The following is a 72,089-nucleotide window of genomic DNA, read 5'->3' as shown; positions in this document are numbered from 1 at the left end:
AGCCAAGGAACACGCTAGAATATAACAATATGGTAAATACTGCCTCCAAACGAAATGCTAAGGTTGTTGGCATTTTCTCAAGACATGCACTCACAAATCCCTGGATTTATTTACTAGGTCAACAGAAATTCTTCTCTCACAAGTTCCAAATAAATGTTGAAAGTCCTGAGAAGACCCAGGGGCTAATTCTCCTTTCTGATTCTCCTCAAAACCCTCTAAGAGAGACTACCTTCCCATCAAAATATAAAACCAGCTAAGCTCAGCAACTATTTAATCGACTCTCTATCTTCCTTCTCTCCCTCCCTCCCTCTTTCTCTCATACGCGCGCACACACACACACACACACACACACACACTCACACATACTCAAATACCTTGCAAAATTACTTGCATAAAGAAAAATACCAAAAATATCAAATGGATGATTTAGGCCTGAGTAAACAGGCAATATATAATATTTAACATAATATTTTTATTTTCTGTGATTTTATGTGTTTTTGTCTGCGTGTATGTGGCTGTGTACCATGTGTGTGCCTGGTGCCAGCAGAGGCCGGAAGAGGGCATTGGATACCCTGAAACTGAAGCTAACAGACGGTTATGAACTGCCTTACATTTGCTGGGAAGTAAACCGGGGTCTACAAGAAGAGTAAATACTCTCACTGAACCATCTCTCCAGACCCTAGAATAGTATTTTTAATTGACACTGTCTAGCATGTTTTTAGATACAGCCAAGTTTTTCTACCTTAAGTACTAGTTTTTCATTGTTTTAATTTCAATAGTAATTGATCTAGCTAGCTTTAACTGTCAGCTCAACACAGCCTAGCATCACCTGAGAAGGGCGTCCCAGCTGAGGGACTGCCCAGATCAGAGCAGCCTGTGGCATGTCTGGGGGAACTTTCTCGAATATAGAAGCACCCAGTCCGCTGCAGGCATCACCATTCCCTAGGCAAGCAGGTTTGTGCTAAGGAAGTCAGCTGTGTATGAGTCTGTCTGCACAAGACTGCTAGCAAGCACCATCCTCCATGGTTTCTGCTGTTCTTCCCTGGCTGTGAGTGAATTCCCTGGTTAGAGGTGTTGCTTCTTGGAACAGCAAGAAGGTCTGCCTTCAATTCCTGCTTGAGTTTCTTCCCTGACATGCCTAAATGGTGGACTGTCACATGGGAATGTGGCATGGGCTGTGACATGGACTGTGGCGTGGACTGCAGCATGGGAGTATAAGCCAAATAAACCCTTTCCTCCCCTGAGTTGCTTCTGATCCAAGAGTTTTATTGTAACAGAAAGGAAACTAGAACAGAAACCTACAGTTTTAAATGCACGTATATTCAAGCAGTCTGAACGCGTGTTTAGTATTTAAAGATGGTAAGATGATGTCATTGTGGTTGTGCTTGTTGGTCCTATGACCATCCAACAATACATCATTGCTTGGTTGGCTCAGCACAGGTAGACTTACTAGAAGAAACTGTTCAACTCAGTGGGGGAGATGGCCTTGCAGGTCACAGAGTGTTCTGCATACAGGAAAGTGCTAGGAAAACTCGCTACCTGGAAGGGAAGAATGTGTCTACCTGTGAGGAAACCCAGAAGGGTTGATGACAGCTCACTGGGCGGGACTTAGCGTACAGCTCACTGGGTGGGACTTAGAATACAGCTCACTGGGCAGGACTTAGCATACAGCTCACAGGGCGGGACCTAGCATAAAGCTCACGGGGCGGGACTTAGAGTATAGCTCACTGGGCGGGACTTAGCGTCACTGGGGCAGTTCGTTTGTATCATTTCATAATTTGGTTTGTGTTGCATGATACATCGATTTCATCTTACAGCTAAATGACATAAAAGCTCTTATGGGCTTATGCTTTTATGTATTCCTATGAGATATAGTTAAAAATAGGTTTTTAAAAAGTTAACTGGTGCTAGAGAGATGGCTCAGAGGTTAAGAGCACTCCAAGGGACCTGGGCTCAATTCCCAGCACCCACATGGCAGCTTACAACTGTCTGTAATTCCAGCTCCAGGGGATCCGACACCTCACACAGACACACATGCAACCAAAACACCACAGCATATTAAATAAAATAAATTATTTTTTAAAAATATTAACAGGCGCCGGGCGGTGGTGGCGCACGTCTTTAATCTCAGCACTCGGGAGGCAGAGGCAGGTGGATCTCTGTGAGTTCGAGACCAGCCTGGTCTACAAGAGCTAGCTCCAGGACAGGCTCTAAAGCTGCAGAGAAACCCTGTCTCGAAAAAAAAACAAAAAATTAAAAAATTAAAAAAATAAATAAAACAAAAAAATATTAATAGGCTATCATGAATTCTTTGACTTACAACCACACAATGGGCTTTCTTTTTGAGACCCCATTCCTCTGAAATCTCTGACTTTACAATAGACAGGGAGAAGAGTTCAGAAAACTGCTAAGTCTTAATCATGGTTATTTGGCCCATGTCCCAGCTCTGTCCCACACACGCCCTCACCATGTGTCTCCAGGAGATCACAAATTGAAGCCTCTGAAATCTCTAACCAAAATTAATTTTCGGGCTGGAAAGATGGCTCAGAGATTAAGAGCACTGGCTGCTCTTCCAAAGGTCCTGAGTTCAATTCATTCCCAGCAACCATGTGGTGGCTCACAACCATCTATAGTGAGATCTAGTGCCATCTTCTGGCCTGCAGGTGTACATGCAGGCAGAACACTGTATACATAATGAATAAATAAATAAAATTAATTTCCCTCTAAGTTGATTTACTTAGATATATTGTCACAAAGACAATAAGACAAAGGTAAGCTGATTGCAACAGCAAAAGGAAGCAGATACCAGCAACAATGAGAAAGCTGCCATCAGGCTGTTGGCGGGGCTCGCCAATGACACATTAAGGAAGCATGCTGCAGACAAACTCCTACAAAATCCAGTGTGATATGTGTAATTTCACTATGGATAATGGTCAGGAATCCCTCCTCAAGATTTCTGCTCGCCAATATTTTATGAGAATGTAGAAATAATAATCACAAGATAGCTGAGCAGGTAAAGATTTTTACTACCTAGTCCAAAGTCCTGACTTCAATCCCTGGGACAAACGGTGAAAGGATTCCCATATGTTATCTCTAGTCTCCACGCATGCATACACACAACATATTCAAAATAAAAGTATGTCTAACCCAGGTAGTGGTGGTCCAAGCCTTTAATCCCAGCACTTGGGAAGCAGAGGCAGATGGATCTCTGTGAGTTCAAGGCCAGCATGGTCTACAAAGTGAGTTCTAGGACTATAACTCAGAGATAGTCCGTCTTGAAAAAGAAAAAAAAATAGTAAAAGACGTCATAACTAAGCCCAATGGATGCTTCTGGCATGGGATTTTTGCTATACAAAGGGTATATGAAACTCCGTAAGGAAATGTCCGTGCTTACTGAAATATGTAAGATGCTTGGAGACTGTGAGACATCACTTCAACAATTTAGTCCCAAATGATTATGGAAAAACTAAGACTCTTATAATTGTAGTTTTATATAAATTTAAGAGTGTATCAAAGCAAAAAATATTCAAAAATCTAATAAATTTTTGAAAAGTAAAGTATGATCGGATGATCCGTGTTCAGAGGAGTGAAAAAAACTGGGTGATATGTATTCCAGCAGGGCCTCTTCCAACAACAGCCATAACACTCTGGGTTTCATATAAATCCTGGGCCGAGACTCTAGCACAAAAAAAAAAAAAAATAAAATAAATAAATAAATAAAAATGTAGAAAGCCTGCCCTCTACTGGTCATGTCACAAATATATTTATTTAGGTCAAAGGGGGAAAAATAGGATTTTCCCATATAAAGGGATGCATAGCTTCTCAGCGGGGTTTGGCACACTCCTGTAACCCCAATCCTTGGGAGCCAGATAAAGAAGGATCTGGAGTTAAAAGCCTGGACTACATGAGACCCTGTCTAAATAAAAGAGGTGAGGTTTCTTACAGACACCGACCTACACAGGTTGTCATAAAACAAGAGAAGCAGGTGCTTACCCAAAAGTCAACTCTGAGACTCCTGGCAGAGGGAAGAGCACTTAGGTTTTCAGGTGAGCCCCGTGGCGTACTCCTCAGTGACAAGCTCGAGCAAGGGGTGCAGGTAGAAAACATAAGAAAGTAAAACAACTTTCCGTTCCTCAATCTAACTCCACGGAAGAGGAACACTTCTCCAAAGCTCTGGGGAAAAGAAACAGAACACTGTCTCCTTTCTACTGAGCAGGTGTGGCTCTGTGCCAGGGTGGAGGAAGGTTGGACCTAGCCTGTCCTGACCCAGCACCCTATGTGGGGCTCAGCTCACTGACTTCACAACAGACTCGGGTACTGGTTCATTGCCCCCGAGAGTTAGGTGAATATCTAATCACTTAGTTTTTGCTGTTGTTGTTGTTCTAAAAATTCTATTTCTATAAAATTAAACAAATTGCCCATCTATCATACTTCTTATTCGATCCAAATGAATTAAATACATCCAGGTGGCTGTTACAGTAGCAAATGGGAAGAAACCAAAATAGCTTTAACAGATGGCAGATAATAAACAGGTACAAATATCTGGGCAGTGGAATACCATTAAATGTTAAAAAGAAATAAGCTTTAAAAAAAAAGTAATGTTACCAAAGGGTCAGCAAGATGACTCCGTGGGCAAAGGCGCCTGTCTGTCAACAAGCCTGACTACCTGAGTTCAATCCCCAGGACTGACATGGTAGACAGAGAAGAAATGCATGCATGCACGCACGCACGCACGCACACATGCACAAGAAAGAGAGACAGACAGAATAATATTCTAATCAATAGAAAAAAACTAGAAAAACTAGTAAAGTTTGTACTCAGATTAAAGCTTTAGAAGAGCAGAAAATCATGTTCAAATTCTCTAAGAACAGGCATTTTTTAGAGAGAGGGGACCGTGTGATTGGATCCCTGAGACAGCTTTGGGTGGACATCTTGTACTGAAGATCTTCACTGCTGGAAGATTCCTTTGCTGTATCTCTTGTACGCATAGGAGACTGAGGTGTTGCCCCATAGAAGTCTAAAACAAGAATGTTCCCTACAAAAGACTGTTATTCCCCACCCTGCACTCACATGGATGCGAGGTGTTTTGAATTGAACCCAACCTCCTGCAGAGCCGGGAGAGCGGCTCTTTAGGGGGCAATGGAGGTCAAAGGAGGTCGTAAGAGCAGCACTGAGCATCCGTCTGGGATACCTGTGACCTCATACGATGAGGAAGAGGGCTCTTGCAGAGGACCTGGGTTCAGTTCCTAGCCCCCACATAATGGCCCACAAACATCTCTAACTCCAGTTCTAGGGGATCTAACGCCCTCTTCCAGCCTCTGAGCACACCTGCATACACATGGTACAAATACATACATGCAAGCAAAGCACACATACACATAAAATAATAATAAATATTTTTTAAAAAGATACCTTTCTCCTTTCATTTGTTTTCCCTCGCTTTCTCTCCCTTCTCCCCTCCCTTCCCCTCCTGTCCCCTCCATACTCCTCCTCTCCCCTCCCCTCTCTTCCCTCACTCCTCCTCCTCCCACTCTCATTCCTTCCCCACCCCATGTGAGAACTGGCTGGCTACAAGCCTGAAGGCAGCCCTCAGCAGACCCTGAGTCAGTCAGCACCTTGGTCTCAGGCCCCCAGCTTTCCAAACAATGAGCAAAGAAACGTCTGATGGCTCAGCCCCTCGTCTATACGGCACTGCAGCATGGCACTAAATGAACTTGGTCACCGTGTTGGCTTCCTGTTGGGAAACAGCCAGTGAAAACACGTATGTTGAAGCCACCGTGAAACTGATTGTTCTGTACACTGAGCTAAAAAGATAATTACAAAGAAAAACTGGTGAATACAGACTAAATTAAACAAATAGCAGAGCTTTGTTCCGTTTCTAGTTTATCAAAATTAGTTATCTCAGAGAAATAATGGTATCATTTATACAATAATTACAAAAAGAAAAGAAAAAATAAAACATCCCAGGCAGCTTACAAACACAACTGTAATCCGCATGGCTATGTGTCCCTCTTTCACAATCTACATGACATTAATCGGTTTGCCTTATTTGATATGCATGTTGTTCCGCATGATCGTGAGCCCTGAGACCAGCAGGACCAAGAGGCTCTAGTCTGGGGCTTTCTGGTACATTGTGAAGATCTCTCGGGGCCTCCATAGGGAAGGCTGCATTCTTTACTGAGCACCAAACTATATACTAGCACCGTGCCTGGAGACTTGGCCATGAAGGATGTGAAGGGTGCAAGGCCTCTGCCTTCTTGGCATTTGTGTTTTAATAGGGAGATGCAAAGAATAAATAAGCAAAAGAACAAATGGTTAAGGTACATACACACACACACACATACATACACACACACACATACATACATACATACATACATACATACATACACACACACATACATACACACATACATACATACACACATACATACATACATACATACATACATGCATACATACATACTTCACTCCCTGAAAGAAACAAGCAGGCTGTGTAGGGAGCAGATTTCAGGATGGTCAGACAGACCTCTTGAGGAAGCATATCACTAGAAGGAAGGTTAATGACGTGAAGAGTGGCCTGGAAGTGCAGAGTCTGAGGCACTGGGAACACAGAGAGCTAGGAGAGTGACATGGAGGAGACCGGAGGCAGGGAAGGGTCACCTTGCAAGGCCACACATGTCTTGTGGAGAACACAGACTGTAGTCTAATTGCAAAGACTGGTACTGGAGAGCTCTAGGCAGAAAAACCTGTATTCTGGGCTGATTCCCATTAAAGGAAGAGTCTGGGTCCGAGGGAAGCAGGGTTGGAAGCTGAGGACCACTGAGTGGGTTGTGCAGAAATCAGGGGAGGGAGGATGGGGTGAGAAAAGTATATTTAGGAGGGGAAAATGGCCAGTCTTGCTGATAAGTTGGATAAACAGAATGAGAGACTTAAGAATAAGTTAGGGGCTGAGAAGACAACAGCCGGCAAAGTGCTTTCTGTGCCAACACAAGAACCTGAGTCTGAAAAAAAAAAAAAAAAAAAAAAAAGAACCTGAGTCTGGATGCCCTGGATCCACATGAAAAGCCAGGCATGTGGCCGAATGGCTGCAGCTCCGGTGCCTGGGGCACAGACAAGCAAGTCCCCGGAGCTCAAGGGCCAGCCGGGATAGCCAATGGTTGAGCTCCAGGTTCACTGGAGACTGTGTCTTGAGAAAATAAGGAAGAGAGCTGACCTCTGCCCTGACCTCCACACGCGCAAACATGCGTACACCTATGGACACATACGGGGAAGGAATAACTTAAATTGTGCATTGAAGCAATTTGACGTCACCATTTCCCAGAATGGGAAAACTCAGAAACGAGCCAGCTAAGGATCTATTGTGTCCTAAGTCATCTTCAGAGCAAGTTAAAACGCTTTCCTTTCTCACATAGAACTTGGGACGGTGAGCTTCCATCCAGAGTAGACGCTGCGGCTGGGAACGTGAGCATTGTTCGTCAGCACTCTTTCAATACCAAAGGATAAAAATCCAACCCAAGCAATGTAAGAAAATGAACAAAACTTTCATAGTCATTCTAATGTGTTTGGCTCTCGTGAGGAATCAAAAGCAATGGCTTCAGGCACAATCTGATCCAGAGACCTACACCGTGACACGGGCTTTGATCTCTCTATCGCTCAACTCTGCCTTCCTTCATCGGCATGATCTGAATCATAAAGCCATCTAAGCTTATCAAGCACCCAAGAAAATGGAGAACTTGAGTGGTCTAGGTCCTGAACACACCCTGTGGGCCAAACTCAGAAGCAGGAGCTACGCACGGGGGTCCACACCTCACCAAGTGTCTTAGTCAGTGTTCTATTTCTGTGAAGAGACACTGTGACCAAAAGAGATGGGGGAAGAACGGGTTTATTTGTCTTACACTTCACATCGCTGTTCATCATCCAAGGAGGTCAGGACAGAAACTCAAACAGAACAGGAGCCCGGAGGCAGGAGTTGATGCAGAGATCACGAAGAGGTGCTGCTCAGCCCACTTTCTTACAGAACCCAGTGTATAGAACACCAGCCTAGGGATGGCACCACCCACAATGGGCTGGACCCTCCCCCATCAATCACTAATTAAGAAAATGCTCTCCAGACTTGCCCACAGCCTGATCTCACGGAGGAGTCTCTTATTTGAGGCTCTCTCCTCTCAAATAACTTTTGTTTGTGGCAAGTTGACATAAAACTCTCCAGCACACTCAGTCCCAGTGGGATGAGCAAAAGTTCTCTCCCCAGAGACTACGTGAGAGCTATAGTCAGAAGAGTTGAGAGTGGGTGCTGGCCACTGGCACCGACCATCTCTACATCTCTACACACGGAGGCCTTAGTCCCTGCTCTTTGTCTAAGCTGCATGTTCATGATGGACTTTTCTGCATCGGGGCCATGCTCTACAACTGGCTTCAGAGTGAGGGTATTCAGTCCACTGAGCCAGCAAAAGGCAAAGCTGAGAAGGCACACCTTTCTCAGCTCTCTGTATCACAGTACAGAACTAGCCATAGGACCAGTTCTCCAGGAAGGAAGTCTTGGAAATGAGTGCCAGGCTGAGAAAACACTGTATTATTCTCCAAGAGGAAAGCGGCAGGCTTTGGTGAATTGAGCTGGCTTTGCTCAGGTGCTGGGCAGGCTAAGGCAGCGGCTGGCATATCTGGCATCTGTCCTGAAGTCCAGTCGTTAACATGGACTTACACCAGCCCATGCTTTCTGGACTGGTCTCCCCTAGAGGCATATTGTAAGTATCTGGAAAACTTTCCCCAAAATTACCCACAGATCAGTTAAATGAGACTCTCATGAAGGGATCCAGGACTCCAATATTTGGGGAAAGCTAGTCTGAGGCAGTGCTAATACAGATCCAGGACAGAGAACTATTTGGTTGAAATAAGGAAAAGATCTTTAATGGCTTTCAGTGATAAAGAGAGGGACTAATGACCCTGCCTTGGGACAAGGAGCCTTTGCTAGACTGAACCATAGTGGGGGTATGAAGAAAATGTCAAATAAAACTACAGATGTTCATCCATTGTTCAGGTACACATGGAAGAGGCACTGTGGGCATGGCCAATGTTGAGAGTTAAAAAGCAGTGTGTGTGAGCGCTGCCCTCCCAAGGACTCTACCCTGAAGGAAGAGATCACTCCTAGATAATGTTAACACTTCCTAGAGGAGGTACAGCTAAGAAGCAAGGCCCTGCCGATGACACGGTGAGACCCTGTGATGGGCAATATGGACGCCAAGGAAAGAGAAGCTATCACTCACATCCACTGTGCGCAGGCCAGAACTCTACCCCAAAGTATCCCATTGTGTCTGAAACACTAAAGCTCTCACTTTCAGTCCCCATCTCAATTTGTTCACAAGAAATCTTACTCTTGGACCATTAATGACTGTGAGTCTACAGCATTAGAAGTTAGTTACTCTTCCTGCCTTCTGCCTACATGGAATACACTTATTGTGGACTTACTTCAGGCACGCTTGTAGAAAAGTTTAGCTAAATGAAAAGAAAATTGTTGGGAAAACCGTTTTGAAAACAATGATATGCTTTGAGACTGGGGGTAAAAACTGGATGCATTTCAAGCAAATGTACCCGTCTCCTCAGCCGCAGTGCCGAAGTCAGGTGAATGGTAGCAAAACCATTCAACTGAGCTGCCAGTCTCCAGCCCTTGGAGGAGCGTGCTACCCACCCAATGTGCACCACCATGGATTAAAATGTGTATAAATCAGAATCAGATGTGAGCAATGTTTGGGCACAAGCTGCCAGTCTCCTTGGAATAAACAGGAAAATCTAAGTAAGCGCAACCAATTGAAATGGGCGGTGCTGATGCTGCCAGTGTTGACGCTCTGACATCAGAGCTTTGGTGACATCAGACAAAAGCCTCCTTGTCTTTCTAACATGGACAAAAGGCAGATGGCTCTCAAGGAACCCTCCAGTTCTTCCGAACCAGATTGGAACTTCTAGGACATCCAGCCCTCATGAAGTATGCATCAACCAGGTTCTCAGCCTCTTCAGCATGAAGGCAGCCATTGTTGGACTACCCGAACTATAATCCAGTAGGTCCCCTATATATATGCACTATATGTGACAGAATTCTATCAGCTTTTCTGTTTCTCTAGAGAACCTTGAGTAATACACCCATCATGGTGGGAATCTCTTTACCAAAACCTCTAGCTGGATTCAGGCTCCAGAAGTGTATAGACTTGTCCTGCAGATAGACTCTCCAGTCTCTTTACCTGGACCACAGCTTACCCTTTGAAGGAAGGGCAGAGGGAGAGGGGGGAGGAGACTTCTGCTTCCCTTGCCTTCAAGCTTCTTTGTAGCTCAAACGTTCCCTTCTGTGCCTCAGGGCTACTCATACTTACCTTATACACGGCAAATCACATCATTTGTTTGAATATGCAGCTTGCGTTTTAGAACCAAAGGCACACACGTGAAGAACCTTGTGGCCTGGCCTCTGGGGTGTGTCAGTGGGCACAAATGTAGAAGTGACACCCTGAACCAAGACACTGCCGGTGCAGGCAGCATGTGTGCAAAGTAGAGTTCCACATGCTGATGGGAATCTGAAAGTATTCGTGCTCCTTCCCTTCATAAACTACTGAGGCACCTTTCCAGAAACATCCTAACAGACATTTTATTACTATAAGCATGCATGGAGTAGCAGGCCACATGTTATGAAAACAAGTCATGTCAACCTTTCTTTGTTTTTTTCAAGACAGGGTTTCTCTGTGTAGTCCTGGCCATCTTGAAACTCACTCTGTAGACCAGGCTGGTCTTGAACTCACAGATCCGCCTGCCTCTGCTTCACAAGTGCTGGGATTAAAGGTGTGCGCCACCAATGATACAGGTCTTGATCATATTCAGATACACACACACTTCCTGTCATATATACATTATATGTTATATTTTATATTACATACAAGACTATGTCACAGCAGATGCCCTGTGCTCCGGCTCACAGCTTTCCACCCCTCTTCCCTGAGCCTAAAAGGGGTTGTGTTGTAAACACATTCACTAGGAGCAGGCAAGCCATGGTGAGCTGATCTCTGCATTTGACCAGTTGTAGATTTCTGCTGGCTACAAGAAGAAGTTTCTTTGATGAGGGGAGAGAGCGACACTTACCCGTGGGAATAAGGATCAGTATTTAGAACACTGTGAGATTATAACAGCTTAGGAAACTACAGTCTTGGGTTCTCTTCTAGGTCCCATGGCCTCACCAGCCACAGGGAGTTGGCTAAATTACAGGGACAGACATGAAACCACTCCTACCGAGTAGGCCTTAAGTCCAGTCAGGTGACAGCTGGCTACCCCAGGATATAAATGCCACTCTCACACCTTTCGGATTGTCATGCCATGCTGGTCATTGTTGTGGCCCATTGCTGTTACAGCAGAATAGTGCTACTGACTGTTTTCCCTTGGCAGCTTGTTGTCTATGGAAAGTGCTACAGGCAATCTATTTCCCAATATCACAGCAAAAGAAAACATCAGAATCTTACGTAAAATATATGTGATAAAAAGGCTTGTTTTTCATTTCTTTGCCAGATATGGTGGTTCATGCTTTTAATCTCAGTACACTGGAGGCAGAGACAGGCAGATCTGTGAGATCAAGGCTAGCCAGAGCTACATAGTGAGACCCTTTCTCAAAAAAAGAAATCATTTGCTTTCCCCCAGAGTCAAGGCAGTATTGTTTGGTTCCTGTTTTAAGACATTATGAGAACTTGAAAATTCACATACAAAACATTGTGTGATACTATGATTTATATTGAAAAGTAAATATTTGTTCTTCGTCCTTGGCTTTGTTTCTTGGCCCTCAAAATGCCTGGGATCTCCAGCAATGAGTATCTTATTCCTAAGTTTCAGAACATGAGTATTCAAACTTTTTTGATAAACAATGCTCAAAATGTGTGGGAAGCAATCTTGTAGATGATACAACTGAAGACTAGTGACCCTAACTAGCTGTAGGATAGGGGCTGAATACCAAAAACCAGGGCAAGATTAGTGGTGAGATTTGAACCCCACCCCCAGGAAAGGAAAAAGGCAGAGGGTGGAGAGGTCACCAGCGGCAATGGGGGATTAGAGTCAACCTATTAATGACGTCTTCAGAAGCAGTGTAGTGTGCGCCGAGACAGGTGGACCTGCGGAAGTGGCTGGGGGACAGTGAATGGGGCTCCCCCAGAACACCTCCCCGTCATCTCCAGCTATTCACCTGTACCCCTTCATAACGGGAACAAACGTCTAAGTGTTTTCTGGGGTCTTTGAGTTAATTAATCACCCCCAAGAAGGCAATCAAACTGGGAACACCAATGTATTAGCTACTTTTCTCACCAAAGCTATTGAGTGCCCGAGAAGCAGCAACTGGAGAGGTTTGAGTCACGGCTGAGGGATGGTCCATCACACACTGAGGGAACAGAACAGGTGGCAGCTGCAGGAGACAGAAGCTGATCCCTCACCTGTCTCCACTGAGCAGAAAGCAGAGAGGAACCACCTGCGAGTTCAGCTGGCCTTCTCCTCTTCCTCCTCTTATGGAGTCTGGGTACCACCCACAATCCAGGCAGCTCTTACCCTCTCAGTTAATCTTTTCCGAAAATGTCCTCACAGAAAGGCATATCTCACTGGATACCTTTATATAGTCTAGGTATTTCACAATCCAATCAAGTGGACACTCCAAATTTACCATTACATCCAATTTACCATTACATCCAATTTACAGATGGTTGGTCTAAAATATACACACCAGGGACTGCAGACAAGCTCTGCCGTGCTAACTTCCTGTAGAACTAAGCCTTCAACCTGTGGATCTGCCTCACACCTGAGAGACAGAGCCAGCTAAGCAACCCCCAGCTGGTTACCCTGGAGACTCTGGTGCCAGAAAGTGTAGACGGATTTAGGAGCAGGATGAACAGTTTTCTCCTATACCCCCAATACTGTTCACTCTAGGTTATATAATTAAATGTATTATTAAAGAGTTTACGTGACTTCTGGGTTTTAAGAATAAAATTTCAACTGCCCGTTATTTATTAATCCTCTTACAGAAAGTAACAGAAATGACAGCATGACGGGATTACTAACGCTCTGACACATACACACCATACAAACCGAATGATAATATTTGACAGATTTTTTTATTAATAATCAAAAACACTTTGCACTTACAATAGGAAAATAAATGCGTCTTTGATCAATAATTAAATGGAAACTACCCAGGGCCTTACAGGCTTTTCAGCAGGTACCTGATGTTCAAAAGACAGGTGTTAGCAAACTGGGATCAGTAGGCTAGCACTTTGCTATAATCTGCTTAAAAATTTACCTAACAACTTGCCTAATAGTTTAACTGAAATTACAAGAGGAAAAAAAGCTAGTATTTATACTGTTTTAGATATGACTCACACACAGCACGAATCAGTCCTATTATATGGCTTCGATACTTTCTTATAAAGATGCTCAACAGAAACTCAGATCTCACTGTAGACCAAGAATTTTGGATGCAATAAGGCAATTTCTGAACCCCAAGGTTATTTAATGCACAACAGTTTGGGCAGCAGATGCCACCTCAAAGGAATACTCATTTGGCTTCCTTGCTTCCCTCCAGACCATGCTAATGTCGGTCAAGTCCAACCATGACCAGAGCACACACTGCTGATCTAGCCCTGCACGTACTTTCCCGGACAAACACTATGCATTTCACATATTCCACTTTATTTTTTGGGTTTTTTTTTTTTTTTTTTTTTTTTTTTTTTGTTTTTCAAGACAGGGTTTCTCTGTGTATCCCTGGCCATCCTTGAACTTGCTTTGTAGACCTGGCTGGCCTCAAACTCAGAGAGCCACTTGCCTCTGCCTCCCAAGAGCTGGGATTAAAGGTACAAGCCACCACCACCTGGTGCATTTCAGGTATTTCTTTCAGAAGAAATGTCAATTTACTTGTCTCTACTTTTAAAAAGACAGAGCTAATGCCGGGCGGTGGTGGCGCACGCCTTTAATCCCAGCACTCGGGAGGCAGAGGCAGGCAGATCTCTGAGTTCGAGGCCAGCCTGGTCTACAAGAGCTAGTTCCAGGACAGGCTCTAGAAACTATAGGGAAACCCTGTCTCGAAACAACAACAACAACAACAAAAGACAGAGCTAAATCATCTAAGCCTCATTTTACACTGGAAGATTTAATTCTTTAGTTTGTAAATTCTCTTTGTCTCTTATAATCTATGCATGAGGAAAGACTTTAACTTAATGGACACAGCATGACTCCTCATTCTCACCAACAGAAAGTCACAGAAAAATAGAGCCTCATAGAAATTTCAACATTGAATTTTGTTTTTAATCTGAAAGCTTAGCAGGAGTCAAAGTTATATAAGTCAGAAGTCTCTGTAAATCTGTAAGATCAACTCCAACCCGACAGACTTGTATTCAAGTCACTGTATCAAAGTTGTACTTTCCCAAAATGCCTGCATAAGAGTTCACAGCCTCATGAACAAAGGTTAGTGGCAACCACGGGACTCTCATTGCTCAGTCTTGCCACTGCCCCACACAATAGACGCTACTCAGTCTTCTAAGTCCTTCCATGCACAAGCAGAAACATACACAGAGAGCCATCAGAAATGGGTCAGCACTGACATCAAACACCTGACTGGCCTCTACAGCAAACTCTTAAAAAGTGCTATGAATTTAAGTATTTTTTTTTAACTTCAGTCTTCAATATTGAAACTGCTAAGTTACTCCATTTTTCCACTTAAGGAAAATATATTTGAGGGGAGAATTTAAAAACTTGGAAAAAAGAAACTTCCAGGGGCCAGAGAGATGGCTCAGTGGGTAAGTCCTTATTGCTCTTGTAAAGGATCCTAGTCCCAGCAACCACATCAAGTGACTCCAGGTCACCTGTAACTACTCTGGCTCAAAGGATCCAACCATCTCTTCTAGACTCCATGGGCACCTGCACTCATGTGAACACACTTACCCAATCATACATAGCTAAAAACAAAATAAACCTTAGGGTAAAAATACTCCAATAAGAAGTAAAATCTGCATGCATGGGGCTGCTGGCCTCAGTCTTTTTGATAATAAACAACAACTAAACACTATTCAGTAATAGAACTCTAAATGACAGGTCCAACTAATAAAACATTACACAGTCACCAAGATAATTTCGAAGATGGTGAAACAAAATGTGAAAATCCACAAAGCGTCCCTGTGTCATCTGCATAGCGCACAACTCCACGTGCAAACACTGCACTGGAATGCAATCAGAAACACTGCCACCTTGTCGTGGAAAGGTCTTCCCTTTATGAACAATATAAAGCTCCTCTGGGGGCTACAAATAATTGAAACAACCTACAGAAGAAATGATAATAAATATCTCTGAAAAACTAATGCTCTCAGGGAGATACCCTACTGACCTCACTCAGAAAGGTGCCACCTGGCCCAGGGTATAGTTCTGAGATATACAATTAATGGGACGGAATGGCTTCCCAGAATGCACTGTGGCCTATCCCCATGGCTGACATCATCAGGCAGGCCCTAATTTGTCCATCTCGAGCACTTCCATACACCACACAGTTGGTTTTAAAGACAACATTGTTTTTGCATCTCTGCCTGTAGAAAGCCCCAGAGGTACAATCACTTCCTCTCATGGTAACAGTTCTCAGTCAGCGACCAAGCTATGGGATCCATGATTGTTTTCAGTACTGAGGGAGAGCCCAGGGCCCTGAACGCACAGACAAGGAAAGCTCTACCACTGAACTATAGCCTTAGCCTCAAGTTACAGATTCCAAATGAATGGGAAACTGTGACCATGAATAAAGAAATAAAGACAGCTATGTGACATCCTCTAAACAGAGGATTACTTACCAAAATGGGGAATTTTTAATAGGAAAGGGAACTATTCAGTTCTCTGTTTTATTAACAACTCAGGGGGGAAAAAAGAAAAAAAAAAACACTCAGTATTTTTTTTCTAAGTGTAGTAGAACAGGATTCCAGACTCTCCCATGGACCCCAAACATAGAGAAGGAATATTTCTGATGGTCTATAATGACAGTTATAGCATCCTAGCAACAAGGCTTTAATGAAAATGTCAATCAAGAGCAATTCACACAGAGTATATACTGTTCTCAAACAGTTGCCTAATAAATTTAATTAAAAATAAGAAATTGTCATAACATGTTCATCAAATATGTGGATAGACATCAATAAATGTTACAATAAGCAGTCATAGTTACTGCAGTATTCTATATTACTACAAAAACAGCCATCGAGGGCCTGACATACTCAGTAAGGTGACAAGCTTTACTTCTTGCAAGCTGCGTATCTTTCAGCGACGTTCTGCCAGTTGATGACATTCCAGATAGCTTTCAGATAATCGGGTCTGACGTTCTTATACTGAAGGTAATAGGCATGCTCCCACACGTCAATCCCCAGCAGTGGAACGAGGCCTGTCAACAAGAGGGGAATCACTCTTTTAGACAGCAGCATCCACTGCTTCTTATGTCACAGAAAATTCGCCTAAGGATGACTATTCCTACAAAAACATTTACATTTTTATTTTTGAAGAAAATATAATGTGTAATAGCCCCCCAGAAAGTCAGACCTCCTCTTAAAAAAGCAAAGGAATCACCTAACATTGAGCCCCAGCCCTTCTCCCAACGTCAGTCAAGAGACACAGTGAGGTGGGCTGCCTAGGAGAGGCTAAGGCCCTAAGCTTCCCTTCCAAGTTCTGAGCACCAGGGGGTTGGAGGGGAGAAGCCTAAGAAGCCTGTTTTACTTTCCAAGGCTAATTTCAGGTTTCTAAATGAGCCACTAAAAAAACATATTAACAAGAAACTAAACAGAACCAAAAAAAAAAAATGATTGCTACCTTCAGAAGTTAAATGGTATAAATGAAGAACATATACAAAGGATGTTAAATATATATATACATATTTATATACATATATATACATATATACATAAATATATATATATACATATATATATATATATATATTTAATCCTCAAGCCAGATACGGTGACACAGGTCTGTGTCCCCAACACATGGGAGGCTGAGGCAAGGGGATACAGAGGAGGCCAGCCAAGCTTAAACAGCAAAGCCAGACTCAAGCCTCTCTATGAAAACATCTCAGCCAGTTTATCCAGATCAGTTATGAGGAACATAACTCGCTACTAATAGAGTAGTAATATTTTAATAACTTTTCACTCTAATGCACTTTCTGTGTGCAGAGGACTGCAGGAACCACGACCTCTCAGCGAGTGCCCGAGCAGCAGACGGACTCTTACTTTCTGTACCGAACTTTTCCATGGTATCAGATGCTGTGGCATCTTACCTCCCCCAAAGAACCATCCATGTTCCTCAAAATCTGAGTGTATGTCGAGACGTGAGTGACATGAGCAGAGGTGAGAGGAGGAGCAAAGAGTGACCGTTTGACATCACATCAGAGATGGAGCCACAGCCCACTGCTACACACTGTGGCTCTCCACTTCTTCGCTCCTCAGTGACGTTTACAACAGATGTCTAGTTCAGTCAGGCCCAGGGAAGAAGGAAGGGTTGCTGAGCTGGTGTTTCATACCCTGAAGTTCTGCAGAAAGGTCCCGAGTTCCGTCCTAGCTTAACTCCAACAATCACCAGAGGGGAGCAGAAGATCCACCAAGGCAGACTCAGCTTCTACGCCTTTCTTCCTTCTTATTGCTTATCTAATCTTAGGCTTTTACTGTTGTGTATAGTATTAAAATGAAAACTGACCCTAATTTTCTACAGGATGAAGCAGGACTTCCGATTAAAACATTCTTATTAAAGAGCCTGCAAAAATCACATGTGCTTATTTTACAAAGTATCAGTTTATTGTGAAGACTCTGCTATAATCTACTAACATTTGCTCAAATTATTATACATTCATAAGTTTAAACTTTGCTAGGTTAATGTACTCTCTAGTACCTCCAAAACGAAAAGATGAGTTTCAAAGCTTACCTGTGGTTCCCTGCAGTGGGTCCTGATTAGAGCAGGCAGCAATCTGTAAGCGGCCTTGCTCTTTATTGAAGCCAAGCCAGCCCCAGCCTGAACCTTGAACTCCAACAGACACAGCCGTCAGCTTCTCCTTAAACTTCTGGAAAGACCCAAAGTCTCGCTTGATAGCCTCCAGCAACTCTCCTGAAGGGGGTGTGGAGGGCAGAAAAAGACTTCAAAAACTACAATAAAATGCTATGTTCCTAACACTAAAATATTCCTGTCCAAGAACCAACTGGACAACATCAATCCAAGACACAGACAACCCAGAAAGCCTATGTAACGCCAAGTTCCTGCTCCCAGCGCCAGACACTGAGCTGAGTTTCCATTCAACACATTTTTAATGAAGGCTGATTAATGCAGTTATGGATTTCTTCAGTCCCTGGGCTGTTTCACCAGGAAAGAAAGAACGTTCTCCACTGGCTTCCTTTGGTTTTCCCATTTAATAGTTTCGACTTGGACGTCCCCACTTAGAGACTGAAAGTTACTGCTGCTATCCAGTGCTCACCAACATCTCCCATCTTTACCATACTATGTCTCAGAAGCGTTCGTCGCTTTTTCGTCATTGAGCTAACAGAGCACTTAAGAGGGCTGGAGCACAGCTCAGTGAACAGACCGAACTGGCATTCGTGAAGCCCTAGATTTAACCCAACAAAGTAAGGGAAAGAGAGAAAGAGAGGAGGTGGTGATGGGGAAAGACAATCTCTCTCTCTCTCTCTCTCTCTCTCTCTCTCTCTCTCTCACACACACACACACACACACACACACACACACACACACACAAAACCTGGCCTCAAATCCTCCTGCCTCCACCTCACAAATGCTGGATTGCAGGCATGTAGTACCCTATCCCTAGTTCAATCTTTTATTCTGTAACAATACAGAATTAATTCTGCATTAAGTATATCTCTGAATCAAATGGGTCCAACATCTCACCTCTCCCATTCTATTGACCAAAACATAATTATCTTCTACAAACACAGCTAATGCAGCAAGTGGTACAAACTGTACAACAGAAACTCCGGCCCCGCTGACTGGCTCCGACACATTTTATATCCTGAAACACCGGCCCCACTGACTGACTCCGACACATTTTATATCTTGAAATACCAGCCCCACTGACTGACACCAACACACTTTATGTCCTGAAACACCGGCCCCATTGACTGACTCTGACATACTTTATATCCTGGTCACAGCCAAAACCTCACAAGTATCAGTCACAGTCTGAAGTGCTTAGGGGTGAGTATGTGAGCTTCTGAGTAAATGAGTAAGACAGGCTGCCTTTTTTAGCAATGGTTAAAAAAAAAAAAAAAAAAAAAAAAACAACTTTGAACAACAGGGGCCTGGGAATGTACCCCAGTAGCAGGTTGACCTAGCACATGGAAAATCAGGGTTCAATCCCCAACACCACTGCCAAAGAGATGAGGGTTGGGGAGAACCAACAAAACCAGACACTTAGAGCCTATTTCTTCTAGAGGGAGAAGAAATCAGGGAGGAGATCCTCCCCTAATGAGAAGACAACTGAAAACACCTGAGCCTTCACAAGCCCCAGAGGACGCCAGAAGAGCCGCACCAGCCAGGATAAGATGGTGGAATTATCTAATGTCTTACAGAAAATATTAACATATGGAGTGGCTAAAGAGCAGAGGATTTGTTTGTTTAAAGACAAGCAGACTGTGCACATCCTTCATTGCCCATGTGTTTCTTATTCTTGTTTTCATGGGAAGCTTGTTTTTCTGGGACAAGTGACTTTTCTATCAGGAACGATAAACAAAGGCATTGCTCCAAGCACTTGACACACAATTCTGAGAGCATCCCCGCCATGACCCCTGAACCACACAGGTGAATCAAGTACAGTAAAATGGCTAGCTGTCTTTCTCCAGTGGGCCACTGCCAGTGGAAAGTTTATTCCAAGTACACACACGTGTGTGTGTGCGAGAGAGAGAGAGAGAGAGAGAGAGAGAGAGAGAGAGAGAGAGAGAGAGAGAGAGAGAGAGAACGTGTGGGAGCGCACCTGGCTGACATAATTCCCTGGACACAATCTTCTACTCCTCCTCCCTTTGAAACCTAACTTGTCACACCCTAACTATATAAAAAATACACCAATATGAAACTCAGGGAGAATCTAGATAACAAAAGAATGGACAGTCTTCTGGGGGCAAAGGTCAGCGGACACGTACTTAGCATACAGAAGATACTGGGTTCAATCCCCATAATAAAAAGACAGGCGAACCAGGCAATGGTGGCACATGCCTTTAATCCCAGCACTCGGGAGGCAGAGGCAGGCTGATCTCTGTGAGTTCGAGACCAGCCTGGTCTACAAGAGCTAGTTCCAGGACAGGCTCCAAAGCTACAGAGAAACCCTGTCTCGAAAAACAAACAAACAAAAAAAGACAGGCAGGGTAAGGGGTAGGGAGGCGAAGGGGGGCATGCTGCATTAGATGGCTCAGAGAGCAATAGTACTTGATGCTCTACAAGCCTGGCGAGGCAGAAAAAAGCCAGCTCCATGCCTTTCATTCCAGCTCTCGGAGGCAGAGGCAGGCGGATCTCTGTGCGTTCAAGGCCAGCCTGGTCTACAGGAGCTAATTCCACAGAGAAACTCTGTCTTGAAAAAAAAAAAAAAGGACAAAACAAAACTAACCATCAGTCCTGGTGTACACCAAATATAAAGCTGTAGCAGCATCTACCAACCTTTGGGTTCTCCACCACCATTGGGGCTCAGGTTTGTCCAGAAGATGCTGTGATTGATATGGCCCCCACCATTGAACTTCAGTGCAGGCTGAAGAGCAACCTGAGTCGTAACATCTCCTGAAATACAAAGCACAGACACCTATTAGGAATTCTTCCTCTCCAGGCAGATCTCTGAACTTGAGGCCAGCCTGGTCCAGAGAGTGAGTTCCAGGACAGCTAGGACTATACAGAGAAACCCTGTCTCGGAGAAAGAAAAAACAAAACTTCCTGTTTGTTCCTGCAATAGAGTATTACAGTCAGGCATTACAGCAGCACTCACTAAACAAACAAAGCTCTGGCTACACGCACAGAAAAAAAAGTATTAAATTTAAGATGATTTTACAACACTCAGGAAAGTTTCAGATATCAGATGTCGCCTTGAAGGAAACACTTTCCCAACTGGGATATTCCCGCTTCACCATGACCTCATCCTTCCCCACCTGCTAGTTCCTAAATCAGAGTCTCTTCCCGTATTCAAGGCTCATGTGACTTACTTATTGCAAGTAAATCTTCCAGAATGTGGTAATTTTCTTCTCTTGGGTTGGCCATTTCCCGCAAATACAGTCATGCTGAAATACCACACTTCTCCACTAGATGCCCCTAGCCAACCAGTTGTCACTAACACTTGACTCAACCAATTTCCCAGACCTGAGAGTCAATAAAGTACATTTAAGAAAAAGTAAATTTTACTCTGCAGTTCTTCAAGCAATGCAGCTAATCTAGAGACAGGACTACCAATCATTTTCCCTGAAAAACTACTAACGGACTAAAGAGACGGCATACTAATTTGACTAGCCATTAAAACAATATTCCCAGGCATTGTAGGTGGCTCAACAGGTGAAAAACAAACAAAAAGCTCTTGCCAGGAAAACCTGACAACCCGACCCGAGCTGACAGTCTGAGTTCAGTTCCTGGACACCACAGTGTAAGGAAAGAATCAACTCCCAAAAGTTCTCCTCTGACCCCTGCCAGCCAGATGTGTCCAGTATACATCCACACATGCACAGACAGGTTTTCTTCTACCAGTGTTCCCATAAACATCATCCGAGGTGCAAACACAAAAGTCCACACACTATGGCTTAAAAACATAGATAAATAAATTTAACTATTTTTCCATTTAGTGACAGATACTGTTTACCACAAAATAGATATATTTTTTTGTGAACTTTGACCCCAAAGTTAAATCAAGAAAAGAGCCACGACTAGCCGGTGCTGGCCGGTGCGTCTGCTAAGTTAAGTGCTAACTCCTGTTGTCCTGTCCCACATCTAGTAAAAGGTGTGAAATGAGAGTCTGCCAGGGGCTTCTCGGGGGCGGGGGGGGGGGGGTCAGGGAGCCCAAGCCCCAGACTGAACAATCCTACTGTTGTCCAAAACAATGACTATAACCACGATGTGGGCTGCAGACTCCTGATGCCACGCACACTTCAGACCTTCTCCGGCACCTGCTGCCAAGCCACTCACGGAACGCTCGCTCCCAGCAAAGCCCCAGCCACTTCTAGCACCAGCCATCCTGCCACTCAAGGGCACCTGGCTGACCCAGCCTGGGCACTCTCAGCCCTTCTGCAAATGGCTGCCAAGGCTACCCAAAAAAAGCAAACTTTCCCAAAGCCACGTTATATAACAACAACCGCAGATTTTAAATATCCACATGCAAAACGAAAATATTAAATATTCATTATGCAAAAAGCAGTGGCGTCCGGGAACAGTCTGTAAACGACTCCCAATTTACCAATGTTAGCCAGCAACACGGGTGACAAAGACGGACTCAGAACAGTCAAGTGTAGCAGGTACTTTCGGGAGGTGCCGCGTTTTCCGGAATAGTAAAGGACGTTTGTACAAACCAACGGGGCACTCTCCTGCATCGAAACCGACCACTGTCTGGGAAAGGGGGAGCCGGTGGCAACCGGTGCCCACCCGGGGCGCCTCTCGTGCAGGGGCCTCGCACCTACCCTTGGCCAGGGCCTCGTGGTACTTCTCCTCAGTGGCGTTCAGGTTGTTCACGTAGGTCGCGTGGTGCTTGCTGTGGTGTAGCTGCATGATCTGCGCGTTGATGTGCGGCTCCAGTGCGCCATAGTCGTAAGGCAGGTCAGGGAGGCTATGCTTGTGCCGGGAGCCCGAGGCACTGGCCGCTGGGGCCAGCCTCCGGCCCGCGCTGAGAGGGACACAGAGGACGCCGCGTCACGCACCCACAGCGCGAACCAGCCACGCTCGCCACCCCGAGATCCCCCCACGGAGGACGCCGCGGCCCCGGGCCCCGCCGCTCACCTGCACACCGCCCGACACAACATACTGAAACGCCCTAGGCCGCCGATCTCCGAAGAACACGTCCGTTCGCTCTCAAGCGCGCGTCCGCTCTGCCGCGTCCGCACCGCGTCCGCAAGGACAGCGCACGGCGGTGACCCTGCCGGCCGCGCTCATCCGCTGAGGGGGGGACGGCGGCGCGGGCGCCCGCACCGTGACTAAGCGACGCCCGGAGAAGGCCGCGCCTCCCCCGCGCTGAGTTGGTAGGGCCCGCGAGTCTGCCAGGGCCCCGCCCCTGATGTGACCACGCCCCCATTCTCAGCCATGGCCCCGCCCCGTCTCGGTCCGCCCCGCCCAGCCTGGACTCTGGGATGTGGCGCCTCCCCTCCTTTTCCACGCGCGCCCCTTGGAAGTCCCGGAGATCGTCCTCCGGGAAGCCACGGCCCTGCTGCTGGTCAGAACTTTGGTGTAACCACGGCCCCTCTGACCCAGTTACTTGTGCCCGGAATGACCTTCCCTGGGGCTTTCTCCAGGCCGGAGTCAGGACCACAGCCAAGTTTCTTGATCACCCACGGGCTGCCCAGCAGCAGGACTGTTGAACTTAAAATCATGTCGCAGGTTTGCATGTGTTCATCTTTGATACCCGTGGGATTGGTGCTACTGACTCCAGGTGCATCTTGCCGCGCCTCTCAGTTAACGAATAAGCGTCGGGATTAGAACGCCAAGTTCATGTTTCCTAAACCCTGCCTGTACCCTGCAAGTTTTGTGACTTCGGTGACTTCAAAAACCACTGTTTCCCCTTGTGGCCTTATAGTCTAATAAACTATCAGATGTTTTCAGAACGATTATATATAGAATTTAAGACAGTCTTCCTCTGCCACAGATAGGATTTGGGTTTAGGCCTTCATTTGTTAGAGAACACGAACTATCAAAGGAAACAGAAGGCCCGGAGGCTACATAGTTCCCAGTGTTTTCTTCCACCCCCTGTGCGCGCGCGCGCACACACACACACACACACACACACACACACACACACACAAGAATGGGCTTGTGGTAAGAGGAATTCGGGAGGATGCTTTCAGGCAGAGAGACTTGTTCACAGGCCTCAGGAGAAGTGCTGAGTGCCTGTGCTCAGGTGGAGGAGTCCTGGCTTGTGTTGTGGATACCTTTAAAATTCAAAAAGCCTAGATCACCATGAAAACAAGTGAACCGTGTTAGCTGAGAAAAAGGAGCCCTGAAGGTGTCCCTCCAGCGAGGTGGTCTAACGCTGTTACCCTGAGGGGCAGGCTAGTCAGGTCCGCATGCTTGGATTTAAAATCTCTCATGAACAGATTTTAGCTGTGTCCTCTTCTGTTTTGTCTTAATTTTTCCCCAAAATTAATGTTTTAGGTTAGCATACAAAGTAATGGGTTTCATTATGGCATTTTCATCTGTACTTCTTTTCCTCTCATGTCACAAATCTTACCCAGGCAGGAACCTAAGTGAAAATGACTTGTACCTGGCATTGTTCATAATCTCCAGAGACACAGTCCCTAATGCCATCATCCCAAATGTTGAAGTTCCAAAAGAACCAAATCCCTAAATGTACATTTCCTACAGTTACAATTCTGAAAGAGTATAATGCTGAAATCCTGAAGCCAAAATCCAAAAATCTCAATTTCCTTGTTTTTTAAAGCAAAAGAAAGATTTAATAAAAGGGGTAGAAACCAAATTCTAGGGCCGGGCGGTGGTGGCGCACGCCTTTAATCCCAGCACTCGGGAGGCAGAGACAGGCAGATCTCTGAGTTCGAGGCCAGCCTGGTCTACAAGAGCTAGTTCCAGGACAGGCTCTAGAAACTACAGGGAAACCCTGTCTCAAAAACCAAAAAAAAGAAAAAGAAAAGAAAAGAAACCAAATTCTAAGGAAATTTCTAATCACAGAATACAGAGTGCAAGAATCCACAGATGTGCCATCTGTCCTGACATTCCTTCAGCTGACAGTATTTTGGATTTCTTATAATGACTCAAAGATACATTTGCAACAGGTAAGGACCACCACAAATGGGGGTGGGGGAGCAGACACCCACTAAACCATGCTCTCAATATCACTTAAGTCCATAATGTTATAGACCAGGAACCCTTATGACTTAAGCCAAAACTAGTGGGGTTCAAGATGGCCACGCCAATGACAAAATCAAGGAGGAACCGCCAAGGAAACCAGAGTAACGATTGTCCCAAAAACCCCTCCAGCTTCAGTGACTCCCGGTTAACTTAAAAATGGTTCATTCTGGAGGCCACACAGCTGAACAGCACGTCGTTAGTTTCCTGCTAGCTTTGACACGTGGATTTTGAGAACCATTGCCTAGGCAACTAAAAGCCTTGACTCTACCAAAATATGTCACTTAGGGGTGACTTAAATGGCGTGAAAGGGTTACTTCGCAGTCTCCATATTGCGTCAGCCCCTTCTGTCTTAAGTTGAGAGTCAGACTCAACTCAAGTTGTTGGTCATTTGAGAAATGTTTTGTTGAAGACCATGGCCCAGTGTGAACTTGGCCTCCTGCCCTCTGGAGCAGGTATGTGTTTCTTCCGCCCCAACCTGCCTTTCTCTGAACCTCAAGACTTGTCCTTCAGCTTTACTGTATGGTCCAAACCAGACCATGAGGCTAAGATACTTTTGCAAGACAATGATGTCAAGAAAGACTCAGCAGTTCCTCTGGTAAGCCTCTGCCTGTCACCCTGGAAACCTCAAGGCCAGTGGTTGCTCACAAAAAGAACATCTTTTGAAATCATGCTTATGACTAATGGACAATTACCTAACTTTAGTCTCCCCTCACCCACAACTCCATAAAGCCTTGCTCCTCCTCATGCTACATCTTTTTCCTCAATCACCATAGTCTCACTTTGGCTTAAACTAAAGTTGACCGGCTTAGGCTGATGTCCCAAGAAAGGGGGCTTGCCTGTCTTCCCTATTGTAATGTTTTGTAACTTGAAGAAATCTCTTTTCTCTGCCTCCAGAAAGCTTGGAGTACAGGCCTGTGCCACCACATCTAGCTGCTTGTCTCAGTTCTACCGTGTTCATGCCCTGAAATCCTGAGCTTGAGTCACTAACTGGTTGCTGAGTCCGTTATATATATGGTATAAAAAGACACACGGTGGTGATGCTGTTTAGTCTCCAGAGTTGTTTCCTCCAGATCTGTGCTCTGACGTGCATGTGAACTGTACCTCACACCCAAAAGTCAACTCAACCCTGTCTCCCCACACCTCTTTCATATGTATATGGTGTTCGTATATGTCTGTAGGCACTGCTCTCCTGGAGTCCAGGGATCCATAGCAGGTATCTTCCTAAATCGGTCTCTACCTAATTTTTAGAGACAGGGTCTCTCACTGCAGCTGGAGCTCATCAATTCCCTGGGTCCCATCTGTCTCCACCATGACCCCAACAGCACAGGAGTCCCAGCCAGGCACCACCACACCTGGCGTTTGTGGGTGCTGGGGATCTGAACTAAGATCCTCATGCTTACACAGCAGACACTTTACCCAGTGAGCCACCTCCCAGCCAACTCCCGTGTGTGTGTGTGTGTGTGTGTGTGTGTGTGTGTGTGTGTGTGTGTGCACCTCTCCCACTTATGCCTACCATCATAATTCCTGACTTCTCATTGTATTTCTTGCATCTATCTCAAGTCATAATTTTTTTAACCCAAGACTTGCTACTCTCCCTTTATTTGACCTTCGGCCATTTATGTCTAGACTACATTTGCTTTTTCCCCAGCGTCAGTGAAAAGCCAGCCTCCTGGCTTTTCCTTTGACTGCTCCCTGAACAACTCTTCCCACCCTTGCAAGGAACCCAACAGAACCAAGGAAGGGTGAAAGAAGGTTCATCCCATGTGTAAAACCAACGAGTCCCTCCAAAAGCCCCTCCCCCCCACACACACACACTGATGACTATGCCAGGTCTCTGCCTCCCTTAGGGAAATAAACGCCCCTCACACCTACTACTGCAATGAAAGAGACTTTGCTTCTGTGTGGCCACCAGGTGGTGCTCCTTCGCAGAGTACAGGACTATGCAGACGTTTCAGGACAGTTTTTGTTGAGAACGTATGCCCAATAACCACAGTTCCATATGCCTGGACAATGAATAGCCCCGTGCTGGTGCCTCAGTGAATAACGGCCTTTTACTGCTGTTGTCAGACAAATCACTGATTTTTCTCTGATGTTTGGCGGAGCAGAGCAGTTAGGGTAGAAATGTTCTAGAAATAATATGCCTTCTCAGAGGGAAATCGCTCCTTATACTTAGCGATTAATTAAGAAAAAGCTCTTTAATAGCCCTTGGCTTTAATAATGGCCTGTCTCATAATGGTCAGCACAGGCAGAGTGAATTTTATAGAGGCATGACTCACGGGCTTTTGGTACTGGCTAATCAATCATGGTGTTTTCAGGCATGAAATGGGTAAGAATCTTACTGTACTTCTGTTTGATATGTATAAGCAGAAAGATGCTCAAATTTTTTAAAAGGCTACACTGGCTTGTGGCAAAAGGGAATCTTGGCCTGTGAACCAATTTCCAGACTTGTGCCTGTTTGTAGACCCAGAACCCTGAGAAATGAAGGGACAGCCAGGTTCCCCTGAGGAAACACTTTGATAAAATACCTAAAAGTTTTACTGCTAGCCTTTCTCCAGTCCTTCCCCAGAGACAGATATACTTAGAAGTTGGCGGAATTCTCGCCTTCATTCCCGAGCCTGTGGAGTAAGGGCTATTATGGTTGGAAAGAATAAATATGGGAGCCTTTAAAGTTGCCTCTGCCAAGGAAAATAGTGAATCAAAAACAGTATCACATCCCTGAAGGAATCACAGAAATCAGTGCCACTACCTAGGACTTGAAAGACGCAGAAGCCTGCAGTGTAGGTAAGTTAGCGAATCTTCTATTAGGGAATGACTCTTTGCCTGCATGTATGTCTTCACACCAGAAGAGGGCACCAGATCTCATTACAGATGGTTATGAGCCACCATGTGATTGCTGGGAATTGAACCCTGGTCCTCTGGAAGAGCATCTAGTGCTCTTAACTTCTAAACCATCTCTCCAGCCCTTGGGAACGACTCTTAGTGAGGTGTTAGCCACAAACTGTCACAAGCTTTATATACAAAGTCACCAAATCCACTGCCTCTCACAACTGGTGAACCAGGACAATAAATGTGTTGGTCTCTTTCAGTTTGTAAAATAGTTCACCCCGTGGGCTCTCAGTACCGTCCGAGCTCCCAGAAGAGGCTTCAGTAGTGGGAGATGTCTTGGTAATTTTAAGTGTTGGCAATTTGGAAAACCTATTCCAGATACTTAAAATATTAAGTTAATTAAATTAATATTGCTAAATATTAAATATTTACCTAGAACTCTTTAAGTTGCTCTAGAACCACTTCTAATATCCAAATTCTATAATTAATCAGGGTTCTCTAAAGTAAAAGGACTTATAGAATGACTCTATCTATATAGAGGGGGATTTATTAGAATCACTTATCAGTTTATTAGAATCAGGCTGTGGTCCAGTTAGTGCAACAATGGCTGCCTACAATCACCTTCCAGAAGCTGGGATCGCAAGCATGTGCCTCCAAGTCCAATATATGTGCTTCTGTGGAGGGAAACCAGGGCCTTGTACATGCTGGACAAGTACTATAACAACTGGTCTACACCTCAACCCTGTTTTTTTTTTTTTTTTTTTTGGTTTTTGCGGGTATTGTATGTATTTCAGGTTGCTTTGAGTGCACTAAGTGGCCCAGGGTAGCCTCATACTTAAAGCAATATTCCTATACTTGAAAGGCCGGAGCAGGAGGATTACTAAGAGGTTAAGGCCGGCCTATGCTACATGAGAGTCTATCTCAAAAAGCCCAGAATGAAATACGAAAGGCAGAGTTTTAGGAAAGGAAAGGAAAGGAAAAGAAAAATTGGAGAAGGAGAAAAGGAGGGTGGAGACAAACATTGGCTTATGCCAGAAATAATTCATCTCGTGGGCTGAAGGCATGATGACGCAAACCCAGCCAAAGGCACTATTAATTATTGCTAGATATTGGGGCACACACTTGTAATCTGGACACCTGGGTAATAGAGGCAAGAGGAACAGGAGTTCAAGGTTACTCTCCTTAGTATGGCAAGTTCAAGGCCGGTCTGGGTCACAGGAGAACCTGTCTGTGTACATGCACGTGCATGCACACACTCACACACACACACACAGAATGTACTACCATCAGGAAGAACATGGCTCTCAATAGCACATACCATCATTCCCCAGTAAAATTTGGCAGAACTACAGTAATATTTGGGCATCTAGGCATGTAGGCACTGGAGCCTCTTTGGGAAACTTGTGATTTACACTGGCTGGGTGGCCAGGGTGAGCATTACAGAGAACAGGCTTTCAAAGGATGCCTTTTTTTTTTTTTCCTGATGCAAGTTATCCAACTGATTGGATAGCCCCTAAAGGATCATGTCGCAAAGGCTTGGTCCTCTGGTTAATACTATTGGGAGAAAGTAAAACCTTCAGATGAGGCCGGTGGAAGGAATTGAGTCACTGAGAGATGTCCTTGAAGGTGAAACTGGGACCCCGGGCTTTTCTTTCTTTGCTTTCTGGCAGCATGAGATGGACAGGATTCCTCTGTATGTGCTTATGCCATGGTGCACTGTGTTGTCACAGGTCCCAAACAACAGAGCTAAACAACCAGTGACCATGGGATAAACTCTGAAGCCAGGAGGAAATAGCCAATGTGTTTACCATTCGTTCAACTCAATACAGTGAGCTGTTTGGTAGTATATAAAAATAACTTTTGCCGGACAGTGGTGGTACACACCTTTAATTCCAGCACTCAGGAGGCAGAGACAGGCAAATCTCTCTGAGTTAGAGGCCAGCCTGATCTACAGAGCTAGTTCTGGGACAGCCAGGGCTGTTATACAGAGAAACCCTGTGTGGAAAAAGAAAAATAAATAAACAAACAAAAATATAACTTTAATTGTACTTCAATGTCTTATTTGGAATGGTTCAGATTTAAATACCATGGTAAGTCAGATGCTGTGGTAGTTGGAAAGTCATTGGCCCCATAAGCTCATAGGGAGTGGCACTATTAGGCGGTATGGCTTTGTTGGAGGAAGTGTATCACTATGGGGGCAGGCTTTGAGGTTTCCCATGCTCAGGATACTGCACAGTGTCTCAGTTGACTTTCTGTGCCTGCAAGATGTAGGACTCTCAACTACTTCCCCAGCACCATGTCTGCCTGCATGCCACCATGCTCCCTGCAGTGATGATGATGGACTGAACCTCTGAAATTGTAAGCGAGACACTCCCAATTAGCAGTTGCCTAGAGATCATTGTCGTGATATTTTGGTGAAGAAAGTGGCTGCCTTTTGCCCTTGTCTAAAAAGTCTGACCGAGGCAAAAGTGAAGTTTTGGATTAATTCCACTGGCAGAGGGATCTCAAAACAGGTACTATGGACTCTGTCATGTGGTTATTAGTGATAACTCTGATGAAGATTTATACTGGAAAGGAGCAAGTTGAGCAGGGTAAATTACAAAATGTAAATTTTGAGGACAAAAAGAACACAGGAAGTAAAATGAAACAAAGTCCTGTGTTCAAGGAGATAAATGGATTAGGAAATGGAATAAAAAGAATGGTGGACTCAGGACAAGATCCCACCCAGCTAAGTTTCCAACTTGTGAAAAGGAGTTAAAGAACAGTTTAGAGCCAGGCGGGTGGTGGCGCACGCCTTTAATCCCAGGACTCGGAAGGCAGAGGCTGTCGGATCTCTGAGTTCAAAACCATCCTGGTCTAGAGAGCCAGTTTCAGGACAGCAAAGCTTGGGCAGTGAAAGACAGATATCTGGTGAAGATGTAATTGAACAAGAGGGCCATGTTTCAGCCCCAGCAAGCACCAGAACTTGGTAGCTTTGGCCACCTGGTTCTGGCTTTGGAGTTAAGAAGAAATGGGTTAGCCGGGCGGTGGTGGCGCACGCCTTTAATCCCAGCACTCGGGAGGCAGAGGCAGGTGGATCTCTGTGAGTTCGAGACCAGCCTGGTCTACAAGAGCTAGTTCCAGGACAGGCTCCAAAGCCACAGAGAAACCCTGTCTCGAAAAACCAAAAAAAAAAAAAAGAAGAAGAAATGGGTTATGGAATTTGCCTCTGTGCAAAGGAAAGCCTCTAAGGCCAGGCATGTGTCAGTGTGGTCCCTGAATGGAAGCCCAGAAAGGCCATTTCATGAGGCTGTGAAGTTAAAGCCTGGATTGCTTTGGAGAGCCCAAGGTGTTAGAGATGCCATTATATGCTGGAAGTATGATTTGGTTTTTGATTTTGATTTTATAGAAGATTATAGTTAAGAGATTGTATGAATTTCATGAGAGACTTTGAACTTTAGATTTTTAAAGTGTTGAGACTGTGATAGACTATGGGGACTTTTGAAATTGGACTAAATGAATTTTGCATTATAATATTGTTGAAAGCTTATGGGGACCAGCGAGTAGAATGTAGAAATTTGAATATAATTAGTCCTTATAAGCTCATAGGGAGTGGCACCATTTGGAGATATGTTTTTGTTGGAGTGAATATGGCCTTGTTGGAGGAAGTATATCACTTAGGCTTTGAGGTTTTCTATGCTCAGGATACTGCCCAGTGTCTCAGTTGACTTTCTGTGCCTGCAAGATGTAGGACTCTCAGCTACTTCTCCAGCACCGCATCTGCCTGCACGCTGCCATGCTCCCTGCCATGATGATAATGGATTAAAGCTCTGACACTGTAAGCCACCACCTCAATTAAATGATTTCCTTTATAAGAGTTGCCTTGCAGGGTGGTGGTGGTACATGCCTTTAATCCCAGCACTTGGGAGGCTGAGGAAGGCAGATCTCTGTGCATTTAAGTCCAAGCTGGTCCACAGAATAAATTCCAGGACAGCCAGAACTGATACAAAAAGACCCTATCCTGGAGGGAAAAAAAAGTTACCATGGTCATTGTGGTGATGGGACGGTGGGGCTGTGTCCCGCCACCCGGCTAGCTTTACCCGAAATAATTACACAGAAACTGTATTCTTTCAAACACTGCCTGACCCATTAGTTTCAGCCTCCTACTAGCTAATTCTCACATCTCTTGCTTTAACCCATATCTAATAATCTGTGTAACACAATGAGTGGTGTCTTACCGGGAAAGATTCAGCATGTCTAACCGGGCGGCTGGCTTCATCGCATCTGTCTCCCTGAGGAGAGGCATAGGGGTCTGGCCCAGAGAGGTGAGGCATGGCGATTTATCTCACTTAGGAGAGGCGTGGCATCTGACTGAGCCGTCTACCTCACTTCCTTCTTCCTGTTCTGTCTACTCCACCCACCTAAGGGCTGGCCAATCAAATGGGCCAGGCAGTTTCTTTATTAGCCAATGAGAGTCCTCCATCAGGTCATGGTTTCTCTTCACAGCAGCAGAAACCCTAACTAAGACAGCTACTTAATAAATACGTATTGGGAATGGTGAGATGGCTCAGTGGGTAAAGACACCTGCTGCCAAAGCGGACAGCCTGAGTTTAATCCCTGAGACCCATATGCTAGAAGAAGATAATGACTCCTGCTGACCTCCACAGGCATCATGGCATGCGTGCCTACACACATACCCACACACACACAGGATAAATAAAATGTAATGTTAAAAATAATCAAATACCCAAGCATGGTGCGTGCCTTTAATCCCAGCACTCAGGAGACAGAGGCAGGTTGATCTCTGTGAGTTCAAGGCCAGCCTGGTCTACATAGAGAGTTCCAAGACAGTTGGAACTACATAAAGAGACCCTGTCTCAATCAATCAATCAATAACTCCATCAATAATACAGGTGGGACAGATATGGCCTAGAGATTAAGACCATGTATTACTTCTCTTCCGGAGGCCTGAGTTTGTTCGAGGTCAAGAAGTGCCCAATCTCCTGTAATTCCAGTTCCAAGGAATCAATACCCATTCTTGCCTCTGCAGGCATCCCTCTATACACATATACTTATATTTTCATATATATATATATATATATACACACACACACACACACACACACACACACATATATATATATATATATATATATACACACACAAAACTAAAATTTAAGCTGGGAGGTGGTAGTACATGCCTTTAATCCCAGCACTCAGGAGGCAGAAGCAGACAGATCTCTGAGTTCGAGGCCAGCCTGGTCTATGGAAGGAGTTCCAGGACAGCCAAGGCTACACAGAAAAACCCTGTCTCAAAAACAAAACAAAAAATAAAACTTAAAAAAAAAGAAACTAGAGAGAGGGATCTGGGGTCAAGAGTGTGTACTGTTCTTGCAAAGGCACCCACATTAGATGGCTCGAATCTGCCTATAACTCCAGATCCAGGAGAGTCAGTGACTCTGGCATCTGTGGGTACCTGTACCTGTGCTCAAACGCACACGGATACAAATAATTAAAATAACAATAAACTATAAAAAATAAATATTAATGACTTTTGTTACTCAAAAATTTTGGATAATTAATTTTGGTAGCATCGTTAGATTTGCACCACCTCCCTCTCAGGTGTTTTGTCTTATTAAATTGGCAGTTTGCTTCACAAAGAAACCACCAGAGGGCTCCACTTTAAAGAACAACAAGAATCGCTCTCCCTCCACTTTTAAAGAAGAGACCATGGATTTCTACTTTGGTGCCACACCACAGCTCTTATTTCTCAGTGTTCTTTGTAAAAGTTTTAAGGCTCATTAATAACCTTGGTCTCAGTTAAACCCATTATTGGAACTTAAATTGTGATTATTTTCTTTCTTTTTTTTTCTTTTGTTTTAAGACAGGGTTTCTCTGTGTAGCCCTAGCTGCCCTGGAATTCTCTCTGTAGACCAGGCTGGCCTCACAGAGATCCGCCTGCCTCTGCCTCCTAAGTATGGGATTAAAGTTGTGTGCCACCACCACCCGGCCGGTGGTTATTTTCTAATTCTATCATTTATTATACATTTACTAGGGGGTACTCTATTGTAAAGAGAACAGGCTAGAGAGATGGCTCTGTAGTTAAAGGCTAGGTTCATACCCAGAACGTCAAGAAAATTTATCCTTCATCAACTGGAGGTGAATCATTGTTCTATTGTTATTATTAATGATTTTTGAGACAGGCTCTTTCTAGGTAGCCCAGGCTGGCCTAGAACCTAGTGTTTAGCCTCTTCAGTGTACAGAAATGCACCATCCATCAGGCCTGGTGCACAATTATGTAAGGCAGAATATATGCTATTTTCTTTAATTAATTGTCAGAGCAGTACACTGATTTAATAGTCAGTTCCAATAATGGGAGAACTATTCTCTCCGTCCAAGAATAACTTTGGGCTCGTGGTTGGTTTCGGGTTTTCTTGAGGCAGGTTTTGCCACATAGCCCAGGCTTTCCTCACATTTGTCTCTCTGCGTCTGCTCCTGGGCTTGGGGATCACAAACATGCTAAAGTTTTTAGGTATTCAGTATTTGCAGTCAGTTGTTGTCATTTCCCTTTTGATGCTAAAATTACCCCTAATTTGGCTTGTGGGGAATCCTCCAAGCTGATTCCTGTGGCTTCAAATTTTACGTTTGGCACTACACTATATAATGAACCATGGCCAGGCTATATATTGTATTAAATAGAATTGTAACCTACACCCTGTAGCAACTCTCTCAAGAAGTCAAAGCTTTATTAACGATGACACCCCAGGAAGCCACTCTGCTGTATGGAGGCCGATAAGAAGTCAGTGTGCTCTCCACTCATAATTCAGGAAGCTGGACCATACCCTTTGTAACAATCAGTGCAAAACACCCAGGGCTTGATTCAACAGCGACAGCTCCTCCAATCCCCCAATTCTGTCTCCTAACTCCCATGTAACCCGGGGTGGACTCAAACACCTTATGAAGTTGAGGATGACCTTGAGCCTCCTGCCTTCACCTCCTGAGTGCTGTGGTTACAGGTTGTGTAGCCCCACACCCAGTGTGTAAGTGCTGGGGATCGAATTCAAGGTTTCATGTGTGCCAGGTACTCTACCTGCTGAACTCTATCCCCAGCCCTTGTCTCCACTTTCAACATGGCCAACTACACCCCTCTAAAGCGGACAGATGGGGTGATTGGCTTCCAACTAGTCACCTGCTGCCCAGTGCCCAGTGCCCAGTGCCCAGTCCCCAACCAGGTCACAGCTGGAACAGCTGCTTTCCCACTGGGAAGCATCCTCTGCCTGCCCTGGAATCTCTTCCAACTCAAGTCATGAATTAGATTGACTTTCTCCTTCCATGTACCAAACCCTCAAAAGATAGCCTCTGCTTACTAACTTTTTAATTTTTATTTTTGAGCCTTTGGCTTTTCTCATGTGATTTTTTGTGGTTTATTTGCAAACTTTATTGACACGAAACTTGCATGCAAGAAATGTGCCCTTTTAGTGCTGGTTTGATTTGCTTTCATAAGTGTGCATATCTGGGTAACCAAGATAAAGAACAAACACATAGACCTGGGTAACCACACACCGGTTCCAACCCTAAGTTCCTACTTCTTACTTTTCAGTTGCTGCTTCTTCTCTTCCACTCCTAGCACCTGCTGATATCATCTATCACTATGGGTTAGTTTTGTCTTTTCTCCTAAATCCTGTGGACATATCTTATTAACTCAGACACTTCCTCTGCATTTAAGACATAGCGAAATATTTGATTTATGCCCCCCAGAACTGGTAGCAGAAGCTCTGGATTTTTTTTTAAGTGTAAAATAGAACTTAAGCGCCAGAGAGATGGCGTAGCAGTTAAGTGCCCTTAGATGCTCCTCCAGAGACTTAGTTCAGTTTCCAGAAACCCCAGCACAGCTCATGATCTGTGGCCCTCTTCTGGCGTGCAGGCATACATGCAGACAAAGCACTCACATGTATAAAATACATAAATAAATTTAAAAGAAAATAGAAGTTAGAAGCCAAGAGCGGTGCTAGCTCTACTTGTTGTTACCATTGATGAAAAACCATCCTGGTTTGTCATGGAAGACGGTTTTATGTGTGTAAATGTTTTGTCTGCAGGTATGTATTTGTACCATGCATGCTCCTGAAACCAACTGAGGTCCCAAGAGGGCATTATGGATGATTGGAGCCACCATGTGGGTGCTTGGAATTGAGCCCAGGTTCTTTGCAAGAGCAATAAGAACATTTGATCATTGGACCACTCTAGCCCTTGTCTGAGAGTTTTAAACCAAATGGCCATTACCCCAAGAAACCCCTTTAATATCTGGGAAGAACTGACAATCTATTTTCAAAGCCCTTTCAGTACACAAAATTAAGACTTTTATCTTTTTTCTTAAATGGGTATATATTAATCATACAAAATAACTTCATTACTTTTTTTTTGGTTTTTCGAGAGTGTTTTTTGTTTGTTTGTTTTAAATATTTATTCTGTACACAATATTCTGTCTGTGTGTATGCCTGCAGGCCAGAAGAGGGCACCAGACCCCATTACAGATGGTTGTGAGCCACCATGTGGTTGCTGGGAATTGAACTCAGGACCTTTGGAAGAGTAGGCAATGCTCTTAACCTCTGAGCCATCTCTCCAGCCCTGTTTGTTTGTTTTTTGAGACAGGGTTTCTCTGTAGCTTTGCAGCCTCTCCTGGAACTAGCTCTTGTAGACCAAGCTAGCCTTGAACTCACAGAGATCCGCCTGCTTCTGCCTCCCGAGTGCTGGGATTAAAGGTGTGCGCCACCACCACCCAGCCAAACTTCATTTTTAAATATTTAATTTATATATACCTATGTGCCTGTGTGTGTGTGCCCACAGAAACCAAAAGAGGAGGTCAGACTTCCCTGGAACTGGAGTTACATGTGATATAGATGCTGGGAACTGAACTCTGGTCCTCTAGGAGAGCAATAAATGCTCTTAACCCATGAGCACTCTGGTAAGCTTGCCTCATTACTTTTATGTGTGTATATTGTACTTTGATCATTTTTCTACCTCATTACTATTTTTTTTGTCCTTTCTTCTATTGATCCCCTTAGGTCACTTACTTTAAAATGTGTTCAAGAAGCTGGAGAGACAGCTCTCATTAGAGCACAGGCTGTTCTTTCAGAGATGCAGGAACAGTTCCCAGTTAGGTGCAGCCACCTAAACGGTGGCTCACAGTAATCTGTAACTCCAGGTCCAGATCCGCCACCCTCTTCTGACTTCCAAAGCCACCAGGTACACAGACATATATGCAGCCAAAACACTCATACATACAAAATAAAAATTTTATATCTAAAAAATGGTTTTTAAATATTTATATATATATACACACATACGTGTGTGTGTGTGTGTGTGTGTGTCAGTGTTATGCTTGTGTATCACACGTATGTCTACATGAGACCAGAAGGGGGCATCAGACCCCCTGTAACTGGAGTTAAAGACATTCATGAGCTGCCATGAGGGTGCTGGAAATTGAACCCAGGTCCTTTGAAAGAGTAACAAGTGCTCTTTCCAATGGGGCCAGCTCCCCAGCTCCAAATTGACATTTCAAATTTAAACTAGGTTTTTCTGAACTTCTTTGGTTTTATGTCTGTGTCTTGTTCCCCCCACCCCCACCCTGGACATCTTTGGAGACAGTAGTAACATTAAAATATTTGTACTACAATATACAGCTTCAAAATCACAGCAATGATATGATGGTTAATTATAAATCACTTAATGAAACTGAGTAATTATTATTATCTATAGGCCAGAGTCCTCCACAGGCACAGTATCAGAGTGTGACGCTCAAATACTGCAAATGTATTCTTTCCTTTGTGTATCTTAGTTACACATCAATTGTACTTAGAGTGAATTGGTTTCTTTCAATTTACTTTGGACTTCGGGTTTTTTCTTTTTCTTGTTTTACCATTTGGCTATGTAAATTTTGAAAATTCAGATGTCTTGTTTCTACCTTTATCTCCTATACCCATTACCCCCTTTATGAGTAACTCTTCCGTTTCTGCACTATCCTTCATTCTTTCCAATGAATATGTGCCTACTTATGCTGCGGAACAAACAGTTTTTGCACACCGTAAATATGTATTGCTCTAGTTGTCAATAAAAAGCTGATTGGTCGATGGCTAGACAGCTTTTTCAGGGCCGAGAGAATGCTGGGAAGAAGGAATATGGAGCCAAGGGAGTTGTCAGGAAACGCTGAGGGTGCAAGACAGCTAATGGCTGAGCATTTTTATTAATAAGTCTCCGAGTAGTTATTTGGAAGCCGCTGCAAAACAGAGTTGACCGTGGTCCCCACGAAAAGCTCCGACTACATACTCATATATGTGTATATTTATTTTTACACCTTGCTTTATTCACTTAACAGAAACCAGGACTCATTCCAAAATAACAACTTTTTTGTTTTCTTCTTTTTTTTTTTTTTTCGTTTGTGGTTTTTCAAGACAGGGTTTCTCTGTGTAAAAGCTCTGGCTGTCCTGGAACTCACTCTACAGACCAGGCTGGCCTTGAGATCCCCCCGCCCCCCCCCCCCCCCCCCCCCACTGCCCCAGTGCTAGGATTAAAGGCGTGCTCCACCACCGCCAGTAACTATGAATGGCTGCATCCTCACCATAAGATGGGATTTCAATGTATATTTCCATTATAAACACAGTTGAGCCTCCTCCCATGGTAAAGGGTCTTTTTTCACGTCCTTCCCCGTTTTCTTTAGTTTACTGCTATGTAAACTGGAGTATTTTCTCTAGCCTAGGGCGACTACACACCATGGCTCCTTTCATCATCTGGTCTGTACTGTCACCGTATCCTTAAGAACCACCTCAGCCAGGACAGCTTCACTGGGGATCAGCAGTTCTCATACAGCTGGCTAAGCCGGCCGAGCCTAAGAATGGCTGTCCCATCTGAGCAGCGATGTCCTTTTTGCTGCAGTCAGGCGGACTGTCTTCCTGGAATCCTCGCCCGGCTGCCTTTCCGGGCTTCCGGTCCGCGGTCCGTCCTAGGGCGGCCCCCACGCCGCCCCGAGCCGTCCAGGGGGACGCGGCAGCGGCTGTCGTACCCCCCCAGTCTCAGAACTAGGGACACCTCGGCGCGGGGCCGCCGCCTGCGCGTTCCGGCGACGGCGGGCGGAAGCATCCCGTGAGGCGCGCCGCGTCCGCGGTAGCCAATCCCGAGCTGCCTGTTCGGATTCCTCCGCCCAGGCCGTGCTGCCGCCGCAGGTGGCCCGGCAGAGCGTGTCCGGCAGCGGCCGCCGTCCCGAGATGCCTCGCGGGTGACCTCCGACCTCGCGGGCCCGCCCTCCTCTCCGGCCGCTTCCCTCCCCGACCCAGCTGAGCTTGCAGAGCCCCCACGGGGCAGGCGCGGGCCGCGGCGGCCGGTCTTGGTGCAGCGGCTGGCGGCGGCGGCTCCTCCGCGCCCCGAGGCCCCGAGCGGGCCGGTCGGCCTCCCCTCGCCGCTCCTCCCAGGCGCGGTGACCGAGGCAGTGCCCGAGAGGCGCGTCTCGGGTGAGTGGGCCACGGGCGGGGTGGCGGCGGGGCGCTCGGGGCGGGGCGTGCTCGGGCGGGGCGGGGCCGGCGGCGGGGCCTGGTTTCCTCCCTCAGCGCCATTTTGTGGCTGCGAGACCCGCAAATAAAGGCTAGCGCCGGGGCTGCGGCGGGAGGAGCGCGGGGGGGCCGGCGGCGGCGCGGCCTCGGCCTGTGTGACTGGCGGCGCCCGCGCAGCCTCGGGCTGGAAAGGTAGGTGCGGCCGGCAGCGGCAATGGCCGCGAGGGCCTGCGGGGCCGGGGATCGAGGCGCGGCCGCCCCAGACCCGGGAAGACGTAGCCCGGGCCGGAAGGGCGAGCGGGCCTGGGACCGCGCTGGCTTCCCGTTAGCCGGAGCGGCGCGCTGCCCGCGGGGACGCTCCGCCGCCTCTGGGCCATTTTCCTTCCGTCCCTGGCGGCGGCCGGGGACAAGGCGAGCGGGCGTTCCCGCGGCCGGGGAGGCGGGGAGGCCGGAGGCCGCCCTCTCGGGGCTGACTGGCCACGCCGGCCCTTTCCCCGCCTCTGTCGCCCCCTCCCACCTCCCAGGACTGGTTCCCGGCGACCCAGCGACACCGACGAGTTCTGCCAAGCACAAACGAAGGGTTCGGTTTCTTTTTAAACCGAATTTCACGTCACGCAGTAGCTTGTCACTGCAGCCACGTTCTCCCGTGGACTTCCATTTTTAAATAAGTGCATGCATTGTGAGGAGAATAATTGATTTTTTTTGACAGCTTCGAGACATTTTTCGTCAACTTTGAGTCTTGTTTTGGATCTCTGTGAGGCTGGTTTGACCGTATTTAAAACTGTTTTCCATAAGCGTGAAAGCACAGTAGGAAAAGGCCTAAGCTTTTTGTGTGTGTGTGTGTGTGTGTGTGTGTGTGTGTTCCAGGGGTTCGGGGGGGACGGACGACTAGAAACAGAATCCTAGGCCTTGTGCATGCTAGGACAACAATCTGCCATTGAGCTATTGCTCCAGCCCACAGTTCTTGGTTTGATGATGAGGAAGTTAGCTAATTTGACCCCAAAGGACTAAGACACTCTTAACTGGTGTAAAGATCAGCGAGTATGTTACAGCTTCAAGGAGTATGTTATAGTCATAAGTTTGATTTGCTAGTAAGTTTTATTTATGCCTCTTTCCTCACTCCAGCTTTTTCCATTTAGTTTTATTGTTTCAAAAGTGGAAGATCTGTTACTGCAAGTTATGTTTTTTTTGTTGTCCCCCCCTTTATATTGAGCATTAGGACTGGAAAGTTGGCTCAGCAGTTAGGGCACTTCTAAAAGACTTGAGTTCCCAGCACCCAAATGATGCCTTGGGGCTATCCTTAACGCCTGTTTCTGGGATTCTGACTTCCTCTTCTGATCTCTGTGGGCGGCACCAGGCCAGCACGTGGTGTACATACTTACATACAAAACATCCATAAACATAAAATAAATTTTTTAAAAATGGCAGATTAAAAAAAACTGAGCATCAGGTTTTCTCATAGGTAAACAGACCTGTGAAACGACTGAAAACATTTTCGAGGTGGCTAGGTTCCATTGATCCAGACTGCAGTTCACTGGATGGCTTCTGATGGGACTGAAGTTGACTTCTAAAGATTTGGGTAGTGTTTCCAAGAGTGCTTTAGTTCTTCGCTCCATAGCAAAGGAGCAATTTTTGCTTTAGTGGACCCTTTAGCAAAGCAAGATGTAAGATAACACTACTCTTGTTTTTAATACCTCCTTCTTTCTACCTCTGAATACTTTATATTCTTGTAGTTAACGAAACTTGGAAGAAAATTTTCAGTATTGCCATAATTGTATAAGCTATTGGATATAATGTGATACTCTTCCATCAGACTAGAGTTTATGTTACCAGTGTTCTTTATGTGCTTTAAAGATGAAACTGGTGGAGTTTATTTTCCTAATGTTTGTTACATTTTTTTTCTGTTGATTGTGTTCAAACAGTCGTTGTTTGTATAGTCTCTTTATGGCACCAATGACAGAGGTCTGCAGCACTTAGTGCACCAACACTGGTATTCTCTTTTGCTGATAGAGAAACTGAAGCCCCGAGTTAAGTGACTTACTTGTTCAAGTAAGCCTATGTAACTGACTGAAATAGTGGTCTAACTTGTAACTTGTCCCTTCGTAGTGCATGCTGAGGCTCTCAGGTAGTAGGTTTCTTATATCCATTGTGGTTTATTGTGAGGCATATACATGTCTTGCATAAAGTTGTATTGGCTTGTGCTCGCCTTTCTCCAGGAACTAAGTCGCTCAACTTGGGATCATAGTGTTAGGATATGGAATGCTAGGCACCTATCAACTAAAACTGAATTCCACAACCTAAGCTTGGCATCCATGACATTCTAAATAAGTATATATAGACTTACTTATTCTATTTTATGTGTGTGGGTGTTTTGCCTACATGTATGTATCTGTTCCATGTCTGTGCAGTGCCCTTGGAAGAAGAGGGTGTCAGGTCTCCTGGAACTGGAGTTAACAATAGTTAGGAGCTACAGTATGAGTGCTGGAAATGAAACCCCTGTCCTGTGAAAGAGCAGCTAGTATTCTTAACTGCTGAGCCATTTCTCCAGCTGCATTTCCCCCTTACATAATTTTAAAACCATTCATTTCTAAATCCTGTTGTAAGGTTGGCAAGTTGGTCGTGTTGAATTTTTCTGTTTTGCCTTTGTTTTTTAACATGGTGTGCCTTTGTTTTTTAACATGGTTGCAAGCCCTAGCTGGCTTGCAACTTCCTTGCTCTGTAGAACTTGAAACTCTGCAGCCTGTGCCTCCTGAGTGTGTGCTGTATGAGCCGTATGTGCAGCACCACACTCAGCATGCTTCCTTGTTGTGTTTTTGTTTCTGCTTTTTGAGACAGGGTCTCACTGTGTAGCCCTGACTGGTCTGGAACTCAGTAAGTCCCAGTTTCTCAAAATATAAAAGTGTGTATTATTTCTCTCATTTGCAATTCCAGGGGCTCAAACCCCAGACTCTGCATGTGCTTATCATGCAGTCCACAACTAAATCACTTCCCCAGCCCTTGAAAGACTTTTGAATAGAGAAGACTTAAGCTATAATTTATAATGTGGTCGTTTAGAGTGTTTTCCTAAAATTTTAATTTCTTTGTACAACAACTAATTTGAGAACCAGGGTTTAGTGGTGGTATGATTAGAATATCTAGTTCATTTGGGAGTATATGTAAAATTGATATTGGGAATTCTTTTTTTTTAATATTTATTAATTATGTATACAGTATTCTCTCTGTGTATATGCCTGCAGGCCAGAAGAGGGCACTAGACCCCTATTACAGATGGTTGTGAGCCACCATGTGGTTGCTGGGAATTGAACTCAGGACCTTTGGAAGAGTAGGCAATGCTCTTAACCTCTGAGCCATCTCTCCAGCCCCGGGAAATCTTTACTTTGGTAAATTTTGATAAATCTCAAATATTCATTAGGAAATTAAATACCGCTGGGCAGGCGGATTTCTGTGAGTTCAAGGCCAGCCTGGTCTACAGAGCTAGTTCCAGGACTGGCTTCATAGCTACTGAGAAACCTTGTCTCAAAAAACCAAAAAGAAAAGAAAAAAATTAAATATCTTTTAAAAATCGATACAACAAATTCTTCAGTCAAAATTTTAATAGTTCAGAATTTTGAGACAGATCTCTATGTACCTTTGACTGTCTAGAACTCTCAATGAAGCCTGGTCTCAAACTACAGAGATCTACCTGCCTGTTCCTCCAGAGTGCTGGGGTTTAAGGCCTGTACCACCACACCTAACTTATAGTGTAGAATTTCTGTTAAGTATAGATGAGTAAAATAAAATGAAAAAAGTGGTTAAAGATGTAAGGGAATTTTGATGAATAGTCTGTGAGAACTAGGACCTAGGAATAACTATATTTGTTTCCTGGTTAAATTTGAATAAAACAACTGGGGAGGGTGTAGCACACACCTTTAATGCCAGCATTCTATGAGTTCGAGGCCAGCCTGGTCTACAAGAGCTAGTTCCAGGACAGGCTCCAAAGCTACAGAGAAACACTATCTGGAAAAACCAAAAAAAGAAAAAGAAAACAGATGTGTTTGTTATAAGAACTTCTCCCCAAAGATCTATTGATTAATTTTATATATATGAATGCTCTATTGATTTTATGCCAGAAGAAGGCATCAGATCTCACAGCCACCATGCAATTGCTGGGAATTGAACCCAGGACTTATGGAAGAGCAGCCAGTGCTCTTAACCACTGAGCTATCTCTCCCTCCCTAAAGAACTTTTTTAAAGATTTATTTTTAATTCTGGATGTGTATGCCAGTGTTCATGCTTGCCTGCGGAGGCCAGAAGTATCAAATCCCTTGGCACTGGAGTTGTGAGCCACTTTACATGGATGCTGGGAACTGCATTCATGTCCTCTTCAAGAGCATTTGACTGCTAAGCCTTCCCTCTAACCCAAGAATTGAAGTTTTAATTGTGTATAAATTATTACTTCAAATCAATTTAGATTTGGGGAAAAGAAATACTGGCCCCCAGACTTAAGTCAAATAGTATTTAGTGCTCATAAAATCTTCAAAAGAAAGTTTTATATTTATTAGGTTAGCTTTTTTTCTGTTCCATGTATTTGCTCCCCAACTTGTATTGTAATGCATTATTTAAGGTACGTTTGTTACATGTTTCTGTCTTTTTGTAGTATGTGAATTTGTGGTTTAATAAGTAATGACTGCCAGGTGGTAGTGAGTCCAGACTTTTAATTCCAGCACTAGGGAGGCAGAGCAGGTGGATCTCTTCTGAGTTCAAGGCCAGCCTGATCTACATAGTGAGTTCCAGGAGCTACACAATGTAACTCTGTCTCAAAAACCAAAACGGGGGTGGGTGGGGTGCTGATAGAAGTTTGTAGTGGTTCTGTTGAGTTACCTATCTTTTGCAACAGTTAGATAAACTTTGTATAAATATATCTAAAGAAGCTAATTTTGAAATACAGATTACTTTGGCATGCAATCATGTGGTGTAAGCATATTTCCATTAAGATATGTATACTCTGTAGTTTCTGTTGTCAGTGGTGATTAGATGGTGGATTCTGCTTCCTGGTGAAAGCGTGATGCTGTAGAAGTCTAGTCAGACTGGCAGGTGCTGCCCCTCTGTGGCCCTTCAGCAATGCCTAGATTGCCTGAGGCCGGACTTACAGGGAACTTTTAAAAATTACATAACCATGATAATGAAAGATGTTGACAAAGAGGAAATTTGTTGAAAGCTACAGAGGAACTCATGTCTTTGTACTTTTTTTGTAAATTAAAGCTATCCCGGGCTAAAGTCAGTGACAGCACTTAGCAGATAGAGTGTGAAGGAAGCATCCTGGACTGAGTTCCTTCCACTGCAGTGATAACTGTTTCACATTAAGATTTGCTTGAACATTTGTGTGAAAGAAGCAGTTTTAACTTTGAGAGGAATAACTTTGAATTGAAAGAAAATCAACTGAAAATCTTTTCCCCAACACCCTTCCTCCTGCTTTTTTAGGGTGCAAGATGACCAACGAAGAGCCTCTTCCTAAAAAGGTATGTTGTTTGAGCAGCTTCAGACACTTTGCTTGTTAAAGCCTAAAGGACTACTGTTTGTTTGTATTTTTCACTTCCTTTCCCTTGTACTTTGCATCAGGGGTACAGAGTGTTGGATGTGTGTCTGCGTGTGCTCTATTTAGCATGAAGGATCACAGTTTTTAGAAGGCCTTACTGTGGTCTGCAATTCTTAGCCTGAATTAAATGACTATTATACACACATGGCACGTACAATTTCTAATCTTTCTTTTCCAGATGATTTTTTTAAATTTTTCCTCCTAATTTATTAAACCCCAGGACTGTAACTTAAATCCATCCTCTTGTGGATTTTTCAAGGCTACAGCCAGTTCTTATAGTGTTTTCTTCTTTCCTAACTTTTGATTTCCCAGTTCTATATTCCTACACTGAATTTTAGCTTATTACATTTATAGTATAGATACACTACATATACCCTGAGGTTTTGTTAAAAAGAATAATGTAGTTTATGGAAGACTTGACTTTGTAACTCAATTGGAAAAGCTTAGTGTTTGTTTATTGAATATTTAAACGACTGATTTATTATCTGCTGTATAAGATTCTGCCTTAAAATTGAGTCACATTACTCCTGGAGTGAATAAAGAACTGAGTATGTGGGAGCTATGACTTGCTTTCAGTGGGTTAATGTTTCTCTGTTTTGTATAATAACACTGGTTAATACTTAGACACTTTAAAAAAATGCTTTCTTGCCGGGCAGTGGTGGCGCACGCCTTTAATCCCAGCACTCGGGAGGCAGAGGCAGGCGGATCTCTGAGTTCGAGGCCAGCCTGGTCTCAAGAGCTAGTTCCAGGACAGGCTCTAGAAACTACAGGGAAACCCTGTCTCGAAAAAACCAAAAAAAAAAAAAAAAAAAAAAAATGCTTTCTCAGGCATCAAGCTAGGTTTTGTGCATGCTCTGCAGGCACTCCTATTGAGCTATACTCCCTCCACCAAGAATTGTCCTTTTTAAAAAATATTTATTTACCTTTTAGTTATGTATATGTGTGTAGGGGATGTACACATTGCCTCAGGTGTTAAGGAGGCCAGAAGCGTTGGGTTCCTGAACTGGAGTTACAGGTGGTTATGAGCCATCTGACATAGGTGCTGGGATTCGAACTCGGGTCTCTTGGAAGAGTAGTACTTGGTCTTAACCACTGAACCATCTCCCTGGCCCTGAATTTTCTTTTTTTTTTTTTTTTTTAATAACAGAAATTAATAAAACCTTTGTTTTTTTTTTAAAAAAAAAACAAAATAAGGGAAAACATTTCTAAATGTACAAAACAATTTCAGCTTATGTTCTACTTTTAAACTTTATTGGAAAGTTATAAATTAATAAGTTTTAAAAATATTCAGGTGTAGTGAAGCGACGAGCAGGCCTGTTTTTCATCCCGCCCGGCTTCCGCATGGCTAGCTTTATACCCGAAATAACAACACACAAATTTTATTCATTTAAACACTGCTTGGCCCATTAGTTTTAGCCTCTTATTAGCTAACTCTCACATCTTGACTAACCCATATCTAATAATCTGTATGCCACCATGAGATTGTGGTTTATCAGGAAAGATTCAGCATGTCTGACCTGGCGGCTGGCTCCATGGCATCTGTCTCGGGTCGGAGAATCATGGCGACTAACTTCCCTTCTTCCCAGCATTCTGTTCTGTCTACTTCACCCACCTAAGGGCTGGCCTATCAAATGGGCCAAGGCAGTTTCTTTATTAACCAATGAAATCAAAACAAACAGAAGACCCTCCCACATCATTCAGAGATGTTCTATGAGCCTCGTTAAAAAAACTAGGGAACTGGTATACCATGTGTGCAGCTTTGTGTGGGAACCACCAAATCAAGGTCAGCATCTGAATGGTCACCACAGGCTCTTCTTTATAGGCACTTTGACCCTCTCCCTCCATCCCCAACCCTTGTTATTATAATCTGTTCTGCTTCTTTAACTAACCTGAGTGCTGTGTAAAGGAAATCATGCGTGTGTGTCCTTTTGAGATTATTTTGTCATTCAGCATAACTTCCTTCAAATTTATTTGTTTCCTATATCAATAGTCTTATTTTCACTTAATGCTGAAGAATGTTGTATATGGCTGAATCATAGTTTTATACATACTTAGCCTGTTAAGGAACACTTGGATGACTCCAGCTTTGGGCCATTACAAGTAAAGCTGCTTATGAATATATGCTCAAGAATACAACTACTGGGGGCTGGAGAGATGGTTCTGTGGATAAGAGCACTGGCTGCTCTTCCAGAGAACCCACATGGCAGCTCACAACTGTTTGTAACTTCAGTTCCAGGAGATCTGACACCTTCACACCACTGCATATAAAATAAATTTAAATAGATTAAACAAAAAGAATGCAACTGGGTCATATGGCATGTGCGTTTTAATCTTGTTTTGACTTTTTTTTTTTTTTTTTTTTTTTTTTTTTGGTTTTTCGAGACAGGGTTTCCCTGTAGTTTCTAGAGCCTGTCCTGGAACTAGCTCTTGTAGACCAGGCTGGCCTCGAACTCAGAGATCCCGCCTGCCTCTGCCTCCCGAGTGCTGGGATTAAAGGCGTGCGCCACCACCGCCCAGCGACATTCGTTTTTAGTAGGTTTTTTTTTTTTTTTTTTTTTTGGTTTTCTGTTTTGGTTTGGTTTTTGTTTTTTCTTTGTTTCAGTTTTTTGTGTATCTGTATGTTGCGGGGGCGCCCCACGGTGTGAAAGGGGTATTGGATGCTCTGAAGCTGGACTTAGAGGGATTTGTCACTCCCTACTGATGTGGGTGCTGGGAACTGAACTGGTGTCCTGGAAGCACTCCAGGCACCCTTAACCACTAAGCTGTCTCTCTGGTCCTCACTTTTAGTTGAAAAGGAGCAGTCAGGCTAGTTTTCAGAGTTGTGAAGTACTGAGCTATCTAAATAATCCAGTTCGGGAGATGTTTCCTAGCTCAGCACAGAGCGCCTCTCTGGAAGAGTACTCAATCCATTTTTAATTTTCTTTATAGGTCCGTCTGAGTGAAACAGATTTCAAAGTTATGGCACGGGATGAGTTAATTCTGAGGTAAAATGTTCATTCATCAAAAATTCAAAAAATCTATAGACAACATACTGTGACTACTGTAAAACTTTATGCCATCTGTACTCTGGGTTTGCTTGTTTTGCAGATTTTTATTGTTGCTGATTGTTTGAGACAGGGTTTTCTTGTAGAAGTCAGGATCCTCCTGCCTTAGTTCATCAAGGGCTAGGAATAATACAGATATGTACTTTGTTGTTGTTTTAGTTTTTTTATTTTTTTAACTGATTTTTTTGAGCTATACATTTTTCTCTGCTCCCCCTCTCTTCCTCTCCCCTCCAACCCTCTCATGGTCCCCATGCTCCCAATTTACTCAGGAGATCTTGTGAAGATGGGTTCTTTGTGTAACCCTGGCTCTACTGGAACTAGCTTTAAAGACCAGGTTGGCCTGGAACTCACAGAAATCCACCTCCCTCTGCCTCCCAGGTGCTGGGATTAAAGGCGAGTGCTGCCATCGCCCAGCTCAGTTTTACGTTTTTAAGTCACTTTGTATGTTTTTTGGACATGTTTCCTATGGTTCTTCAGTAGATAAACAAAAACTATAACATTAGCTTGGGTGATTTCTAGACTGACACAGAAACCAAATTTTCTTTTAGAGCTAAAATACTAAGATTTGTTACATGGGAAGCATTTTTATTTAATATATGACTTGCTAGAGGGGATGTTCAGTTTAATAAATCAGGCACAGGGAAGGTAGGATGGCTCAGTATATAAAGACCCTTCCTGTGGAAACCTGGCTTTAACCTGAGTTCAATCCCTAGAACCCACATAAAGGTAGACGGATTAAAAAAAAAAACAAAACTATCCTCTGGGCTCTTTCACATGTGTATATTATGGCAAATGCGAGCTCACACACCATATGTTTTTAATAAAATTAATAGGCAAAAAAATTAAATTAATAGGTATGGATGTTGGCGTTTGTTTGTTTGTTTTGAACAGGGTCTTTCTTAATGTATATTCAAGTTGGCCTCAAATTGAAAATCCAAATTAATCTTCTAGATGTTAGGAATGGGAGCATGTATTACCATTCCTGTTCAATAGTTTTATATTATTTTTTTCTTTTATTGTGTAACATTTGAAAAGTTATAATGAAAGGATGATTTTCCCTCTTTGGTGTTTTGAGACAGGGTTTCTCTGTACAGCTGTGGCTATCCTGGAACTCACTTAATAGACTAGACTAACCTTGAACTCAGAGATTCACCTGCCTCTTCCTCCCAAGTGCTAAGACTTGGTTGTGCCACCGCCGACCAGCCCAAAAGGGATAATTTTTATAATTTTCATTTTGTGTGTATGGGTGGTGTTTTGTCTGCATACATATCTGCCCCACTTGCCTACTTGGTGCCTAGGGCAGCCTGAAGACAGTATTTAGAGTTATGAGTTGCCATGCGATTACTAGGATTCAGACATTGTGTGTGTGTGATGGTGAAGATTATAAAATTGTCTTCTAGAATTAAATTTTAGGTGCTAAGGATGTAGCTTTATTGGTAGAATGCTTACCAAGAATCATAAAGGCCTGGGTTCCATCCCACACATAAGCTTGGGATTTGTATAATCTCAGCACTTGAGTAGACACAGATAGAAAAGCTAAAGGTCATTTTCCCATTTGCAGTGAGGTATATGAGACACTGCCCCAAAGGGATAAAACCAAATTAAATTTAAATTTTACTTAGCTGTACCTAGAATAGAAGTTAGAAATTGGTGCTTAACATAATCAGGATGACAGACATTCAAACAAGGTATTCTCTGTCAGGAGGTACTTAAACTCAACTTGAAGAAGTCTATATTGGTGTTTGTAGTAATTGCCAAAAGCAGCTGGTGACTCTATATACATTTGAGTAGAGGAATATAACAAGCAAGGAACATCCTTAGTATCCTTTAGCACATGACATTTTTATAGGTTGTTCTTGCCAATTAGATGTCATTTTCTAATCTTGAAAAATATTCTTTAACCCATTCTTTTAAAAAAAAACTTTATTTAACTATTTCATGCGCATTGGTATAATGATGTCAGATTCTCTTGAATTGGAGCTACAGACAGCTGCAAGCTGCCATGTGAGTGCTGAGAATTGAATCCGGGTCCTCTGGAGGAGCAGTCAGTGCTCTTAACCACTCAGCCATCTCACCAGCCCCTCTTTAACCCATTCTTGTAGATTAAAAAAATGTAACTTTGCAGGTGGGGCATAGTGGCTCATACCTTTAATCGGTGAAGAGACACTCAACCTACTTTGAATTAGTGACTCTGGCCAACCTTGTCCTTCCCTCTCCCCATTCTCTCCTTGTTAAAAACCATTAGACTACATCCCTAAAGCTAGCCACCAAGGTCTTTTTTCCTTATTTGGATACTTTCCTATGCCAGACTCATTTCTGAGGATGAGTACCAAAGTTCAGCACTCAAAAGCCTGCTTGGGTTCACCTAATTAACATGTCCAATCAAACTATCCCACTGTATTGTAGCCCATTCTAACAAAGACCTCCTCTTTTCCTCTTAAAAAAAATTGCACCTAATTCTCTTCCAGAGGACTCGGGTTCAGTTCCCAGCACCCACATGGCAGCTCACAGCTGTTTGTAATTCCAGTTCCAGGGGATCTGACACCCATGGCAAAACACCAAGCACATAAAATAAAAATAGATTTTTAAAAATCTTAAAGAAAATTATGCTTGCAGGGTCATTTGCTGCTGTTTTCTGCCTGAGTCAAAAAGTTAAGGCAGTCGCTTTAGCTTTCCTTCCCCCACCTCCCCTTATTACGGCTCTCTCTGTGAACACAGGCGAGGCTGTGTTTTGTGACTAATCCAGGGTTCCGGACGAGGAAGGCCCTGCTCTTTGGGGATCTTCAGTATCAACAGTCAAGGCAGAGGCAGGTGGATCACTTTCAAGGCCAGTGTAGTCCACAAAGATATATATATATAGTGATACTCTGTCTTCAAACAAACAAAAACATTGCTTTGCCAAGAACTAGAGGGAAGTTTGAAGGTTCTGAACACAAGTAATTAAATATTTTAAAGAGGTGAAAATGCTAATTAACGTTTTGGTCATTCCATACTGTATACATGGATATATTAAATTATCGCACTGTACCCCATAAGTGTGGACATGATAATTTATGATTGGGAAAATGATAAATAATTTTAATTTATGTTGAGATAATGTAGTTATCTCAAAAAGAATAGTTCCATGCAGTTAAGCACATTTTTCTCTTTCAGAGGAGAGCATAACTGAAACTAGACTAGTGTTTTTATTCTGCTTTGTAATCTTAATAATTGGTAATATCTAAACACATGTGGTGTGATCTCGCTTAGAATCTGAGAAGAGAATGAGGTTTGGCGTGCCACTGTAGAGAACACTTTTATCTTTGTATCCCCATCTCCAGCACACACATTACTGGGAATTGAATCAAGGGCCTCATGCTCGGCAAATGCTTTACTGATCAACCATGATCAGGCTCCTTTTTGGTTGTGTTTGTTTGGAGACAAGGTCTCTGTGTAGCTCTGGCTGTCATGAAACTCACACTGTAGACCAGGCTGACCTGAAACTCAGCCTGTCTCTGCCTCCTAGGTACTAGGATTAAATGTGTGTGCTACCACTGCCCTGTTTCTGTTTGTTTCAGTATGAGATAGTAGTGATAAATTGCTACACTGGCTTGGAGCATGCCTTCCTAATAACTAGGATTGTAGGCTGGTTGTCACTGTTGCCCAGCTTAGATGTGGTCTTTTACCTTAGTATACTTTCTTTTACCTGTCTTAATGTAAATTGAGAAAAAATAATGAGGCTAATGAGTATATTTCTGATTAAGCTATGTTTGTGGTTTATCTCAAAGTTAAAAATAATCCAACAGTTCTTAGTCTTATGATTGTGGGTATTTTTGTTTGTTTGTTTGTTTGTTTTGTTTTGTTTTCCAAGACAAGATTTTTGTATGTAACAGTCCTGGCTGCCTGTCCTGGTACTTGCTCTTAGACCAGGCTGTCCTGGAACTCACAGAGATAGTCCTGTCTCTGCCTCCCAAGTGCTGTGATTAAAGGTGTGCACAGCCCGGCATGTATTTTGGGTTTTGTTTTTGTTTGGGGGGGGTTGTTGTTGTTTTTAATAAAGGTAATTTCAATATAAGCACTAATAGGAATTTGTTTTTTACTAGATGGAAACAATATGAAGCATATGTTCAAGCTTTGGAGGGAAAGTACACAGATCTCAATTGTAAGTTTGGTTTCCTAAATGAAGATTGTGTAGTTGTCTTTTGAAAACTTGTTACAGTGTAAGTTAGCTTTGTCAAAGTAGATACCGTTTTTTTGTTCAAGCATTTTATTACAAGAACTCTGTCCAGGCCCTGTAGGGAGGTGGAAAATGTAGTGAATGGTGCTTTAAAGGTGATTTCTTCTGACAGACTCCCAGGCACCAAGGAAGACAGACACTTATTTTAGTAAACAATGGCATGCCTGATTTTAGCAAAATTAAGTACAATTAGGATAACTTACACCTGCTTAGATCTTTGTGTGTAACCTACACTACCTTCTACACGGGGAATTTTAACTACATGAACTGTTAGTATAGAAGAGACATGTGTGGAAACAACTAGTAATAGATTTTTGAGAACCTAAATGACAAATTTTGTGACTATATTACGCATATAGATGTGACTTATAAAAGTTTATGGTGCTATTTGTTCATGTAGTTAGTGGGGTTTTTTTTTTTGTGTGTGTGTTGCCAAAACTGCTCTGGAACTTAAGATCTCCCTGCCACCACCTCCGGAGTATTGTGGTAAAGACAGGTTACTGCCAGGCCAGGTGAGTTAATGTCATTGTTATAGAGAGTAGGTTAAAATGTATTATTGGGGTTTTTGTAAATATTAAATGAACTGTGAGTGTAGATAGTGTGGCTTCCTGATTTAAGTACAAAAATGGCTCAGTATAATAGTATGCTGGGATCATTAGCCATGCTTCCTGGGGAAGGTCTCATGATCAGGAACAAGTACCATGTTTCAAAAAACAGTGTGATTTTGATTACTCTTGAGAGAGCTTTCTTTTGGTTAGTTCAGTTTGATTTTGAAATGAGATTATGATGTTTTGGATTTCTTTTTTTCAGCAAACGATGTGACTGGCTTAAGGGAATCTGAAGAAAAACTAAAGCAGCAACAGCAGGAGTCTGCACGCAGAGAGAAAACATTCTTGTCATGCGATTAGCAACCAAGGAACAGGAGATGCAAGAGTGTACTGTAAGTATTTCAATATTGCAATCTCTAGTTGAGGAATCCACATCACTACAAGTGATTTTTAAAACAGTGGTAATGGCAAATACAAGTGCACACTTTAAGGGTGGGAATGGAGAGTGCATGGAAATGAAGGTTCCTATGTCACTAAAGGGTCCTTGCTTTCATCTTGATTCCTAATTTTTACATAGTTTGGGATTTTGTTTTTTTGTTATTGCCGGACATAGACAATTTGCACTATACCAACGGAATCTCCAGCTGTTGTTTACATGGTGGTATTTTGGATCATCATGCCTGGTCAAGACTGTGTGGGTGGTGGTACTCCATCAAAATTTTGATTTTGAATTTTGTTTTTATGTTTTTGTTTTGTGTTGCGTTGTTTACCTTTTTTTTTCCTTAACCTTTCTGGTAATATTTTTAATATTTTTATTTTATGTATATACGAGTTTGGCTTACATTAGTGTCTGTGCACTACATGTATGCCTGGGTCTGTGGAGGCCAGAAGTGGGCATTGAATCCCCCGACAGTGGAGTTACTAACTGCTGTGAGCCACCACATGAGTGTTAGAAACTGAACTTAGAATCCTTTACAAGAGCAGTCATTCTGACTTTCCAACCCTGGTCATTTTTTTTATGCCTTTCTCCTGAATAGTACAGCAGTGTTCTTGTAGTTAGGATTCAGAACTGAAGCTTTGCAGGCAGCACTGAATAAAAAAAGCAAGGGAAAGACACATAAAGTTGGGAGTTTTGGGTAAGGCTGAAAATTAGTTAAAGGCTTGGGGACTTAGATTTTATCCTAGGTATAAGTAATGGCAAGAAGTTTTTTCTTAATTTTAAATTTTTTCTTTTTTTTTTTTTTTTGTTTTCTGTGACAGGGTCTCTCTCACTTTGTAGCGCTGGCTAGTCTAGAGCTTCCTATGTAGTCCAGACTGGCTTGAACTCTTAGTGGTCCACCTGCCTCTGCCTCAGTGCTGGGATTAAAGGAGTGCACCACCATGCCCAGCTACCAGTACAGAATTTTTCAGCAAGATAATCACGGGGTTGTGAACTGATATTTTGGGTAGATGACTGGCTTGAGTATGGAAGGTAGATTTCTTCTTTCTCTTCTCACTCTTGTTTGTGTGTTCTTGAAATATGTGGCTCGGCCCTAAAATCTCTAGTAACTGAGAATGACTGAATTTCTGATCTTCCCGTCTACTCTTGAGAATGCTGAGATATGGGAGCTCACCAAGTACACCTTGTTTATGCGACTATATGTGCATGATAGGCACACTTGGTACTGAGTGACAGCCCACAGCCTCTAGCTGAGATTTAGAATAAGAAAACTACAGCTGGGCAGGGAAGCAGGGTCTTTAAATCATATAATAAACTCACCGGTAGGATGTGATAAGATAGTCTCAAGGCACAACCAATAGGATTTGATCAATTAGATATTGTTGGGAAAGGATTTAAGAAGAATCATAGGTGAATCTCAAGTTTATATTATGTAACAACAGAGTGACGGAAAGAGATTAAATTTAGGAAGAGCAGAATATACTGTTAGTAAAACAGAGGCTGTAATCTTGCTCTTTGCCCTCCCCACCATCCAGCCTCTAGGTATTGATCAGAGTGATCAGAGGCGGGGGCAGAGTTATTCAGATGTTAAGACCACTCGTTGCTCTTGAAGAGGACCCGTGTTCAATTCCCCAGCAACCAGATGGTGCCTTATGAACTGTAACTCTGGTCCCAAGGGATCCAAAGCCCTTTCCTGACCTCTCTAGGCACCAGGATCTCATGTGGTGTACATACAGACATGTAGGCAAAACTCCTAATAACACATAATAAAATGAATAAATCTTTGGTTTGGTTTATATGTTGAGATAGGTTCTGTTTATATAGGGCTGTTTTGGAACTCACTGTATAGACCAGGTTGACCTCAAACACAGATCCACCTGCTTCTGCCTCCTGAGTGCTGGGGATTAAAGTTATGTACTGCCACACCCAACCTAATGAGTAAATCTTTAAAAGGGGGAGAGAGGTAGTTTTAGTTTAAATAGGAATTATGAATTGTTGAATTTAGCATTCGGGAAAATAATAGGCTACTTTAGTAATACCTGTTACTGTTGAGGGTTGGTTATTGAAGGAAGACTGGAGTAATTTAAATAGGTGATAATTTCAATTAAAATATGGAGGCTAAGATTATATCTGTTGGGTTAAGGACCTGAGTTCAGTCCCCTAGAACTGTGTAAAGTATTGCACATGGGAGGTGTTTTGTAATCCCAGCCGTAAGGAGGTATAGCCAGCCAGTGGAGTGAGGCAGATCGCTGGGCTTCCTGGACATAATCAGCAAATGTCAAGCCAGTGAGATACTTGGCTTCCAAAAACAAAGTGGATGTTTTGTGGATGTAAAGTACCAGAGGTTTTATACCCAGGCTAACGCTTGGGTGTTCTCTGGCCTACACAGAAACACATGATTCCATTCTTTAGCAAAATTTAATTTAAGTATGAAAGTCAGACGACAACATGTGTGATAATTTTTTCCTTCACCTTATGGATCTTGGGGATTGAATTTAGGTCAGCAGACTAAGGTAGCAAGTGCTTCACCCTCTGAGCCACCTTACTGGTCCGTAATTTCTTTTGTTAATTATGTTTGTTTAGTATGGTTATGAGTGCACTCATTCCATGACAACGTGAGAATCAGAGACGACTTGTGGGAGTTGGTTCTCTATTTCATGCAGACTGGGAATTAAATTCAGGTTAAACTATCTTTCACTTTCCTTGGTTTTTTCTTCCCTAGCAGAGGGAATTTATTCTAGTCATATTTGCCTCTTTTTCATGACCAAAGTCTTGACTGTTGGAATTTAGTCTTGAGTCAGTGTCGTGAAGATTGTTTCAGTTAATGGTGAGAGCACATGATGCACCCTATGTGATTGTGTTTTATTCTCCTATTAAATTACTTTAGTAGATGGCCATTATCTTGAATTAAGGGGGATACTTTTTGTTTAAAATGAATTACTTTAATTTTTTCCATAAGAACTAGGCAAGATGGCCCAGTGGTTAAAGTGCTTACCTGAAGTTACAGAGGACTGAAGTTCTCTTCTAGCACCCACACCTATCTGTGTAACTCTGGCTCCAGATCTGATGGCCTGAGAGCACTCAGGCATCTGCTCGTACTTAACATACAGAAATAAATAACATACAAAAATAAAATAAGGGCTGGAGAGATGGCTCAGAGGTTAAGAGCACTGACTGCTCTTCCAGAGGTCCTGGGTTCAATCCCAGCAACCACTATGGTTACTCACCACCACCTGTAAGAGATCTGGACGCCTCTTCTGGCCTGCAGGCATACATGCAGACAGAACACTGTTTACATAGTAAATAAAATATAAAAAATAAATCTCTTTAAGTTAGAGCAGGTTTGATGGGCTCATGGCTTAATCCCTGCTCTATAAAGTACACATTCCTCAACTCCAGACTACATAGTTACACTTGGTCTCAAAATGTATCTCCATAAATTAAACATTCCTTTCTATTTTTTGTGCAGGGAACCTCATAATTAAAGTCAGTATATCTGTGCCTTCTGTTAAATTTATGGTCGGGAATTTAAACTTTCTCCTAGTTAAACCTTAGGGCACAGCAGAGCAGATGGACAAAGATGCTTGCTAACCAAGCCCAGTGACCTGAGTTCAACCCTAGCCCCCACATGGTGAGAGGAAGGGGACTACAGTTTTCCTCTGATCACACCACTTGCCACAAACAAAAATAATAAATGTAATGTTTTAGAAATAAAAACCAAGCCGGGTGGTGGTGGCACACGCTTTTAATCCCAGCACTCTGGAGGCAGAGAGATCAAGGCCAGCCTGGTCTATAAGAGTTAGTTCCAGGGCAGGGCTCCAAAGCTACAAGAGAACCCTCTCTTGAGAGAAAAAATTAAAAACAAACATTAGGGCAGCAGAATACTCTGGATTCAGTTGTACTTTGGATACAAAAGAAATGAGATGATTTTAATTCATGTTTTGGATAATGTACTTTTAGAGCAGAATTGAAATTGGAAGTTTTATGTGTAAGACAGTTCTAGTACCATGACTCTCCACTAGGAGTCAGGAAGCATGAATGCTAGGATTCTGCTCACATCCAGCTTGCTAAATCTAGTTTAGTTACTTTCTACATTATTGCTCTATGATTCATACATGGAAGAGAAAATAGGAATGTATTTCTGCTAAAGATGATATAGAATTTTGCTTCTATAAAGCCATGTCACTACTCTGGTTTTAAATTTAAAAGTTCATATTGTAATCTATTCTAATCTTGTATCTATCAGGGAGTCTTAGGTAGAATGGTTGGCCTTAGGCAGAGCTTTGTTCAGACAAGTAAGCTAAGACCTAGTTCTTCAGAGGTAGAACTTTAAAATTTGCTTCTTTCCAGCCATCCTCATGTCCTTAAAATAAAAACATTGTTGCTTGTTTTTGTTTGAGACCAGGTCACACACTATATAGCCCTAGCTGGCCCAGAATTCACTGAATAGATCAGACTATCTGCCTCCCATATACAGGGATTAAAGGCACATAACCATCATGCTCAGCTTGTTTTGTTTGTCTGGTTGGTTTGGGTTTAAGACACTATTTTTAATAATGCATGTGTCTGTGGGTTTCTGCCGGAGGTATTGAGTCTCCCCTGGGCTGGAGTCAATAGGCACTTTTGGGCTGCCTGGTGTGGGGTGCTAAGAGCTAGAACTCTCATCTTTTGCCTCTGTAAGAGCAATTCATGCTCTTAACTGCTAAAAGATGATACACCCTTGTTTAATACTATTTTGGTTGCAAAGTAAGACATAACCTCATCTTAATTGCCTTAAATACTTGGTTAATTTGTGTGTGTGTCCCCTTTTTTTTCTTTTGTGGTCCTAGGGACCAAACCTAGGGTCTTGTGCATATAAGGCAAATGGTCCACTACTAGGCTACTTAAAATCCTCTGTATTACTTCCTAAGTGCAAAATTATAGGCATGTGCCACCATGCTCAGTTTTAATTGGTACTTTTTTAGGGTTTGTTGTTATTCTCTGAAATGGTGTATATTTGTACTGGAGATTGGACTCAGGGCCTTGGTCCACATGTTCTTGACTTTTAGAGAACTACACCCTAACCTTAGGGAGAATTTTGATATCAAAGGAGTTACACACCTGACAAGCAGGCTGATCCACTGTCAAGTTAATAAAAAGGAATTTCTCTGTTTTAAAGATTTCTTCTAGTTCGGTAGTAATTGTTTCTTTGCTTTGCACAGACTCAAATCCAGTACCTCAAGCAAGTCCAGCAGCCTAGTGTTGCCCAACTGAGATCAACAATGGTAGACCCCGCCATCAACTTGTTTTCCTAAAATGAAGGTGAACTGGAACAGACTACAGACAAACTGGAACAAGCCCAAAATGAATTGAGTGCCTGGAAGTTTACGCCTGATAGTAAACAAATCATACTCCCCAGTCAAGACTTCCCTGACAGTTCCCACCTCGAGAAGCTAGTGGTTGGGACAGCCAAGTACTCGTTTCCACACCAAGACTTCCATGACTTTTTTGAGCACAAAAAAAGCCACATTCTTATACTTGCCCAGCTTGTAATGGTTAATGTAAAACGTACCAGATGAACCTTGTGTTTCAGCTTTCTCTTCCCCTTCCCCTGCTTCAGAGGCCTGATGCCGTCGGACTATTCCGAAGAAGAGGCCACCTCCGAAAAATTCCCCTTCTAGAACATGTAGACACTTGAGAAATGTTTCTGTTTGAAGAAAATAGAGTGGAAAACAGAAGTCCTAAGTCTGTGGCACACTGTGTCTTTAGACAGTTTGGAGGATTGAAAACTGAGAGGTTTTAATAATGAATTGAACATGTAAAATTCCAGTAAAATATAAAAATAAATATGCATTGCTCTTAACCTTGAGCATAGTGACTTATAGACACTGTACATCAGTTTTGCCAATAAGACTGTGGAGTTCATGATTGTTGAACTACTGGGACAAAACTCAATTAAGTGATTTTGCCTTTAAAGGGTTTATATTCTAAGAACCGACTTCCAATAGGCATGAGACAATCAAGCCATAACTAACAGTATAAGTAGAGCATATATTTATCCATTAGCTCTCAGCTCTATATTATATATTGTAGTCTTAAATATGTGGTTTTTATCAATGGTTTGTTCTTTGAATGGTTGTGGAACTGTAGATAACCTTACCTTAACTGAGGACTGTGCAAACATGAAGGTGTGGTCTCACTCTACAGGTTTAAAACTGTTGGAACCATTATAAGCATTCATTTTATAATTAGATTGTATAATGTATTGGCTGGGATGAGACTCACGTTATTCAGTAAACTCTCATCTCATTCAGCCTGCACATGTTAAACAGTATTGTCGTTGGTGTTAAATGGGGGAGTGTGTTCTTTTATTGTATTTGAGCCTTTTGTATCGAATTCTTGATACTAAATTAAATGTGCCTTGAAATAGTTGTTATAATTCAAGGAAAATAATAATTTTGTTGTGCTCTTTATATTTTACTTTGGGGGATTGTGGAGAGCAGATCAAGACTTTGGAAAAATTGTCCTGTGCTCTTCCAATTCAAAGTGTAGGAAAAGGCTATCTTATCTAAAAGACTTTACTCCTGGTGGTATAAAAAAACAAAGAGACTTGGCATTTGGCCCCAGAATATTGCAGTAGACCATACTGTGGGGCAGTCTCACAAGGTACTTGCCAAAAGATTGGGGAAATAATGTGTTGGAACTCTAAGCTGGTCCAGGTGAGACTTTCTGTGAACTGAAAAAAAGGTATAGTGATCAAGCAAGTTCATTTGCTCATTTAGATAAATGTGGCATTATATTCTTCATGCTTCCATCCAATCCTGGAGGTGAATTTTTTTCGTCTATAAGTCACCAGTTTGAATTTTCGCTTGGTGATAATGGAGTCTGAGATGAGTAGAAGAGAAAAGTTCCAGCTTGTCCCAACGTTTAGTGCAGTTTAACAAGGGTGACTTAATTCTCTCTTAATCGTTCAAATCAATTGTAAGTATCCTGTATGTTTGCTTTAGGGAACTGATTGTGGGGCAGGGGTGGGTTGGAGGAGTGGTTTGTATGACTTTTCAGGAACAAGTCTTCTTCTAAAATTATCACTGGGGGTTTGGAGGGTAAGTAACCAACTGTTTAAAAGTAGTCTATTGTGACCAAATTGGATCTTTTGTATTTATTTTATGCATTTCCAGATCATAATAGAAAAAAAGCCTAAGTATATTTTTAGTAGGTTAAGTAGTAATTTGTAAAATGTATTTACTAACATGTATTCAAATTTAGCCAGTCTTTCTTTGCTACTTGGATACAGTAACAGGGCTTGCTTTCTTGTTATTGTAACTTCTGTCTTAATAAGACAATACATGCTTGTGTATACAATTGAAATATTAGAGGAAGGGGAGATGGAAAGTGTCACTCATGAACTGACTTCAACCTGCCCCATTCTGCTCTGCAGGACCAGTAACCACTATTAAATATCTTGGGTATCATCAAGATAATTTGTGCATATGCAATGATTTTATGTATATCGGTTTTAAAGAAATGTAATCATGCCATGCATATATGCTTCAAAGCGTTTTTTTCTCCATTTTTATCTCTTGGGTATTTGTTTTAGCATATCTAGATTACATCTTTTTAATGGCTACATAGTATTTTTATTAGTTAGTCTTAAACAAACCCATAAATGGGGTTTATTACATAAACTAAATCCTAAACCAGACTATATCAAGTATTAAAAATACATTAATAATTTGAAAAAATAGTAGTGATTAAATCAGTAATCTATGTGGAATGATTCAGGTGATGGGTTTGAGTTTTCTTGTATGTGTATGGTATTCCCCTCTTTGTTCAGTCCAATTGTGGGATAAAGATATTTTATCTGGGTGTGGTGGTTTATTGCTTTAATCCCAGCAATGTGGAGGTTGTGCAGGAGAATGGGAAGTCAGGGAATATGACTTATATCCTGTCTTGAAAAGTAAACAAAAGAGCTAATGAGAGATAGACTAAATTCTCTCTGTAATATTGTCCACTTTAAACTATTTCATTTGACAAGACATCAGTTGTTAGGAATATACGTGGGTAATCTTCAGTTTGCACTTAAGTCATTTAGGTATGTATATGCTTCTCCACAAAATAACCTGAGCTTCCTTCCTTTGGTAATTAAAGCAATATATGAATGCCCCTTCTTTTTGTAAATTCTTAAGTATTTCTTAACGTTTTGTGACTATCTGGTTTTAGAACACTACCCGAACACTGGTGGCAAAAGGAAGGCAGATCTCTAGGATTCAAGGCTAGCCGGGGGCTTCATATTAAGACTCTGTTTTTTGTTTACTTGTTTGTTTGTATGTTTTTTAAAGAGGAGCTAGAGAGATGGCCCAGTGTTAAGAGCACTGGCTGCTCTTCCAGAAGACGCAGGTTCAGTTTCCAGCCGCCCTACATAGCACTTACAGCTATATAAAACTCCAGTCCAGAGGACCAACACACACATTCCCTTCACGAACCAGGAATGCATGTGATGCACAGACCTTTTCATGCAGCAAAACACCCATATATTGAGAAGATGATGATTTGTTTTTAAGATTTATTTTTGTTGTATATATTAGTGATATGTCTGCATGTCTGTCTATGCACCATGTGCATGTGGCCAAAGTAGGGTATCGATCCCTTGAAATTGGAGTTCAAGAAGGTTGGGCCACCATGTTATGATGGTAGTTAAATCTGGGTCCTCTGGAAAGGCACCCAGTGCTCTTAACTGCTGAGCTAACTTTTCAGTTATTAAATGAAAAGAATTTTAAAAATTAAAGGTATATTTTCTTGTAGTTTAGTGTTCTGTCTCTGTCTCTTTCTCTCTCTCAAGCTTATTTTGTGGTGCTGAGGATGAACCCAGGGCCTCGACCGTGTTAGATAAGCACTTTATAATTGAGCTGTGTCGTCAGCCTTTTATTTATGTGTGGAGTGTGTGTGGTTTTCTTTTTTTTTTTTCTTTAAGATTTATTTATTATGTATACAGTGTTCTGTCTGGCTGTATGCTTGCTTGCTGGCCAGAAGAGGGCACCAGATCTCATTACAGATGGCTGTGAGCCACCATGTGGTTGCTGGAAATTGAACTCAGGACCTCTGGAAGAGCAGTTCAGTGCTATTAACCTCTGAGCCATCTCTCCAGCCCTTGGAGTGTGTTTTGTGAGGAACACAACCACCAGTTTTATTCAGCATAGTTATTAACATAAATTGAAGTAGTTTAAGGTGTTTTAGGTAAGAGTAAGTCTAGAGGTGATTTCTAAGACAGGGTCTCTCTGGCCATGGTGGCCTAGAACTACCTTCAGCTTACACTAGAACTTCATCAGCCTCCTAAGTATTCATCAACAGCGTAGTTAAGCTCTTAAGCATTTTTACTCCTAAGTATTCATCAACAGCGTAGTTAAGCTCTTAGGCATTTTTAAAATAAAGTATTTTATTATAAAATTCTTGATGTTTTCTATGGGGTCAGTTAATGTGTTTTACAATTGTTTATTCCCCTTCAACCTTTATTAATTCACAGGAAAGTAGAACTTTCTGGTTGAAAAAATCTGATGCATATGATTTGCAAGAAACAGTTAGCTAGGCCTAGTGGCATGTGTCTTTAATCCAGCACTTGGGAGACAGAAGTATACTTCTGTGATTTTGAGGGCAGTTAGTTCTAGGTTAGCGAAGGATACATAATGAGATCCTATTTTCTCTCCCCCTTTTTTTGTTTAGGTTTTTGAGCCTGGGTTTCTCTGTGTAACCCTGGCTGTCCTGGAACTCACTCTGTAGACCAGGATGGCCATGAATTTACAGATCCTCTTGCCTCTGCTTGGGATTAAAAGCAAACACCACCATGCCTGGCTAGACCCTATCTCAAAAAAGAGAAAAGAAACAAAGTTGTTATATGGGCAGTCAAGTAGAAGGAAGGAAGAGATCCACTGTCTTACAGTGGTGTCTGCATCTTATTCCTCATTAATTTCTAAGTACTTGTTCAGTAGAAACTGAACTCTGAAGAGGCTGATAGGAAATGGAGGTGCCTGGAGCTACAGTAGCAGTGAAGGGAATGTGCCGAACAAATGAAACTCTAACTGTGTGCGTTCAGAGCTTGGACCTTGGTTCCTTTAAACATAGTACACCTGGTTTTTAATGTTCCACAAATATCTTAAAGGAAATTCTAATTACAATTTTTTGTTGTTGAAACTGTACTATAGCAAAAGCTATACTTAAGGAAACCTGACAACATCCCAGAAGAGTTCTCCACAAAGTACTCCTGTTGTTAGGGCTCTGGTGTCTGCTAGAATCAGATGGACCCTGTGTATGGCAAATGCAAATCTCACTAGAAGTAGGAAGAATGGTACAGTACAGAAGTGTTCTTATCACCAGGCAGTGGTGGTGCACCCCTTTAATCCCCAGCACTTGGGAGGCAGAGGCAGGTGGATATCAGTGAGTTGAGGCCAGCTTGTTCTACAAAGTGAGTTCCAGGACAGATAGAACTGTTACACAGAGAAACCCTGTCTCAAAAAACAACAAAAAGGTGTTCTTATCCAATGAGAAAAATATAAAATTGTAAATATGCACCTCTCAAAGTATCACAATTGCAAATTGAAGCCAAATCCCTTTGAAATTACCGTTTCTGTTGTTATTACTGAGGCTAAAAGCAGTGAGTGTTTTACTGGAGTGTTACTGGCAGTTTTATTACTAGTTGGTATTCAACTATATGAGTTGAATAACAGTGCACTAATTATTTAAAAATTAAAGTGTTCAAAAGTACGGTGATCCTAATCTGACGATAAATAAGGTTTGGAAAATAATCTTGGGTCTTTGTGATTTGGGAATATACAGTCTTAATCACATACCAGTGTTAAAATGCTCATCAGGCATAGTGTATTTTATTATGAGGATTACACACCTGTAATCCTAGTACTTAGAGAGGGGGATTGCAATTTCAAGGTCATCCCCTCTACATAGCCCAAAAAAAAAAAAGAAAAGAAAAAACCCCACAAATTTATGTCCCAGTTAAGTTAAATAAGGAACTAATGGATTTCTATTTGGCAAGTTTTTTAAAAGCTATATTCTTGTATAGAAGAGACTTGTACCAGAGAACTACCTATTAAAAGGAATCCTTTATGTGTGCTTATTAATAAGAATATATTCTCATTCTTTTACAGGTATTTTATGGGTAGTAAAGGGGCATTCATTTTTAACTGATTGTACACATTTTTTAAAAGAACCTTTGTTTGATAAAGCTTAGTACCTTAGTGTTATATTAACAGTATATCCAAGATATACGTTAAATGGCCTGCTTTTGCTTCAAATGGTAATTTAAAATGAAAACATTGATGTGATAGAAACAAAAAGTGGCTATGTAGCACTTTCTGTTTAAGGTTTATTTTTGCTGCTATATTGATAAATACCGAAGTACAGAAGATGGACATGTTCCAGAAAAGAAGATGGTAATCACAGGGTGCATCTGCTGTGACGTAGCGGTGTTTCATCTGCTGTCATGATTGTAAGCAAAGGCTATATATAGAGAGCTTTGTCTGCATTTTGTGATGATCGGCTCTTTCCTTTGCAGCCAAACAGGCAAAAAGTTAATGGCGAAGTGTCGAATGCTTATCCAGGAGAACCAAGAGCTTGGAAGGCAAGCTGTCCCAGGGCCGTATTGCACAGCTTGAAGCAGAGTTGGCTTTACAGAAGAAATATAGTGAGGAGCTTAAAAGCAGTCAGGATGGTAGGGGGGCTTGTTGTTTAAAGTTTGCTAAAACTTTGCACTGGCTTTAAAGGCTGCCAGGTTTGTGGTAGATGAGTTTCTGCGCATGTTCTGGCTACATAAGATTGTGCATGCAACACCTACCATTGACTTGTAAAACTAAATGATTTAATTTAGAGTGTTCCCCAAGGTACTAATAACATATTGGGAAATTTTTTGTAAGTTTTTGTTTGTAGAATAAGGTGTTTTGGTTTAAGGTGTAAAAATTATATTCAGTGCTTGAGTATCATTATTCATTTCTCTTAAGTATGAATCTTGGAAACACTTGGCAATTTTGTGGTTAAAAGTAACATAATTATTCCTTAATGTCCTCTTCAATAAAAAGGAGATTCAATATTTAGATCTGCTAAGACAAACCAAATGTAATTGTTACCATACTTTTGTTGTGTGTTTTTGTTTGTTTGTTTTTGTCTTAGTGTAGCTGCACTTTTTTCTTGTTTTGTGAAATGGATTAATAGTAAGAAATGGAGACACTGTGAGCATGTAAACTGAGAAGCAGTGTATTTGATGATTGGTTGCAAAGAAAGTTGGTAGATGTTAAGTGGGATATGTTAAGTAGCAACTGAGAAGCTATTTTTCTCCAAGCCTTTTTAGAAAGGACTTGCATATTTTAGCAATATCTAGGTATTTCTTATGCGATTGTATTCTTGTGTGTGAAACAGACCTCTTTGTGGGGGCAGGGATGGGGGGGCTGTCAACACTGTCCATGGGCTGGACCTGCTGTAGATTTAATATAAGACTCTGGCTGAGGTTGAAGAGAAGGGACTCTCAGGTCAACATAGATAAGATTTTACTTGGCTATTGTCTCAGTTGTATGAGACAGGAAGGTTGGAATCAATTTTACTTGGTTACTTTAATAATATATTTAAGCATCCAGTTACCCTTCAAACTCATTCTTGTATGGTGATTAAAATTCCAGATAAATTATTTAAGTATGCTGTTAAAGTTTTAAAGCAGTGTTCTCTTGGTAAGCATTTATTGATTTAGCTTTGTTGTTGGCAACTAATATTTAGGGGGCTGGAGAATTAGCTCTGTGGGCATGGCGCTTGTTATGCAAATATGAGGACCTAATTTTGGATCCCAGCACCAAAATGAAATAGGTATGGAGCTAGTGGTCTGTTAACACTCCGGTGCTTAGGGTGTGGAAGATGCATTTTGAGGTTTGATGGTTAGCTCATCTGGCCAAAATGCCAAGTTTCAGGTTCAGTGAGAGATAGAAAGCTATAGAAGAAAGACACCTTATGTTACCTCTGGCCTCTCATACACACATGCACAGGTGAGTGCATGTATACACACATAACAGAAATGTTTAAAATATGTTAACATATTAAAGTAGGTTTGACTCTTCTTTGCACAGAACTGAATGACTTCATCATTCAACTTGACGAAGAAGTAGAGGGTATGCAGAGCACCATTCTAGTTCTTCAGCAACAGCTAAAGGAGACGCGACAGCAGTTGGCACAGTACCAGCAACAGCAGTCTCAAGCTTCAGCCCCAAGTACCAGCAGGACTACATCTTCTGAACCTGTGGATCAGGCAGAGGCCACAAGCAAAGACTGCAGTCGTCTGGCAAATGGACCAAGTAATGGCAACTCCTCCCGCCAGCGGACGTCTGGGTCTGGATTTCACAGGGAGGGGAACACAACTGAGGATGACTTTCCTTCTTCAGGGAATGGTAATAAGGCCTCCAACAGCTCAGAGGAGAGAACTGGCAGAGGAGGTAGTAGTTACATAAACCCACTCAGTGCGGGGTATGAAAGTGTAGACTCTCCACGGGCAGTGAAAACTCTCTCACACATCACTCAAATGACACAGACTCCAGTCATGACCCTCAAGAGGAGAAAGCAGTGAGTGGGAAAGGTAACCGAACTGTGGGTTCCCGCCACATTCAGAATGGCTTGGACTCAAGTGTAAATGTACAGGGTTCAGTTTTGTAATATTTTTCCAGCAGATTTTTATACAGTGTCATTAACTTTGGGGAGAGGATGCTGTCAAAACTTAATGCATACTTTTGTCACAATTTGCCTTTTTGTGGGTGTGTTTTTGTTTGATTCCCTTTTTTTTCCTTCCTTTTTTTATTGCTTCAATACCTCTGCCACTTTGAAAATCGTAACAGTTAATTACTTTGAACGTTGCTAAAAGAACATTTGTGTAGGGTCAAGTTATTTTTATATGAGTTAATGTGAAGTTGTAAATGGGAATCTATAACAATGATGTCTGTATAAATCTGTCTATCTAGAAGCTGTTCTGTGTAAGGGCATTCTTCTCATGCTGTTATATACTTATGCACCATTCAGACTTGTTAGAGTAGATGTGGGTTAGGGACTGCCAAGTTTGCCCAGTACAGTAGTTTTTATCACTAAGAAGTTGGACTTGGAGTCCTATAGTAGTTTCAGTGTTAGATAGTTTTTCCACCATACATCTGTGCATTCATCTTTAGATGACCGAATGTTTAAGAAATCTGTGTGCATAGTTACTAAGTTTTTATGAGCTGGTTGTGTCCTGTTAATGCATATTGCCCTGTGACTCCAGTATATCTCACCTGTACTGACCAAACCTAAATAAAAAAAAAAATTATTATGATTCCTCTGTTCGTTTTTTCCCTTTTGTTTTGGTGTGTTTAGCAGTTGCTATTTATTTTCACTGAATTGCTGGATTCCTATTTATCCTGTAACATATACAAAGGTCAGATTAAAACAGTTGATGCATTATGTCTGACTGCACCTCATTTTTAATTCGCACTTTTCTTTGCAGAACGAAGTAGGAGTTTATGGCAGCGGTTCAAGGTTTGTTTTTTTTCCCTTGACATAAGAATCTCATTTTAAAAAATAGCTAAATAACATTTAGGTTTTAATTGGAAAGCAGTTTGTTCTTGAGATCTGATTTCAGGGAATTAGTTTATCTTTAGTCAGAGATGTTTGTCTTAAAGACCTAGCCACGTAATGGTTTTTTTCCTAAAAGCATCCTTGCACAGATTATAAGGAAAACTACGGGTGTGAAAAGTGCTGTGAAAGGTTGCTGCATTTTGTTTCACTGTTGAGTGTAATTAGTAATACTAAGTATTGAGGTCTTAAAGTCTCTAGATCTGCAACTTTTCATAGATAATTATGAAACTTTTTTTCTAAGAACAGCAGGATTCTTAGTTAACTTATAATCAAGGAACCTTAAAAGTGAAATTTAACACTTGAAACTGAGATAGCATTTCTTTGAGAACTGTGTTTTTGCTTGCCTAGCTGGTAAGTACCTATGGTCTTCAGAGGCACATTTAAAATAATGTTGCACTGTGCCAGGCAGTGGTGGCACACACCTTTAATCCCAGTACTCAGTGGAGGCAGGCAGATCTCTGAGTTCAAGGCCAACCTGAATCTGCAGAGCAAGTTTCAAGACAGCCAGGACAGAGCAACCCTGTCTCAATAAAACAAAACTTTTATGCAGTCTTAAGTGGATAAAGCCTATATGATTTTAAACAAATTTGTATATAATTAACCAGTTTGATATGTGCTAAAAGACTTTCTTGATTTATGAAATACTATTGGACTTTGGCTTTATATATAAACAATCTTTTACCCAATTTACACAAAAATAATAGCTTTTCCTATCCGATTGGTATTTAATCATTGGTAAAAGGAAATTGTTCAATAGCAGTATAACTGACTCAATTTAATATAGGCTTATTAATATCATTAACAGATTTCACATTTCTGTTGAGACTGCTTGGTAAATAACTTAGGGTTTATGGTTGTATGTGAAGTCAGCAGTCCTTATTTCTGGAACTGGATGCTTCATTTGCTGAGCAAAGGTGATAGACCTTACCTAGGTTAAGTGGTTTGGTGAAAGCAGCAAGGTTGAGTCCTGCCATTACTGGTGATGTTGTCATATGACTAGAGCCCAGCTCCATAAATGTCATTAGCTGAGTTGGTAGAAGTGAAGTGTTGTTTAGGCTCAGGTTGGGTGTCAGCAACAGACTGACTTCTCACAGTTCTGGAGGCTAGGATGTATGAGGTGATTTTGATGTGCTGGCTGATTTGGTTCCTGGTGGGGACCATAGATGTATCTCCACAAAGTAGAAAGGTTACTTCATTTCTCATAGCCTGTTTTGGGAGGGTTCAGTCACTATGATCCAAAGGTAAGGTGTAAAGGATACATCATTCAGTGTGTGGCAAATATCAGCCACACAGTGACTGCTCAGTAAATTGTCAGCCACTATTGAATCTTGGAAGTCTCTGTCCTGGTGGCAGACCACCTCCCTTTGTCAAGCTACTACCCAAGTACAAATACAAGTTTGTTTTTTTTTTTCACAATACAGGGTTTCACTGTGTAGCTGTGGCTGTCCCGGAACTCTGTAGACCAGGATGGCCTCGAACTCAACAGAGATCTGCCTGCCTTTGCCTCCCAAATGCTGGGATTAAAAGTATGTGCCAACACCACCCAGCCAGATGCAAATTTTTACTTGATAACTTACCAAATAAATTTGAAGAGTAGTTTCTTCTGGTGTTAGAGCCTTGAAGTTCCATTGAAAGGAAGCTGTTGCCTCCTACCCAGATTAGAATCTATCTCTAGGTGGCGACGTGCTGTTGTGCTCTCCTTTAAGAGTTAATACAGTTGGGCAGGTCTCACCTGGCTAAGGGACCACTGCTCAAGAAGGAAAATCCACCTTAAGGCTTGCTAAGGAGTAATACCTTTAGTAGAGATAATGTAGCTTTCCTTCCTAGAATTTCTGCCCTATAGAAGTCAGTTTATAGGGGCTGGAGAGATGGCTCAGAGGTTAAGAGCATTGCCTGCTCTTCCAAAGGTCCTGAGTTCAATTCCCAGCAACCACATGGTGGCTCACAACCATCTGTAATGGGGTCTGGTGCCCTCTTCTGGCCTGAAGGCATACACACAGACAGACTATTGTATACATAATAAATAAATATTTTTTTTAAAAAAGTCAGTTTACAAAGCCATAGCCAGGCAGCTTCTTCAATTGGCCTACTGTAAGTTTCTTTTCCCTGGTCTAAGTGATGTTCCCAATACTGCATTTCCTTGCTCTCTCTGACACACCCTATCTCCCTTTAAGAAAAAGATTTGTGAGCCTGGTAGTGGTGGCGCACGCCTTTAGTCAAGCACTTGGGAGGCAGAGGCAGGCAGATCTCTGTGAGTTTGAGGCCAGCCTGGTCTACAGAAAAACCATCTTCACAAAAAAAAAAAAAAAAAAAAAAAAAGGTTGTGAGTTCAAGGCTAACTTGGTCTACAAAGTGAGTTCCAGTATAGCCAGAGTTGTTAACACAGGGAAACCCTGACTCAACTATGGTGGCCTTTATTCCAAGCACTCAGGAGCAGAGGCAAGGCAGATCTCTCTGAATTCAAGGCCAGCTTGGTCTACAAGAGCTAGTTCCACGACACCCATGGCTATTAAACAGAGAAACTCTGTCTCTAAAAACAACAACAAGGAACTAAAACAAAACAAAGTTTATGTTAATAGTGTTTGAATGTAGGTGTGTGTATCACAGGTGTGCCTAATAAATGCTAAGGTCAAGCCGTTATCAGATCCCCTGTAATTGGAGTTTACAGGCAATTTATGAGCCTCATGCCGTCTGGGAGCTGGGAACACGGGTCCTCTACAAGAGCAAGTTCTCTTAACAGATGTGCCCCCATACTCCCTTTTTGCCACCTAGCAGCTTGTCCACCACATGGCAGACCACCATGCCTAACTCAAATGATACTTCCTCCCTTCCTCTTCTCCCCACCCGTGCAATTGCCAGGACTTGTCATCATCCTTTCCATAAAATGTAGTAATGACACCTTCAATACTTAACACTGAGGGTGCCCTTTAGAGAATATCATTTACTGTCCCTTGATAATATCTAAAGATGGCAGGCCACCCAGCTGAGCCCAGCCTGTAATGCTTTTCTGTGTGCTTTCACCCTTTTGAACAAAAGGAAGAAAAGAATAAACAACAGAGTTTGGGAGGATAGTCTTTGAGGTTGCTGTGCCAAATATTTGGAGATTGGAACTGGAGATGATCAACGTGATGGCTATGCAGTAACTGAGAGAATGCAAATTTAAAAGCTTTAAGTATACAGTTAAAAATGGCAGGCTAAGATAACCAGCTTGGTTTAATACAGTCTTTGGAAGCATTTTTGGCCAGGGGAGTAACTTCGTGATGGAGTGCTTGCCTCACATGGTCACAGACCAGTATGGCCAAAAAACGTTTATGGACAAAAGGAATTAAAAGCAGCTTTAAGCCTAGCATCAAAAGATAGTTTTGTGAATGAACAGTTGGCTGTGGTTGTTGTCTAATATCTATTCCAACAACAAATTGTCGGGTTGAAGTAGGTGGAGAATTCCGGCCTACCTGAAGCCACTGTCATAATGAATGCTATGACAGGGAAGACAAATTGAGCATGTGTAAAAGTGCTTACTAAAGAGACTTCAACAGATAAGCTTGTCCTCAAGTGTATTTAATATGGTTTTTTTGTAAAAACAATATTCACAAAACAGCATTGTTCTGATAATTGAATTCCTGTAACTATTCCTAAAACAACCCTAGAATGATCGCAAGGCCCCTTCAGGACAAACTGTCTGTGGCGCTGTTAAATTCTTCCTTCTTTTGCCAGCTTGGCACCACACAAATCTAGGTATAATATAAGAAACTATTCTAGAGGCTGGGGAGATAGTTTAGTGAAAAGCAGCTGCTGCTCTTGCAGAGAACTCAGGTTCAGTATCTAGCATCCATAAAGTGGCTCACAGCCATCTATAACTCCAATTCCAGGGGATCTGAAGCCCCCTCCACAGGCTGCTACACATGTGGAATGCACAGACATACACTAAAATACAATATTTAAGGGGGAAAAATGCAGGGCGATGGATACCATCAATCCCAGCACGCAGGAGGCAGAGACAGGTAAATCTCTGAGTCTGAAGCCAGCCTGGTCTACAAAAGTGAGTTCTGGGGGCTGGAGAGATGGCTCAGAGGTTAAGAACATTGCCTGCTCTTCCAAAGGTCCTGAGTTCAATTCCCAGCAACCACATAGTGGCTCACAACCATCTGTAATGATGTCTGGTGCTTTCTTCTGACCTGCAGGCATACACACAAACAGAATATTGTATACATATAAATAAATAAATAAATATTAAAAAAAAAAAAGTGAGT

The 72,089-nt window shown here is 42.6% G+C and overlaps 2 protein-coding genes across 2 annotated transcripts; one reads left to right on the top strand and one right to left on the bottom strand.

The window, feature by feature from the left end:
* Window positions 1-14,108: 14,108 nt before the first annotated feature.
* On the bottom strand, window positions 14,109-23,138 carry Sod2 (superoxide dismutase 2). Its single transcript, XM_038339965.1, has 5 exons — window positions 22,978-23,138; window positions 22,662-22,864; window positions 20,674-20,790; window positions 17,944-18,123; window positions 14,109-16,414 (listed from the first exon to the last, which is right to left on the bottom strand). Exons 1-5 carry the CDS (start codon window positions 22,998-23,000, stop codon window positions 16,269-16,271), a joined length of 669 nt encoding a protein of 222 aa, XP_038195893.1. The 5' UTR covers window positions 23,001-23,138; the 3' UTR covers window positions 14,109-16,268.
* A 16,303-nt stretch (window positions 23,139-39,441) lies between these two features.
* Window positions 39,442-67,537, top strand: LOC119820693 (WT1 associated protein). Its single transcript, XM_042055516.1, is given in 11 exon segments — window positions 39,442-39,590; window positions 44,859-44,896; window positions 47,902-47,957; window positions 52,100-52,158; window positions 53,044-53,111; window positions 53,114-53,173; window positions 58,422-58,594; window positions 64,757-64,829; window positions 64,831-64,915; window positions 66,312-66,725; window positions 66,728-67,537. Coding segments are annotated over 10 exon segments (1,182 nt in total). The 5' UTR covers window positions 39,442-39,590; window positions 44,859-44,866; the 3' UTR covers window positions 66,892-67,537.
* The last annotated feature ends 4,552 nt before the right edge of the window (window positions 67,538-72,089 follow it).

The sequence above is a fragment of the Arvicola amphibius genome, chromosome 8, assembly GCF_903992535.2.
Source record: "Arvicola amphibius chromosome 8, mArvAmp1.2, whole genome shotgun sequence".
In the NCBI taxonomy this organism is placed as follows: domain Eukaryota; kingdom Metazoa; phylum Chordata; class Mammalia; order Rodentia; family Cricetidae; genus Arvicola; species Arvicola amphibius.
Note: the sequence above shows the minus strand (reverse complement) of the source record. Positions and strands in the feature narration are given on the sequence as shown.

What these genes read in the sequence shown, in the direction of transcription:
- Sod2 (XM_038339965.1), bottom strand. Translation starts at nt 23,000, where the DNA reads ATGTTGTGTCGGGCGGTGTGCAG. An exon ending in TTGTGTCGGGCGGTGTGCAG is followed by an intron (nt 22,865 to 22,977) that starts GTGAGCGGCGGG and finishes TGTCCCTCTCAG; the next exon opens with CGCGGGCCGGAGGCTGGCCC. An exon ending in TGGTGGTGGAGAACCCAAAG is followed by an intron (nt 18,124 to 20,673) that starts GTTGGTAGATGC and finishes CACCCCCTTCAG; the next exon opens with GAGAGTTGCTGGAGGCTATC.